The sequence below is a fragment of the Eumetopias jubatus genome, unplaced genomic scaffold (assembly GCF_037043125.1).
Source record: "Eumetopias jubatus isolate StellerSeaLion01/CBP00866 unplaced genomic scaffold, mEumJub1_p1.0 scaffold_10, whole genome shotgun sequence".
In the NCBI taxonomy this organism is placed as follows: Eukaryota; Metazoa; Chordata; class Mammalia; order Carnivora; family Otariidae; genus Eumetopias; species Eumetopias jubatus.
In genome coordinates, this window is record NW_028274816.1 from 63,726,578 (window position 1) to 63,787,525 (window position 60,948).

Below are 60,948 nucleotides of genomic sequence, written 5' to 3' on the forward strand. Positions count from 1 at the left end.
ACGATTTTGATTTTACTACATTTTTCCCCCCAACTAACGTCCTTGTATTGCAGCATCCCATTCCAGGGCATCAAGTTGCATTTAATCATTTTATGTTTAGTTTTCTCTCATCTCTGACAATTGCTCTGTCATATCTTGTTTTTCATGATCCAAACACTTTTGATGAGGATTCATCAGGTATTTTATACAATGTTCCTCAATTTGCAATATCTGATCTTTTTTTTTTTTATGAGTGAAGTTGGGGGTTTTGGGGAAGAACATCATAGAATAGTTTTGTTGTATTGTACTTGTGGTACCTGGTGTGAACATGACAATTACCAATGATGCTAGCCTTGATCAGGTGGTAAGGGTGATGTCTGCCAGTTTCCTCTGCTGTCAAGTTACACTTTTTCTCTTTCCATACTTAGTCTCTAAGTCCACCCAAACGAAAGGACTCAAGCTCTACCACCTGAAATAAGAGTATCTGTGTATTACTTGGAATTCTTTAGGGAGATTTCTCTTATCTCCCTCTATGCATTTACATGAGAGCACTATTCTTGTTTTTAAAAAATTGAATAAATACAAGTACTTACAAGAAATATGCGTGTTGTGATTCCCATTTTATACACATGGGGAGAAAAGAAAGGGGAGGTCTAGTCCTTTGTGATGTGTTTAGTAATCGTGACAGGACAGCAGGGTCAAATGCACACGCTGTTTCCATGTTTTTTATAACTGTACGTATGCTCAATTCATCGGAAGCTGCATTTTATTTTCTCACCTTGGCCTAAGAGAGAAAAAACAAACAAACCCAAAGAAGTAACCAATGATGACTTCTAAGAAGTTTTGTAACACATTCTTGAAGGATTGTTAGCATTCCTAACATTATTTTGTTGGTTTCTTGTCTGCAGCTACTTAATGCCGGCTTGGTTCAGGGTTCGCCCCTGTCCATGCCTTTCTCCATCGAGTCTCACTCTCGTGTTGCCTTGAGATGGCAGCATCTGCTAACAATGCCCGAAATTTCCGTATCCACGCACGACCCCTCTGCCGGCGCTCAGACACAGCTGGAAGTGCCCATGCTCCAGACTGGAGTCCCGACCTGCCCCCAGCCTCGCTCAGGTGCGGCCTCCCCAGCTCAGAGGCTCGCACAGCGCTCCTCGGGCTCCCGGGGCCGCCTCCACGCGTCAAGGCCCCGCAGCACGTGGCGCTGGACCAGAGGCGGCCCAAGAGGGGCCGTGCGGTGCGCGTGCGCCGCGTCGCAGCGGGCTTCCTGCGTCCCGGTCTCGGCGGTTACGTCACCGCTCGAGCGTCCGTCTTCGCTCCAGGACGATCGCCAGGAGGAGAGGCGCACGGGGGAGCTCGCCAGCCGAGCCGAGAAGCCGGTTACGGGACCTGGCACGTGCCCTGACCCCGGTCGGAGGCCCCCGCTCCCTGAGCCTCGCCCCCGCCCCTTGATCCCACTCTGAAGAAGCGGGTCTGAGGCTGCTCCCTGGACCTCGCGCACTCTTCCGGAGAAGACACGCCTGGAAAGTGTCCCACCGCCGATTGTCGGTAAGGGGAAAACCACATTACCCAGAAGGCTGTGCTCCGCGTGTCTGCGCGGGCGCTGGGCCAATGAGTGTCCAAGACAGGGGCATTTCCTGCGGCCCCTGCCGGCGGGGGCGGAACTTCCGGACCCTATGAGGCGTACGTCATCCGCCTGTGCCGGTTGGGCAGTGGTGCTTTGAGCGGTGGCCAGGGTGCCTTTCCGAGGCCCGAGCGGAGAAGCTGTGGGCCGTAGGTGCCGCCTCCGTATCTTTTTACAAGCCTGACACCCGTCCCTCATCCTCCGTAACGGGGTGTCACGTGAGCGCCCGCTGGGGCGCGGGTCGCTGTCCCCGCAGCCCTGACTCGACGCCCTGGGCCTCGGGCGCGTTTCACACTGGGGAACTCAGGCTCGGAGTGCGACAGTCAGCCAAGGTCACCCCGCTCTGGGCCGCGAACGGGTGGCGGTCGGCTGAATCCTGCAGGCCCCTCGGCCGCTGCCCCTCCGGGTCCTGCTCTGTGCACAGGGTCCTGTGATGGCGGCGGCGTGGAAGGAGCCGGTGCGGGTGAGTGACGATGCTCAGCATTGCTTCCTCTGTGCTGCAGAGGGGCTCCCAGGCAGCCTGGAGGCCGAGAATGCCGTTCGATTTCCTTTTCTCCTTGTCGTTTGTTTACGGCAAGTGGCGCTGGCTTGTCACCTTATCCGTAGTCCTACGTCTGTGGCGGGTCCCTGGCAGGTGTTCAGTCAGTGCACGAAGGGTGAAAAGTGCTTACTCCCAAGGGCTTCGGTCACTTCTCAGGCCAGCCCGCTGCCATGACTTGCAGGTGCCTACCCGGTTCTCCCGCCGACCTCCTCCGACCTTGCCTTCTTTCCGGATGCACCAGCCCGACCATGCCGAGTTCTTCTTCATCCGCCCAGCCTCCGTCCTTGCACTGGCCTTTGCCTGGGATACTGCCCCTATGACTTTGCAGGGCCTCTCTCTCACATCCTTCTGGCTTCTGCTCGGATGTCACTCACTCGGAGAGATGTTTCCTAGCAGTTCAGGCTAAAATGGCCCCTTCTCTCCTTGCCCATCATCTGCCTTTTTGTGTAGGGAACCTGGCAAAATTAAGTAAGTGTTCGTGGTTGGATTTGTCTAGGATGTTGTGGGAGCAAAGAGAAAACAGTAACAAAAGAACCGTGATAGCTGGCTTTCACTGGTTCTTCCTGTGGGCTGACAGGCAGGCATAACGTATCACCTCGTTTAATCCTCAGCTCCTCTGAGTTGAGTTGTGTTGTTATCGCTGTTTTGCACAAGAACACCTTGAGGCTCAGAGATTTAGTGTCCAAAATCACTGCAGCTCCTGAGTAGCAGAAACAGCCAATGTGTTGACCACCACAGCCTGCATTTTTACTCCTTTCTCTACAAAAAGCAGATGGGGATGCCTGAAGGTGACACCCGAAGTCAGCTTTGTAAGCCAAGCAGGCCTTGTGCATGAGGTGGGGATATGGCCTTTTAGCAAGTGGAGGTGTGTGGACAAAAAAAGGTAGATTGGTTGTTTAAGGAGTCCCCAGAGTACCTGTGTGATTTCCATGGTGCCCCTACCCCCTTCTGCTGAGACATACCCTAGGAGGGCCAGACCGTGTGGTCATTTGCTGAATGTTCCTTCATACTCGCAGCCATGACAGACACTGTGGCAAAGGCTGCTCTCATGGCCACAGCCTGCATTGTCCTCGGTAACTTCTGTGTTCTGGGCCTGAAGTATTCTTTCCTCAGGGATACGTGCTACTGAGACTCAGGTGGGGGGGTTTGAACTCCCTCAGAGCTGCCAAAAGGGGTGGAGGGAAAGACTCAGGTAGGAAAAAGAAACATGGACGCATTGTGGATTCTCCTTAGTAGTCTCTGAGGAACAGAAGGCAGTGGGACCTGATCCAGGCCCTGCCACTTCCCAAGCGGGTGCCACCACCTCAGGTGATCGTCCTGTGAGGTGGGTGATGTTGAGTTCCCTCCTCTGCCCATGTCCACAGAATTATGTTCAGTGGTGGCTGAAATGAGTGTGTGGCAGAGAAATTTATCCGAAATGCTTCCCATCTTCATTAACTCCCTTGCTAATGGAGGAGTGTCAAGATTATGCCATTAGACTCTAGACCAGAGGGACCTCAGTTCAAATGCTGCCTCTGCTCATACCACATGTAAACTGTGGGTGAACTACTAGAGTCCCCTGGACTTCAGGGCCCTGACTGACGCGAACGTGATAATGATACTGACCTCACAGGCTGTGGCCAGTCACCCCAGTGTTTCTTTTACAAAGATTTTTTTCTTTAATTCTCATTACTATTACTGCTGAGTGAGAATTACTGTATTGATACAGAAATTGAGGCTGAGAGAAATGAAGTGAGGTTCCCAAGTTCACACGGCAGGCAAGTGTTGATTCTAGACTTCAGAGCTGGGGACTTTCATTCACATTAGCAAGACAGAGGTCAGCATGAGTCAGGCATGCAGTGAAGATCAGTGAGTCTTGGCTGCTGTTGCTGTAGTTATTATTGGTACTGTTTTCATTATCTTTGTTACTCTCTCCCATTCCTGTGGCATCTTAAAGCCCTTACCATTCTGTGCCTCACAGTCCACACAGAAAGGTCCTGCCCTCACACCATTCTCCTTTGGCTCCCACATAGGAGGCTCTGTCTCTTATGAGTTGCTGCTGTAATCAGGACAAAACAGCATCTCTGCTTCCTTGAGTCCAGCACAGAGCTCAGCCCTCAGGGGGTATTTGGTCACTCTGCCCCCTTGCCATCGAGAGAGATGGGCTCTGCTTCCCGTCAATAACCCCAAGACCAACACACTGCCTGTGTTTGACTTTTCAGATGCCTGTGACCTTCGAAGATGTGGCCGTGACTTTTACCCAGGAGGAGTGGGGGCAGCTGGACCCAGCCCAGAGGACCCTGTACCAGGAGGTGATGCTGGAGACCTGTGGGCTCCTGGTCTCTCTGGGTAAGGGCTCCCTAACTCTGCAGTGTGGGATAGCTGTCACTTCCTTCACTCTGCTCTTTGGCTCCAGGCCTGGCTGCTTGAGAAGGCGTCTGAAGCCTTCCTGTTCTCCTCCCCACTTCAGTCATATTCTAGACTCCTGTCTTCTTTCCTGCTCTCCCGTGTCTCAAGGAGCGTTAAGTAAGAAACATAGTTTACTTTTTTTTTTTTTTAAGATTTTATTTATTTATTTGACACAGAGAGAGAGACAGCGAGAGCAGGAACACAAGCAGAGGGAGTGGGAGAGGGAGAAGCAGGCTTCCCACTGGGCAGGGAGCCCGATGCGGGGCTCGATCCCAGGACCCTGGGATCATGACTTGCGCCGAAGGCAGACTGAGCCAGCCAGGTGCCTTTTGGTCTAGTTTACTTTTGGTCACAGCCAAAGGAGAAGGGTGTGTTGGGAGGAAATGGGGTTGTCTCACAAAACCTAAAAGCAGGAATTGCAGCTGGGCCCCTTGAGGGACTGATACAGGAACTTAGAGAAACACAATCCCTGGCTTTTGGGACTTTTGTCCTGGCTTCTCTCTGTGGGTCTGCTTGTGTCTCTGTCTTTTCACAATGATTTTTTTCTGCCACAGCTATTTTGCAGCAGGAAGTGGCCACCCAGTCCTTGCTGTGTGAAGCCCCATGGTCCTTGTCTCTACTTCTGTCTGTATGCTGATACTGTTCCTCTTCACTCATTTAATTCTTCTGAGTGACATCCTTGGCAAATAAGGAAAATAGGGCCACTGCAGCGAGTCCCTCATAAAGCTTAATCTGTTCAATTTTTTTTTTAATATTTTTAAAAGGTTTTATTTATTTATTTGACAGAGATAGACACAGCAAGAGAGGGAACACAAGCAGGGGGAGTGGGAGAGGGAGAAGCAGGCTTCCCGCCGAGCAGGGAGCCCGATGCAGGGCTCGATCCCAGGACCCTGGGATCATGACCTGAGCTGAAGGCAGACGCTTAACGACTGAGACACCCAGGCACCCCAGTCTGTTCAATTTAAAAGACACATCTTCATTGTGAAAAGCTCTCCTCTGCATTTTTTGGTGGTTTCTTTTGTGAAATGTTGGCCAGAAGAGATGATATTTTCTATTTATGCTGGTGTCTTTTTTTGACCAAATTACTGAGTGCGGTTCCCAGCTTTTTGTTCTTAGTGGTTCATGAAATGGTGTCTAGCATCACCAAGTCTGCCTCTTCTCTGGACCCCCATTTCTTGAGGATTGAATCCTCCTGCGCACATCCCCCTCCCTCTCTCACTGCTTTAGCCTTCTGGGACTCAGGTTTTGTTTGTTTGTTTGTTTTTAAGGATTTTATTTATTTATTTCACAGAGACAGAGATAGTGAGAGCAGGAACACAAGCAGCAGGAGTGGGAGAGGGAGAAGCAGGCTTCCCCCTGAGGAGGGAGCCCGATGTGGGACTTGATCCCAGGACCCTGGGATCATGACCTGAGCCGAAGGCAGACGCTTAACGACTGAGTCACCCAGGCGCCCTGGACTCAGGTTGCTGGCCCCATACAAGAGTGTTTGCTGTTTCCTTTTTACTGTAATGCTTAGGATACCAGAGTCTTTTGTTTCTCCATATAAACTTGAGAATCAGTTTGTTGGTATCCACAAAATGACTTGCTGGGATTTTGACTGGTATTGCATTGAATCTATAGATCAAATAGGGAAGAACTGACATCTTGACAATATTGAGCCTTCCTATCCATGAACATGAAATATCGTTCCATTTATTTTTTTTATTTTTATTTTGTTTATTGAAGTTGTGTAGCTTCCCTCATACAGATCCTATATATATTTTGTTAGAGTTATACCTAAGTATTTCATTTGGGGAGTACTAATGTAAATGGTAATGTGTTTTTAATTTTAAATTCTACTTGTTAAGTTCTGGTATATACAAAGGTATTTTGTACATTAAGCTTGTATCCTGCAGTCTTGCTATAATTGCTTATTAGTTCCAGAGGTCTTTTGTTGATTCTGTTGGATTTTCCACATAGGTGACCATGTCATCCACAAATAAAGAATTTTATTTCTTCCTTCTCAGTCTGTATACCTTTTTCTTGCCTTATTACATTAGCTGCTGCTTTCAGTATAATGTTGAAAAATGGTTAGAGAGGACATCCTGCCTTGTTCCTTATCTTAGTGGGAAAGCTCCAAGTTTCTCACCTTAAAGTAGGTTGTTAAGTGTAGGTGTTTTTGTAGATGTTCTTTATCAAGCTGAGGAAATTTCCTTCTATTCCTATTTTTCTAAGGTTCTTTTTCTTTTTTTAGTGAATGGGTGTTGGATTTTATCAATGCTTTTCTGCAGCTATCAATATAATTGTGTGATTTTTCTTTAGCCTGTTGATGTGATGGATTGTATTAATTGATTTTTAAATTTTTATCCAGGTTTGGGGCACCTGGGTGGCTCAGTTGTTAAGCATCTGCCTTCGGCCTGGGTCATGATCCCAGGGTCCTGGGATCGAGCCCCACGTCGGGCTCTCTGCTCAGCAGAGAGTCTGCTTCTCCCTCTCCCTCTGCCTGCCGCTCCCCTGCTTGTGCTCTCTCTCTCTGTCAAAAATAAATAAAATTTAAAAATAAATAAATAAATAAATTTTTATCCAGGTTTGTATATCTGGGATAAATCCCACTTGGTAGTGGTATGTAATCTTTTTACACATTGTTGGGTTTGATTAGTTAATATTTCATGGGGGATTTTTTTACATCTATATTCATGAGAGATACTGTGTATACTTTTCTGTAATATGTTTCATTTTGATATTAGAGTTACAGATTGAGTTAGGAAATACCCCTCTGTTTCTGTCTCTGGAAGAGAATGTAGGGACTTGGTATAATTTCTTCCTTCAGTGTTTGGTAGAAGTCACCAGTTAACCCATCTGGGCCTGGTGCTTTGTTTTTTTGGAAGGTTATTAACTATTGATTCGATTTCCTTAATAGATATAGGCTTATTCAGATTTTTGTTTCTTCTTGTGTGAGTTTTAGCAGATTGTGTCTTTCAAGTAATTGGTTCCTTCATCTCAGTTATCAAATTTGTGAAGATAAAATTGTTAATAGTATTCTGTTAATATTCTTTTAATGTCCATGGGATCTGTAGTGATGTCCTCTGTTATATTTCTGATATTAGTAATTTGTGTCATTTCTCATTTCTTCTTAGTCAGCTTGACTAGAAGCTTATCAATTTTATTGATCCTTTTATTTTTTGTCTTTTTTTTAAATTTTTTATTGTTATGTTAATCACCATATATTACATCATTAGTTTTGGATGTAGTGTTCCATGATTCATTGTTTGTGCATAATACCCAGTGCTCCATGCAGAATGTGCCCTCTTTAATACCCATCACCAGGCTAACCCATCCCCTCACCCCCCTCCCCTCTAGAACCCTCAGTTTGTTTTTCAGAGTCCGTCATCTCTCATGGTTCGTCTCCCCCTCCGATTTCCCCCCCCTTCACTCTTAATTGATATTTTTAGAGAACCAGATTTTGGTTTTGTTTATTTTTTCTAGTTTCTGTTTTCAATTTCATTGATTCCTGCTCTAATTCTTATTTCTTTTGTAGTGTTTATTTTGCATTTAATTTATTCTTCTTCTGGTTGCCTAAGGTGGAAATTTAATTAACTTCAGATCTTTCTTTTAAAAAATATGCATTCTGTGTTATAAATTTCCTGCTAAGCATGCTTTGTTTCATCCCATAAATTTCGCTAGGTTGTATTTTTGGTTTTTTAGTTAGTTTGTTGAAAGTGTATTTATTTATTTATTTTTTAGTAACCTATACATCCAATGTGGGGCTCGAACTCGTGACCCCAAGATCAAGAGTCACATGTTCTTCCAACTCTCCAAATACAGGTGCCCTGTATTTCTGTTTTCATTTAGTTCAAAATATTTTTTACTTTCTTGAGATTGCGTCTTAGACCAATGTGTTATTTAAAAGTGTGTTGTTCAGGGGCGCCTGGGTGGCTCAGTCATTAAGCGTCTGCTTTCGGCTCAGGTCATGATCCCAGGGTCCTGGGATCAAGCCCCACATCGGTCTCTGCTCAGCGGGAAGCCTCCTTCTCCCTCTCCCGCTCCCCCTGCTTGTGTTCCCTCTCTTACTGTGTCTCTGTCTGTTAAATAAATAAATAAAATCTTTAAAAAATAAACAAAAATAAAAATAATAAATAAAAGTGTTGTTTAGTCTTTACCTATTTAGGGATTTTCCAATTATCTTTTTGTTATTAATTTCTAGTTAATTATTGTCTGAGAGCAGACATTTTTTGATTTCTGTTCTTTTTAAAATTTGTTAAAGTGTGTTTTATGGCCCAGAATATAATCTATCATGGTAAATGTTCCGTGTGAGTTTGAGAAGAACATATATTCTGTTTTTAGATGAAGTAGTCTGTAGATGTCCATTATATCCAATTAATTGATGGTATTGTTGAGTTCAACTATGTCATTACTAGTTTTCTGCCTGTTGGATCTGTACATTTCTGATAGAGGGGTAGTGTGGTTTCCAGCTTTGATAGTGGATTCATCTATTTCTTCTTGTCATTCTATCAGTTTTTGCCTCATATAGTTTGACATTGTGTTGCCAGACACATAACAGATTAAGGATTTTTATGTCTTCTTTGCAAATTAACCCGTTTATCATTACATAATGCCTTCTTTAGCCCTGGTAACTTTCCTTGCTTTGAAGTCTCCTCTGTCTGAAATAACATGGGTATGCTTGCTTTCTTTTGATTAGTATTAGCATATTTTATTAACATATTAGTATATTTTTCCCCATTCATTTACTTTCAACATGTATGTGTCTTATTTGTATATTTACAGTGGGTTTCTTATAGACAACCTATAGTTGGGTTTTGTTTTGTTTTTGTTTTTAAGATTTATTTATTTATTTATTTATTATTCTTTTTTTTAAGATTTTATTTATTTATTTGACAGAGAGAGCACACAGGCAGGCAGAACATCATGCAGAGGGAGAGGAAGAAGCAGACTCCCTGATGAGCAGGGAGCCCGATGTGGGACTCGATCCCAGGACCCTGGGATCATGACCTGAGCCAAAGGCAGACGCTTAACTGACTGAGCCACCCAGGTGCCCCTATTTATTTATTTTAGAGAGAGAGAAAGCATGAGCGGGATGGGCAGAGGGAGAGAGAATTTCAAGCAGACTCTGCACTGAGCGTGTGGAACCTGACACGGGGCTCAGTCTCACTACCTGAGCTGAAACCAAGAGTCAGATGCCTAACTGACTGCCACCCAGGCACCCCAGGTCTTGTTTTTTGATCCACTCTGACAACCTCTGTCTTATAATTGGAGCATTTAGAAAAACATTGATGTTCCAAGTGATATTGACATAGTGGGATTAATATTTACCATGTTTGTCACTGTTTCCTATTTGTTGTCCTTGTTCCTGTTTTTGTCTTCCAGTCTTTCTGCCTGGAATAAACCTTTCTCTTCACTCAGAGTAGCCAGCCTTCCTCAGACTATCGATACTCAGGGATGCCATTTTTGAAATGATGGAAACCAGGGTTTTTTAACCTACCAGGTGGGGTGCCATCACCTGGGGAGTGTTTAAAATCTGATGCCTAGGGCGCCTGGGTGGCTCAGATGGTTAAGCGTCGGCCTTCTGCTCAGGTCATGATCCCAGAGTCCCGCATCGGGCTCCCTGCTCCTTGGGAGCCTGCTTCTCCCTCTGCCTCTCTCTCTCTCTCTCTCTCTCTCTCTTGTGTCTCATGAATAAATAAATAAAAATCTTTAAATAAAAAAAAAGAAAGAAAAATCTTTTAAAATCTGATGCCTAGGCTTCACCCCAGAGATTTTATGTAAATTAGTCTGTGGTGGCATTCAGACTCACCTGGTATGGCTGATGCACAGGGAGGTAGAGGCGCCTAACTGGATTCATGAGAAAGCACATTCCGGAGATAGGTCTGAACAATGTTGGGATTCTACATGATGGAGGTCAAAGGGAATTGGTGCTGTCTCTGGAGCCAACCCTAATGTTTACGGTCTTTGGGGCCCAATAATGATGTTTTATGCATTGGTTTCCAGGTCATATCATTTTGTTTGCATGGATGGGAGCAGCTTCATTCTGAGACCTTCTCCAAATTCTGAAGTCCCAGTCTAGATTGAGAGGTTTCTTTCTTCTCGCCACAATTTCCACATCCTTTTCCTTTCTCCTTGAACAGGCTGTCCTTTGCCCAAACCAGAGCTGTTCTACCCATTGGATCACAGCCCAGAGTTACAGACATTGAAGAGAGGCCTCTCCCCTAACTCCTGCCCAGGTAGGTGCCAACAGCGGGCCGGGTCAGGGTCATGGCAGCTTGCAGACAGCACAGCGATTACTGCCACTGGAATTTGTGGAAGTTTTATTATTGTGGCCTCTCTAGAGGCTTAGGACCCATGGAGCCTTTTAACCTGTGGTCCTTCTGCCCACCCCCTCCAGCCCTATCACAATCTCCAGCGCTCCTGTGGAGGTGTGGGACCTATTAATAATAAGTTCAGGCTCTCAGTTCCAGCTGCTTGGGCTTAAAAACTAGCTGGGACCCACAACAGCCTTGTGGCCCTGGGGAAGGTGCATGATCTCACTGTGCCTTTATATATAAGTTTAGCCAATGTAAATCTAAGTACTCTAACAGGCATATTCCAGAATCTTGGTGGCTCAGCATATGAAAAGTACTTTTCTCACCCAAGGACAATGTGGGTCAGTGTGGAGCTGTGTACCACTCAGTTATTCGGGGACCCAGGTACCTCCTATCAACATGAGACTTGCACATTGTCCTGGCGTCTTCCAGCTGGCAGAGGGGAAACGGGAGAAGAAAGGAAGGTGTCATACCCACTTCCACATACATTATTTCTCCTCACATTCCACTGACAAGGCATCTGGCCACACTTAGGCACCTGGGCCTGGGAAATGAGGCTGAGCTGTGTGTCCAAGGAGAGGAACAAATGGTTCGGTGAGTGTAGTCTGCAACACTCAGTTTGCTCCCAGGTCATTGAGTTGTTTGAGGATGTACCAGATTGTGTATGAAACTGGCTGACACTGACCCTGACCCATAGTGAGTGAATGGCTCAGCAAAAGTAAGCTGTTAGTCTTATTCAGATCATATTAGTCCTGATGAATAATGATAGTATCTCACATTTCCTTCTGCACTGCAAGGAAACAAGCTGTACTCTGCATCCCACCCTTCCTCACCTTCTCCATCCATCCAGTCTCCAGGTGCCAGTCAGACACTCAGAAGCACTCCCTTGCTCCATATCTTCGCACCCCTCCTGTTTGCTTAACCTTCAAGGTAACATTTTGCCTTCTGTTCCCCAAATCTGGGTTGCTGAGGCCCTGGGGATGTCAGGTATGGTGACTGGTGCCACTGCAGAGCCATGCTCTCTCCCCTCTGGTGGTCCCTTCGGCTTTCATCCCAGGTATGTGTCTCTTCGGCCCCTCGGAGTGTGTTCCAAATCTTCATCCTTGTCACTGGTCTCACGTCTGTGGAAAAGTGGAAAAGACACTTCTCACTCAACATGCCTAAGAGGGAGCTCATGATTTTGCCTGCTCTTCCCACCTCCCATGCATGTTAGGCCAGATGCAGCTTCAGATAACTCCTCAACACCTCCGTCTCTACTAACCCCTACATTCAGACATCCTCTCCATTTCACATGAACGTCTTCACCACCTCCCCTCCTCCCTGAGACCCATCCCTACACTCCTGAGTCCAGGTTTTCAACTTTTGCCTGGGTGATAGCTGGTCTCCCCACATCTGTGTCCCTCTGATCTGCCCTGTCTCCCGTACTGGCTCCCCCAGCCACTGAGAGCTTGTTCCCGACCTTCACCACATCCCCCAGCCATGGATGTCTTAGCATATTTTCATGTCAGAAATAATCTGTGTTCTTGTGTTGCTTGATCACCAACCATTACACACTGATCTGAATCTCTCATATGTGTGGTCTCCCTTCTCACCTCCCCCCAGAGGAGGCCTTGCCCCTGACCGTGGCAAATTCTCACACTAGAGGCCAGATCACACCTTTTCAGGGAGCTGGCTTCTTGCTTCACTGCTTTTCTGCCTTTTCTGTAACTTTACCCATTCTCTGTTCAACATAAAAATATGCTTGGTTGCATCATACTAGGGGAAAGTCAATGAAAAAGTCATGGCTCTCCAATGTCTTCACACTGGTATCAACTGCTTTCCCTGTATAACCCATTTCCTAGGAAAAATTGTCTCATTCTTTTTTTTTTTTTTTTAAGATTTTATTTGTTTATTTGAGAGAGAGAAAGAGAGAGCATGAGCAGGGGGAAAGGGAGAAGCAGACTCCCCACTGAGCAGGGAGCCCAATGCAGGGCCCGATCCCAGGACTCCAGGATCATGACCTAAGCCGAAAGCAGACGCTTAACCAACCGAGCCACCCACGTGCCCCAAGTTGTCTCATTCTTGCAAGAGATGTGTATACTTGTGTTCCATTCTCCCATCTACTATTATTTTCTTCCACTTTTTTCTTAATTTTAATTTTATTTATTTTTTAAAAAGATTTTATTTATTTGTCAGAGAGAAAGAGAGCACAAGCAGGGGCAGCAGCAGGCAGAGGGCGAAGCAGGCTCCCAGCCGAGCAAGGAGCCCAATGCAGAACTCAATCCCAGGACCCTGAGATCATGACCTGAGTCAAAGGCAGACGCTTAACTGACTGAGCCACCCAGGTGTCCCTTCTTGCACTGTTTGAATGAGTTGTAACTCGTATGCTCTGTTGTGCAAAAATCTTAAGAGGTCAGCTTGATGAATCTTTGTGAACATAAAAACCTGTATAACCATCACCTATGTTAATATTTAATATATACCATGGTGCCCCCTTATCTGTGGTTTTGCTTTCCATGGTTTTAGTTACCCGTGGTCAATTATGGTCCAGAAGCAGATGATCGTCCTTCTGATGTATCATTAGAAGGTCACCAGTAGCCTAATACTATGTCACATGCCTGTGTCATTCTCCTCATTTCATCTCATCTTGTAGGCATTTTGTCATCTCACAGCATCACAAGAAGGGTGAGTGCTGTATAATAAAATATCAGAGAGACCATGTTTGTGTAACTTTTATTACAGCGTTTGTTATACTTGTTCTATTTTATTATTAGTTACTTCTGTTAATCTCTTATATACCAGATTTATAAATTAAACTTTAGTATAGGTTTGTATATATAAAAAACAGAGTATACATAGGGTTGGTACTAGCCACAATTTCAGGGGCCCACTGGGGGTCTTGGAACAAATCCCTCACAGATAAAGGGGACTACTGTACAATATTTCCAGCACCTCGTCAGGGTCTCATGCCCTCAGAAGCACCTTCTGCTAGGTAATCCCTATTGAGACCATTAGCATGAATTTGTTTTGACTATGGAACCCCACCACGTGCTGTGTGTGTATTTGTCTCCTTTTGACCATCGTTATGTCTGTGAGATTCTTTTCATGTGGTTGCATATAGTTGGAGTTCGTTCACTCTCAATCTAGCGTAATATCTTATTGTGTGAAAAACTGCCACTCATTTATCCATTCCCCTCTTGGCAGGCATTCCTGTTGTTTTCAAGTTAATGCTGCTGAGAATATTCTTGTTATGTGTTTCGGTGCAGATAAGCACTGATTTCTGTTAGGAACAGATTCTGGTATGTTTCTAGGTCAGGTTGGCTTTATTGGAAAAATGCCAAGCAGTTCTGAAGAAGGCTGCACCCTTTCACATTCCCACCATTCACATGTGAAAGTGGTAACATCATTCTCTCTGTGCTTTGAGGCCCTGTGGGGGGGTTTGTCTGTACCACAGCACTGAAAATATTCCTTACACAGTCACTGCTTCGCTCCTAATTTTCAAATACAGCAGCAACCATAATGATAATGGGTGATGGCCCACAATTTCCCAAATGATCCTCCAGTGGCTGGCACTGTGCTGACCACTTTATAGGCATTTTCTCATTTAACGTTCAGGACAGTCAGTGAGGCAGAAACAGAGTCCCTCAGTTTTTCACGTGAGGAAATTGAGATGGGAACAGCTAAGTAATTTGTATAGTATAAACTCACTTGGTACGGGCAGAATTTGTGCCAAGTGTTCTGGCTCCAGAGCCAACTCTCTTAACCTCCAGCTATGTGAATTCATAATGCAGCAGACTTTTCAGATTGTATCGTGAGCATCTGATCCTCTTGGAGTCTCTGCCGCTAATCTCCCAGGACCTTCCTTGTCTTACTCTGGTGACTTTAATGTTGGCTTATCAGGCATCTCATGGACCATTCTTTTTACTCTTCAATACTCTTCAACGTTAATCCACACATTCTGACACTGCCAATTTATATGCTTCCTAATTAGGCCCCAGATGTATATTATTTGACTAACCCATAATAAAAAATTAGAGCTGACGTGTAGGTATGGCCTCATACTGAACATGATCCACATAGTAAATGTGGTAAATGCAGGATTTCAGTTCATCCTCAGAGTCCTACAGGACAGTCTCTATTTCTAGCTTTATTTTTTATAAGACAAAATGAGGACTTACGAAATTTGAGTGCCTTGCCAGGTGCCACGGAGCTAATACTAAGTTCTTGTGGGACTTGGGTCTAGGGTTTCTGTGGTCAGAGACCATGATCTTAACCGTAATACTGCTGTGACCTCTAACTTTTGTTTAGTGGACCTCAGGTACAGATTTCGATAATTCATAAACCTTGGTTTATGACACATTGTCATCACTGATTCACGAATGACCTTGATTAATTGATGTGTCAACTAAGTTACTTGCTCATTCATTTCTTTTTTGAAAATAATACACTTAACATCACTGACTTCAAGAATGAGGACATTACTTATACCAACTGCCTAGTCAGTCTGGACTGCTGTAACAAGAATGCCACAGAATGGAGGATTAAACAACAAATGTTGATTTCCCACAGTTCTGGAGGCCGGAAGTTTAGGATCCAGGGGCTGGCAGATCTGGGTGTCTGGTGAGGGCCCTCTTCCTGGTTTGCAGATAGGAGTCTCCTCTCCTCACATGGCCCTGAGAAGATGCAAACGCTCTTTTGTTTCTTCTTGTGTGGACACCAATCCCATGACAGGGGCTGCACTCTTACCAGCCTCATCGTCTGGTGCACTGAAGGTTCCCTGAATCTTGAAAGACTCTACCTTTGTTCATTCCGTCAACTAAGGCTGAAATGGCTTTCCTGTTTTCTCTGTATGGCAATTTCTTGCATTCCCTGCCTAGGAACCCTCCCTTACCTCTTAACGGCTGCTGTGGAGGCTGCATCAGGTGGCCCTTCTCTGGCCTCTTATAGCACCTGGAGGCATTCTGGCTTTGAGCAAACCCAGCAATGCAGTGTCATTACTCTGTGTACTTGTCCCTAGTTGCCAGACACTCTGTCCCCCATCTGTTCTCTCCCTCTGGGTTTCCCCTCAAAGGTTTCAAGAATTCAAGGTCCAAAAAGAAATTGCAAACTGGATTTCAGAGATTTGAAAACATGACAGGCACAGAGCCACTATTTTCATCTTCTTATTCCCACTGAAATGGCGATTTTGTTTTTCTGTGTTGCCATCTCTAATAAGCCCTTCTGTATATTGTATTCCCTTCAGGTGACAGTACAAAACCCGGGACCACAGAGCTTTCCCTTTCTCACCTTGCCTTATCTGAGGAAGTCTCACCACAGGAACAACTGACTCAGCAAGCTCTGGGGGACTCCCAGCTGGAGCAAGGCAAAAATCAGGATAGGCCATCAGAAATGCTGGAAAGCCAGTTGAAACCAGGGATAAACCCCCAAATGGAGAAGCTCCCTGGGAACATGAAGCCTGAACATGATGGTTTAGGGACAGGTGATGGTGTACACTCAAGGACTGTACGGGAGCTGATCCCTCCAGGACGTGTTCTCCACAAATATGACTCACAGGGCCTACTGAAAGATCCCTTGATTCATAAAGGGAAACATCCCCATCAGCGTGAGGAATGCAGGAAAGTGTTTACCAAGAATTGCTTTCTTGTGCGACATGAGCAGATTCACTCTGGAGCAAAGCCCTATGAATGCACTGAGTGTGGGAAAACTTTTAGCAAGAGCACACACCTCCTCCAGCACCACATGATCCACACAGGGGAGCGACCCTATGAGTGCATGGAATGTGGGAAGGCCTTCAACCGCAGGTCACACCTCACAAGACACCAGCGGATTCACACTGGAGAGAAGCCTTATAAGTGCAGTGAATGTGGAAAGGCCTTTACCCACCGCTCCAATTTAGTCTTGCATAACAGAAGCCACACTGGAGAAAAACCCTTTGTGTGCAAAGAATGTGGGAAAGCCTTCCGTGATAGGACTGGTTTCCTTCGACACTACATCATCCACACGGGAGAGAAGCCCTTTGAGTGCATAGAGTGTGGGAAGGCCTTCAACCGCAGGTCCCACCTCACGTGGCACCAGCAGATTCACACTGGAGTGAGACCCTTTGAATGCAGTGAATGTGGGAAAGCCTTTTGCGACAGCACGGACCTCATTCAGCACTATGTCATCCACACAGGAGAGAAGCCATACAAGTGCCTCGAGTGTGGGAAGGCCTTCTACCGCCGGTCACACCTCAAGCAGCACCAGCGGAGTCACACTGGGGAGAAGCCCTATGTGTGCAGTGAGTGTGGAAAGGCCTTCACCCATTGCTCTACTTTCATCTTGCACAAAAGGGCCCACACTGGAGAAAAACCCTATGAATGCAAAGAATGTGGGAAAGCCTTTAGCAATCGATCAGACCTCATCCGACACTTCAGCATCCACACTGAGGAGAAGCCCTATGAGTGCACAGAGTGTGGGAAGGCCTTCAATCGCCGGTCATACCTCACAAGGCACCAGCGGATTCACAGTGGAGAGAAGCCCTATGAATGCATGGAGTGCGGCAAAGCCTTTTGCCAGAGGGCAAACCTCATTCGACATGCCATTATCCACACTGGGGAGAAGCCCTTCGAGTGCAGTGAGTGCGGAAAGGCCTTCACCTACTGTTACACTTTCATCTTGCATAAAAGGGCTCACATTGGAGAAAAACCTTTTGAGTGCAAAGAATGTGGGAAAGCCTTTAGCACTAGGAAAGACCTCATTCGACACATCAGCATCCACGCTGGAGAGAAGCCCTATGAGTGCATGGAGTGTGGGAAGGCCTTCAACCGCCGTTCAGGGCTCACAAGGCACCAGCGGATTCACAGTGGAGAGAAGCCCTATGAATGCAGGGAGTGTGGGAAATCCTTTTGCTGGAGCACAAGCCTTATCCGACACTCCGTTATCCACACTGGAGAGAAGCCCTATGAGTGCAGTGAGTGTGGAAAAGCCTTCAGTCGCAGCTCATCCCTCACTCAGCATCAGAGGATTCATAATGGGAGAAACCCTGTCAGTGTAACAGAATTGGGAAGACCCTTCACAAATGAGCAGCCATCAGTCACCCTCTAAGAGCTCCTATTGGGGAAAGATTTCTTGAATGTAACCACTGAGGAAACATCTTACTCAGAATCTGATCATTCACACCAAAGAGAAACCCTTCAGTTTCCTTCCCTATGAGAAACCCTTTTGTTGCAGGATATCATTTGTCATCTGAGGAGTCACACTGGAAATTTACCCAGTCTAGAGCCTTATTCTACATCTGAGAATTCATCCAGGAGTGTGATCCAGTTATTCTCATGAATTTAGCATAACCATCAGCCACATCTTTCTCCTCAGTTTACACTGAAAAATTATCTCAGGGATATTTAAACGAAGAGAAGACATAAAAGAGAAATTCAAGCATGGTTTCTTTCAGACTTCTGTGACCAGCCTAGGGTAGTTTGTTCCTTATCTTATTTGGGGAAGGGGGAGTGTTGTTTCAGAGATGAGAGAGCCTTGTCCCCTTTATCTTGTGTATACTTCCACTGCTGTCCATTATCAGGACAGTTGGACATTTAGGGTGTGTCTGAAAACATTTATTGAAAGCCTTTGTTCTACAGCTTCGTCTCTACCCTTGAGTAGCATAAGCCTTAATGAGAAATATGAAGGCTTGAGTTATGAAATACTGTTAAATTTCAGGAGGTAAAGATGTATGTATAAATGGGCCCACTGTACCACACTAAAGATTTTGATTTAAACAAAAAACAATGTTTTTTCATGTGTCTTTAACAACCCACTACTTATACTTGCTCTTGATCTACTTGTTTATTGGTTTTTTTGTGTGAGGACAACGGTGTAGCTATGTGACCTTCCCAGATGAATCTGAATTCTTCCCTCTGATTGTGGTTCCTAAGCTTCTCCCATCCTCCATAGACTTCTCCCAAGTCCACATCAGTTGTTTTCTAGAGGTTGAATTAGAGCCAAAACAAAATCAAATACATAGCTAAATTAGCTTAAGAAAAAATAAACTCAGGGGCGCCTGGGTAGCTCAGTTGGTTAAGCGGCTACCTTCGGCTCAGGTCATGATCCTGGAGTCCCGGGATCGAGTCCCACATCGGGCTCCCTGCTCAGTGGGGAGTCTGCTTCTCCCTCTGACCCTCCCCCCTCTCATGCTCTCTGTCTGTCATTCTCTCTCTCTCAAATAAATAAATAAAATCTTTAAAAAAAGAAAAAATTAACTCACAAAAGCACAGAGAAGAAATCTCATTTTTAATCTTACAAAAGATCGTGTGAAGATTCGCCATTGAGGAGATTGACTAGAATTTTAACAGATGAAATTGATATGTGCACATGCAGGTATCTCTGAGTTTCACAGTCTTGTTACCATGGCCTTAATCCTGGTATAATAAGTAATGTGTAGTACCTTTTATCAGGGTCTTTTGGAATTCCTTCTTTGGTTTTTTTGTTTGTTTATTTTTGATTTTTTTTTTTTTTGAGCTACGCATAATAGTATTACCTCACACTAAGAAATATGCTGTGAAGAAATGTAAAAATAATCATGCATTCATGTTAACCCTCCTCAGGGTCTTTTAAATCACCACATGTGTACTTTTATATTGCCATTGTAGGCCAAGCCATTTCTGTTATATTGATTCATGGCATTATTATGAAGGAACCTCTTAATCCTTTTCATGTCATGTGTAAGAAGTCTTAAGCAAGCTTTCAGTCCTGAGTATTTTCTCTTAAAAGTTTTATAGTTTTACCCTTTACGTTTAAATCTCATCCATGTTGAGTTCATTTTTGCATTACCATGTGAGGTTGAGTTTCTTTCTTGTATTTTTGCCTAAGGATATTCAGTTGACCAGCACCATTAGTTGAAAACTAGACTACAGTATTATGCCTCCATTGAATTATGTTTACTCCTTAGTCAGAAATCAGTTAGGCATGTTTATGGTGGTTTATTTCTGAGTTCTCTATATTATCCCATTGATTTGTATGTCTAAACCTGTGCCAGTACCACACTATCATGATTACTGTAGCTTTCAGAAATCTTAAAATTGGGTAAAGTGATTACTCACCCTAAATTTTAAAAATTAATTTAGCTTTCCATATTAATTTTTTCCCCTTGGCTTTCTATATACACTTTATTGTGTTTTTCTGTATTTATAAAACATCTTGCTGGGATTTTGATAAACATTATATTAGTATATGGATCATTTTGGTGAGATTTGGCATCTATTATATTGACTCTTTCAGTCCATGAATGTGGTGTCTCTTCATTTATTTAGATCCTTTTTTATTTCGTTAGTGTTTTATAATTTTCCATTTGTAGACTCTGATCATATTTTGTTAGATTTTTATCTAGGCACTTTTTGGGGGGAGTCATTATATGTCGTATTGAGTTTTTAATTTCAGTTTGCACATGATCATTACTGTTACAGAGAAATACGATTAGTTTTGATATGTTGACCTTGTCTCCTGCAACCTTGCAGAATTCACTTTTCTAGATTTTTTTTTTTGTGGATTCCTGAGGATTTTCTTCATAAAAAATAATGTTATCAGCAAATAGCAAACATCTTTTGTCTTCTTCCTAATCTGTATCTCTTTCATTCCCCTTTCCTATTTTTATTGTACTATAGCTAGAACTTGGAGTGCAATGTTGAATAGAAGTGGTGAAAGAAGACATACTTGCTTTGTTCATAATGTTAAGCAGAAAGCATTCAGTGTTGACCATTAAATATGATGATAGCTGTGGGGTTTTTTTTTACCTTTTTTTTTTTTATTTTTAACTCCCAATGTAGTTAACACACAACATTATATTAGTTTCAGGTGTACAATATAGTGACTCAGCAGTTCCATATATTACTCATTCCTCATCAAGATAAGTGTAGCGTTGGGGCTCCTGGGTGGCTCAATTAGGCGACTGCCTGCGGGTCGGGTCATGTTCCCAAGGTCCTGGGATCAAGCCCCGCATCGGGCTCCCTACTCAGCGGGGAGCCTGCTTCTCTCTCCCACTCCCCCTGCTTGTGCTCTGTCAAATAAATAAATAAAATCTTTAAAAAAATAAAAACAGGTAAGTGTAGTCTTAATTCCTTTCACCTAATTCACCCATTCCCCCAATCACCTCCCCTCTGATAACCATCTGTTTGTTCTCTATAGTTAAGGGTCTGTTTTTGGGTTTATCTCTATATATATATAGATGTTATTTATCTAGTTTGGAAAATCACCCTCTTAATTTGCTAAGAGTTTTCATTACGAATGGGTACTGAATTTTGCCAAATGCTTTTTCTTCTTTGGTTGATGTGATCATGTGATTTATCTTCTGTAGTCTGTTGATATTATGGATTCCTTTGACTGGATTTGGATGCTGAACTGGCCTTGTCTCCCTGCAGGAAACTGCACCAGGTCATGGAATATTATTAATAGCATTCTATTTGCTAGTATTTTGCTGAGGAGTTTTGTGTCTAAAGTCATGAGCATATTGGTGTATAGTTTAATTTTTTTGTACTGGTATTGGTGTCTGAGCACTACTTGCTTCCCAAAATGAACTGGGAAGTGTTCTTCTTTTCTTTCTTCCTTTCTTTTCCTCTTTTCCCCCTTCCCCCTGAATGAGATTTTTGTAGAATTGGTGTTATTTCTTATTTGAATATTTGGTAGAATTCTCCAGTGAAATCATTGGGACACTTGTTGTTTTAAAAATTTTATCTATTTATTTGACAGAGAGAGAGATAGCGAGAGCAGGAACACAAGCAGGGGGAGTGGGAGAGGGAGAAGCAGGCCTCCCGCCGAGCAGGGAGCCCGATGCAGGGCTGGATCCCAGGATCCTGGGATCATGACTGGAGCCGAAGGCAGATGCTTAAAGACTGAACCACCCAGGCGCCCCTTTCTTTGGGATACTTTTAATCACATATTGATTCAACTTAATTGGTATAGGACTGTTCAGAGTATTTTATATTGGGTGGGTTTTGATAGAATGCCCTTCTGGAGGAGTTGTTCCATTTCATCTAAGTCTTCTAATTAAATTGTGGAATTGTTTGAAGCATCCCTTTATTATTCTTTTCATGATAGGAAGATCTGTGTTTATATTTCCTGTTTTATTCCTGATATTGGAAATGCATATCTACTCTTTATTAATCTTCTTAGATTTTTATCAATTTTATTGACTATTTCAAAGAACTAGCTTTTTTTCTTTTTAAGATTTTATTTATTTATTTGACAGAGAGGGAACACAAGCAGGGGAGTGGGAGAGGGAGAAGCAGGCTTCCTGCTGAGCAGGGAGCACAATGTGGGGCTCGATCCCAGGACCCTGGGATCATGACCTGAGCCAAAGGCAGACACTTAACGACTGAGCCACCCAGGCACCCCGAACTAGCTTTTTATATCATTGATTTTCTCTATTTCTATTCTCAGTTTCTTCTCTTGTCTTTATTTCTTTTGCTCTCTCTGGTTTTATTTAGTGCTGTGTAGTTTCTTGAGATGGTAGATTAGATTATTAACTTGAAGGTTTTTTTTTTTTCTTTTCTAATGTAAGGAGCATTTGGTTCTATGAATTTCCCTCTCAGCATTGTTGAAGTTCCATCCCACAAACTTTCATTTGTTTTGAATTCATTTTCATTCAGTTTAAATATTTCTTGATTCCATTTTAGACTCCCTCTCTGACCCATGGATTATTTAGAAGTGTGCTCCTTGATTTCTAAGTGTTTGGAATATTTTATTATTTTTTCTGTTATTTTTAGTTTCATATGTGGTCCGAGTACATGTTCTGTGTGATTTCAAAATGTTTACATTTGTTGAGGTTTGTTTCATGATCCACAAGCAGGTTAGCCATAAGCAGCATTCTTATTGAATGTTCCATGGGCGCTTAAAGAAGATATATAGATTTGGGGGCACCTGGGTGTCTCAGTCATTGAGCGTCTGCCTTCGGCTCAGGTTATGATCCCAGGGTCCTGGGATCGAGCCCCACATCGGGATCCCTGTTCGGCAGGAGGCCTGCCTCTCCCTCTCCCACTCCCCCTGCTGTGTTCCCTCTCTTGCTGTGTCTCTCTCTGTCAAATACATAAATAAAATCTTTAAAAAAAAAGATATATAGATGTGTTTGCACAGTGTCTTTGCAGAAAAGTTCTGAGAGGTGTTCCCGGCGTCCATGTAAATATTTGCAAACAACCACAGTCACTAGTCATAATTTACTGTTGACTGCATTCTCAATAAAATGAAGGTAGTTAAAGGCTCCGGAAAAAAATATATATATTCTGCTGTTGTTGGATGGAGTGTTCTATAAAGGTGAGATTCTGCTGGTTATTGGTGTTACCCAGATTTTCTCTGTCCTTGCTGATTTTGTTCCTAGTGTTTCTATCAATCACTGAAAAAAGAGTGTCAAAATCCCCAACTAGAATTGTGGAATTGTCTTTCTTTCTGTTCTGTTACCTTTTGCTTTGTGTGTTTGAATGTTTTCTTGTTTGGTGCATATACATTTATGATTGCTGTATCTTTTTGGTGTATTGACCCTTTTATCATTATGCAACTAATATCCTTCTTTGTCCCTGTTTATTTTCATGGCTCTGAAGTATACTTTATCTAATATTAATATAGCCACTGCTGGATTTTTATTACTATTTATATGGTTTATCTTTATCCATCTTTTTTATTTTAACCTACCTATATTTTATATTTTAGGTAATTTTTTTGTGGGTAGCATATAGAGGGGTCCTGCTTTTTTCTCCTACCATCTGACAGTGTGTCTTTTAATTGGTATATTAGACCATTTAAATTTGAAGTAGTTATTGACATGTTGGAACTAAATAATGTCATTTTTCTACTTTGATTTTTAAGTTTTCCTCTCTTGTTCCTGTTTTTCTGTTTTGGTTTTTGTGGGGGTGGGGGTAGGGGGTTTACTTGCCTTCTTTTAGGACCTTGGACATTTTTTAGAATTCAGTTTTGATTCATGTATAGGGTTTGGGGGGTATATTTCTTTTTTCCTTTCTTTTTCTTTTTAAGTGGCTACTCTAGGTATTAAAATGTACATGTGCAATTTATCAAAGTCTCCTGTCAACTGTATTTTACCAATTTAAGTGCAGTGTAGAAACCTTTTTTTTTTTTTAAGATTTTATTTATTTATTTGACAGAGAGAGACACAGCGAGAGCAGGAACACAAGCAGGGGGAGTGATAGAGGGAGAAGCAGGCCTCCCGCGGAGCGGGGAGCCCGATGCGGGGCTCGATCCCAGGACCCTGGGATCATGACCTGAGCCGAAGGCAGACGCTTAACCGACTGAGCCACCCAGGTGCCCCGAAACCTTACTTCTATTAGGTCCCTTTACCACTCACTATTCTTTTTTTTTTTTTTTTAAACAAATTGCTTTTATTTTTTTATTTTTATTTTTATTTTTTAAAGATTTTATTTATTCATTAGAGAGAGAGCACATGAGAGGAGGGAGGGTCAGAGGGAGAAGCAGACTCCCCGCCGAGCAGGGAGCCCGATGCGGGACCCGATCCAGGGACTCCAGGATCATGACCCGAGCCGAAGGCAGTCATTTAACAACTGAGCCACCCAGGTGCCCCTCACTATTCTTTTAATACAATTGTCTTGGATGTTTACTCTTCATATGTTGAAGACCGTATCAAATGATGTTATTACTTTTGTTTCAGTTGTCAAACATTTTTAGAAGCTCATGAGAAGAAGGGTAGTCAGTTTAACCTCTGTTTCTTAACCCTTTTCATTGAAATGTCAAGCCTCTTTTGCTATCATTTCCTTTCTGTTGGAGAACTTCTTGTAGCCATTCTTTCAGTGTAGGTCTCCTGGTGACAAATGTTCTTTATTTTCTTTCATCTGAGAATGGCTTTATTTCCTCATCCTTGAAGGAAATTTTGATGTAATATAGGGTTCATGGTTGGCAGTTCTCTCTTAGTACTTACAAAATGTTATGTCGCTTCCTTCAGGCCTCCACGGTTTCAGGTGAGAAATCTGCCATTCAAACCATTGTTCCCCTACAGATAATATGTCATTTCCCTCTAGGTGCTTTTCAAATGTTTGTTTGTCTTTAGTTTTCAGAAATTTGATTATTCTGAGTCCTGGAGTAGAATTTTTTTGTTTATCCTGTTTGGGGTTTGTTTAGGTTTTTGAAACTGCAGGTGTATGCCTTTAGGCAATTTGGGGAAATTTTCAACCTTTATTTCTTCCAGTATTATTTTTAGATCCACCCTCTTTCTCCATTTCTGGGGCTTGAATAACATATTAGATCTTTTTTTTTTAATTGTCCCACATGTCCCTGAGGCTCTGTTCTTTCTACAGTTTTTTTCCAGTCTGTTTTATGTCTGTTCAGATTGAGTAATTTCTATCAACTGTCTTTGTGGAGGAATCAGGGAGTGGAGTGCCAACTACCCTCATTGCTTCTGGATGTGGTTGGAAGATAGCTCCTCCCCTGAGCCTTTGCGACACTATCCTGAAGTGAAAGCAGATTACCACCTTGGATCACCTCCTTCTGCCTTGGTACTAAGTGAGGGTGGGCATTTAGCTCTCCCACCTGTACAAAGGGAAGGAGCATGTGGGGCTTTTTCTCAGGTTGTCCAAATGTGGGGCAGAAGCGAGAGGTGGGATTGAAAGTGGGTACCAATCAGGCTCTTGTCCTTTTGATTTGCTGGTTGAATAGGAAAAACCCAGGCCTTGATTACAGACGGAGCACCTTGCTCTTTGCCGGGTACATCGCAAACGAACTGATGATACATCACATCTCATGTAGAGTACCCCTGTATGACACTGGTGTGGAGAAATCCTCTCTGTTTATATTAGGAGGGGTGGCCTGATGTAAGGATATATGTGTACTTTTGTGGCAAATGGCTGGTCTGGTTGTTCAGAAGCACCGAGGAATCAAGACTGGCAGATCAATGATAAGTTTGTGTGGAACAGGAGCATGAAGTTACTGGAGGGAGTGCAAAGTGAATGGATATGTGTGTCCCCCATTAGTGCCTATAGGCACCCAGTGCAGAGGAGAAGGGAGGGGAGCAGAGTAGTTGAGGTTAGGCTCAGTCTTCGGCCTTCCCAGTCTTTGTCTCTAGAGCTATAGGTAATATTGGCTATGGTAGCAGAAATGGAGGTTTTAGGGCGCCTGGGTGGCTCAGTTGGTTAAGCGACTGCCTTCGGCTCAGGTCAGGATCCTGGAGTCCCGGGATCGGGTCCCGCATCGGGCTCCCTGCTCGGCGGGGAGTCTGCTTCTCCCTCTGACCCTCTCCCCTCTCATGCTCTCTCTCTCTCGTTCTCTCTCTCAAATAAATAAATAAAATCTTTAAAAAAAAAAAAAAGAAAAGAAATGGAGGTTTTAGGTGAGCCTTACATCATGGCATCCCTCTTGCCCCAATTGAAATAGCCACTTCACTTACTGAATGTCTAATGTGCCAGTTACAAAGACCAACACTAAGATCATGATGCAGTACATTCTATAGGAGACCAAACTGCCACTTGGTGGCAGATTGTTTATATCAGATCCGTTCCCTTCTGGAGGGGGAAATGATTCATCCTTACTGGGATTGATACTATTTCTGGATATGGTCTTAACTTCCCTTCCAACAGGGCCTCTGCAGACACCGTTACAACAGAGCATATTGACTACATGATCTGCCAACACTAGTTGGCCATTACACTGAAGATGCAATCACAGTATAGACAAAAATGGATTGAGGTCTTGCAAGGCAGTTTCTGTAGCCAGCGCTGTTGATATCCCACGCTCTATATTACCCACTTTCCCACAAGCCTTATCAGAGGGTCCCCAGCAAGATGGAGCCAGACTTGCCCATGATGTCAGCCTGCTGTCCTGTGCATCCTAAGTTCATTTCTCAAATAAACTCCCCAGACCCCAGGAATCATCTCACAGTTTTCTGCTGTAAAATATCTGAAGAAGTTCTGTTTTCACATTTTCTTTCCATTCACCAGCTGCCCCTAGTTCTCATTTTCCCACTCTCACTTGTAGATATTACTCCATGCTCCTCTGAAAGCTCCCCTTTTGGCTCCATTTTGTGGTACTTGCCATACATGGGCCTAAACCAAGAGTATTCATAAGCCCTACATTTTCTGAGCTGATTCAAGCTGTGGGGGAATTCTGGAGAAAGCTGGAGACCCCCATCTCCACCACCCCACAAACCTCTGCCTACCCTTCATTTCCAAGTATATTCATATTTTTCAGCATCGTTTTAGCCTTCTCTCAGGGTTCCAATTTTTATATTTACAGCTTGAACGTACCTGCCCTTATTTATCATCATGTTTTCTGATCCATTTTCTTCAAGCAGCTCTTCTCTACACAGGTGAAATCCTAGATGTCCATAAAGTAAACTAAAATATCTGGAGACTTCAGCTACTCAGATGAACAGTATTTTCTGACTTTGTTATCACCATTTCTAGAATTCCACTGCTCCTCACTGATTAAAGGAATTTCAAATGAAGTTTTATGTGTTACTCTTCCAAAATCATGGCAACCCCAGTGTGCATTTCCCCATGAGTTGTACACTGCTCACCCACTGTGGCTCTCTACAGCATTTCCCTTGTGATGTTAATATTTTCAGCCTATAAAATGATTGATATGCCAGATACTCTCTTTTCTAAATCTTTCAAAATTTTCACCCAGTGTAAAACAAATTCAAAAATTTTATTGGTTTGTGCATATTTTCTTTACGTTCCTTCTTTGTTCTTTTGGACAAGTCTAGGGAAGTATCTGAACTGCATCAAATTATCTTAAACTTTAATTTATCTAAAAAATGTTTTGGGGTACCTGGTTGGCTCAGTCATTAAGCGTCTGCCTTTGGCTCAGGTCATGATCCCAGGGTCTTAGGATCGAGCCCCGCATCAGGCTCCCTGCTCAGCAGGAAGCCCGCTTCTCCCTCTCCTACTCCCCCTGCTTGTGTTCCCTCTCTCACTGTGTCTCTCTCTGTCAAATAAATAAAATCTTAAAAAAGTAAAAAATGTTTTGAAGCAAAAAAATGTAATTGAAGCATAATTTCCATTCAGAAATTTCACTTTTAAGAATATATCTTGATTGGGGTGCCTGGGTGGCTCATTCGTTAAGCATCTGCCTCCGGCTTAGGTCATGATCCCAGGGTCCTGGGATCGAGCCCTGCGTCGGGCTCCCTGCTCAGCGGGAAGCCTGCTTCTCCCTCTCCCACTCCCCCTGTTTGTGTTCCCTCTCCCGCTGTGTCTCTCTCTCTCTCAAATAAATAAATAAAAAATCTTTAAAATATATATATCTTGATTAATTTTGAAATATATATATACAGTTTTGTGACCACTATTACCATCAAGATGTGAAATATTTGTATCACCCCAAAATCTTCCTTCATGCAGTCAAATTCCTCTCCAAACCCCCAGCCTTAGGAACCACTGACTTATTTTTTTAGAATGTCAAATGAATGGAATCGTTTAATATGTGGTCTTTCTTTTTTTCAGATATTTTCATTTGCATAATGATTTTGAGATTCGGTCATGTTCCTCATCTCTTCTTTTTATATAAAGCCAAGTAGTATTTTAGTTTTTTGTATGTGCTACAATTTTTTTTAAGATTTTATTTATTCATTTGAGACACAGAAATAGAGAGCAAGCATGAGCAGGGAGAGAGGCAGAGGGAGAAGGAGAAGCAGGCTCCCCACTGAACAGGGAGCCCAATGCGGGGCTCGATCCCAGGACCCTGGGATCATTACCTGAGCCGAAGGCAAGACACCCAACCGACTGAGCCACCCAGGCGCCCCTGTATGTGCTACAATTTGTTCATCCATTAATCAGTTCATGGACAGCATTTCCAAGTTTGTGGCTATTGTGCATAAAACTGCCGAGTATTTCAACAGGTATTTGGAAGGAGACATTTTAACTTGTGTAAATTTGTAGGAGGAGATTGCTGTGTCCTATAGCATGTGTATATTTACCTATATAGGAAACTGCCAAATTGCTTTCTAAAGTGGCTGTACCAATGTGCACTCACCAACAATGCATGGGAGTTCTAGTTGTTAAGCATCCTCATCAGTGCTTTGTATTGTCAGTCTTTTTAATTTTAGCGATTCTAGCAGGTGTATATTGTATTGTAGTTTTAAGTGTTGCCAGAATGACTAATGATACTGAGCATCTTTTCATATGTTCATTGGTCATTCATAGGTCTTTGGTTCTTTTTCCTTTTTTTTTTTAAGATTTTATTTATTTATTTGACAGAGAGAGACATAGCGAGAGAGGGAACACAAGCAGGGGGAGTGGGAGAGGGAGAAGCAGGCTTCCCGCTGAGCAGGGAGCCCAACGCGGGGCTCGATCCCAGGACCCTGGGACCATGACCTGAGCCAAAGGCAGATGCTTAACGACTGAGCCACCCAGGCGCCCTGGTCTTTGGTTATTTGATCAAATTCTTTGCCCATTTAAAATTTTTTTCCTAACATGATTTGTAAGAATTTGTTTAGTTAAGGGCGCCTGGTTGGCTCAGTCATTGTCTGCCTTCGGCTCAGGTCATGATCCCAGGGCCCTGGGATCGAGCCCCACATCAGGCTCCCTGCTCAGGGGGAGGCCTGCTTCTCCCTTTCCCTCTGCTGCTCCCCCTGCTTGTGTTCCCTCTCTTGCTGTCTCTCTCTCTGTCAAATAAATAAAATCTTTAAAAAAAATTTTTTTTAAAGAATTTGTTTACTTAATATTCCGGATGCTAGTCCTCTGTCCGATGTGTTTTACAAATAGTTTCTCTCAATCAATGGCTTATGTCTTTATTATTTTAGTAGTGTCTTTTGAAGAACAGATGATTTTAATCTTGATGTAATCCAAAATTCATTTTTTTCTTTTATGTGTTCTTTCTGTGTACTCTCTAATTGGAGTTTGTGCAACCCAAGGTTGCAAAGCTTTAAATTATGTTTTCGTCTAGATATTTTATGGTCTAGACCCATTTTTGAGTTAATACTCATATATGGTCTGAGGTAAAGATTTTATATTACTTCTAAACATTTTATAACCAAGCTAATCACTTTGGAGGCATACCCATTAGGAATGAGTGCTTTTTACACCAACATAACTATACATAAATGTTATAACAATTTCATAATAACCAAGAACTGGATATAATTCAGATGACAGTCATCTATAAGATATTTAATTTTTTTAAGATTTTATTTATTTGACAGAGAGCACAAGTAGACAGAGCGGCAGGCAGCCTTATAGGTGCCCCTGTAAGGTACTTAATTTCTACCTTTCATTCAGTGGAAGAAAACACAGAGATTAAGATTGTGCTTTCATGCAAAATGCTTTGAGGGGCAATGTATATTGGACACAAAATAGTAAATTCTGCAGAATTCTATAGATAGGTTCATAACCAGGAAAACCTAATACATGGTGATTAAGTACATCATAATGGGGACGCCTGGGTGGCTCAGTCGGTTAAGCGACTGCCTTCGACTCAGGTCATAACCCCAGGGTCCTGGGATTGAGTCCCGCATCAGGCTCCTTGTTCAGCAGGGAGCCTGATTTTCCCTTTCTCTCCCTCTGCTTGTGCTCTGTCAAATAAATAAAATCTTTAAAAAAAAAACATCATAATGGTCATGTTTGCATAGTATTAACTGAGGGAAGGTAGATATGTGTCTGAAAAGGTATTGGGGATGTTCTCTCTGTACAGCTAGGGGTTGCATGGGAAACACATAACTAGTCTCCAAGCTATACTTTTATGATTTATCCATTTAATCTCATTGAATTAGACATGTATGAAAAAGAGGAAAAAAGGTAAATGTAATAAATTGATACTAATGCATCCCCTCTCCCCAGTAAAAAATGGAATATGGCAATCTTAGCATGCCATGGATGAGCCTGTGAGATTGCAGATTCTATCCTTCACTTCAGAGAACACCATCCAGAATTTTACTTTACTAATTTTCTTTTCTTCATAGTTTAACACCTTAAATGTGTATTACTAATAGTGGTTACTATATTTTTGTTGGATTTTGAAATTTATATGAATGGAATAATGCTTTACAGATGCTTTTTTTGTATTACCTGTTAATGTTATTTTTAAAGATTTCTGAGATGAATGTATACTTGTCTCGTTATCATCCTTTCTTATATACATTAAATGGTACTCCTTTTAATGGAATTCATTAATTGCATCTCATCAGAATATGTAGGGATATCATCATTTTTGGTACATTGTAAAGCAAAACTTCAAGTTGAATATAAGAATTTTAAAACAAGTGTCGCCTGGGTGGCTCAGTCGTTAAGCGTCTGCCTTCGGCTCAGGTCATGATCCCAGGGTCCTGGGATCGAGCCCCCCATAGGGCTCCCTGCTCAGCGGGAAGCCTGCCTCTCCCTCTCCCACTTCCCCTGCTTGTGTTCCTTCTCTCGCTGTGTCTCTCTCTGTCAAATAAATAAATAAAATCTTTAAAAAAATTTTAAAACAAAAGTATGCTTTGAATAATAGAGGTTGAGCACTTTAAAGAACCATGGAAACCCCTTCAATGTAATAAGAAAACTGAAGTGCAGAGAAATCCAATGAAAAACCCAAGCCCATACTCAAGGGCAGACCCTATTTCTCCTAATTTGTCTGATTACTGTCCATTATGCTATTTATAAAAGGCCTGCCAAGTTGGCATTGGGAATGTCATTATTTTCAAAAACCATAGTTCAGGGGCACCTGGGTGGCTCAGTCGTTAAGCGTCTGCCTTCGGCTCAGGTCATGGTCCCAGGGTCCTGGGAATCCAGCCCCGCATCGGGCTCCCTGCTCCGCGGGAAGCCTGCTTCTCCCTCTCCCACTCCCCCTGCTTGTGTTCCCTCTCTCGCTGTGTCTCTCTCCGTCAAATAAATAAATAAAATCTTAAAAAAAAAAAAAAACCCATAGTTCAATATTGTCTTTGCTTTCTTTAGGCATGGGTTATTTAGTATTTCAGAACTCGATTTTCAAGCATATCTTTAGTTTTTTTTTTTTTCAGATATTTTCTGTTACTAATCTCCACCCTAATTGCAATCTTTATTTCATTCTATGCAGTTAAAGAGGGCGTTTTTAAAAATGATTTTGTTTATTTATTTTAGAGAGAGAGCATGAGGGGGGAGGAGCAGAGGGCTAGAGAGAGAGAATCTCAAGTCAGACGCTCAACCTACTGAGCCACACAGGCGCCCCTAAAGAGTTTTTTTTTTTTTTTATGGTTCTGTATATTGTCAGTTTTATACATAGTCAGTTTGTGCTAAAAAGCAAACCTCCTCTAGTCGGTGTCTACAGGTCTGTATGTATCCTTCAGGTCAGGTTTGTCCATCTTGGTTTGTGAATCTAATGGAAAATTACCATTATACCTGCTTTTTAAAAATCATAGTAAAATATCCCAGATTTAACTCTTTATTCTTATAGTAAAATTATTGTTTTTTACATAGTTTGGAATTGATGTTAAGAATTGTATACAAATTAGGGGCGCCTGGGTGGCTCAGTCGTTAAGCGTCTGCCTTCAGCTCAGGTCATGATCCCAGGGTCCTGGGATCGAGCCCCGCATCGGGCCCTCTGCTTCGCAGGAAGCCTGCTTCTCCCTCTCCCACTCCCCCTGCTTGTGTTCCCTCTTTCGCTGTGTCTCTGTCAAATAAATAGAAAATCTTAAAAAAAATTGTATACAAATTTTAGGGGCACCTGTGTAGCTCAGTCGGTAAAGCATCTGACTTCAGCTCACAGTCCTGGGATTGAGCCCCGTGTCTGGCTCCATGCTCAGCATGGAGTCTGCTTGTCCATCTCCCTTTCCCTCTCTCCCTCCCCCTCCTTGTTCTCTCTCTCTCTCTCAAATAAATAAAATTTTTAAAAATTGTATACAAATTTTACAGGGCCCCTGAGTGGCTCAGATGGTTCAGCGTCTGCCTTCAGCTCAGGTCGTGATCCCAGGGTCCTGGGATCAAGCCCTGCATCAGGCTCTCTGCTCTGCAGGAAGCCTCCTTCTCCCTCTCCCTCTGCCTGCTGCTTCCCCTGCTTGTACACACTCTCTCTCTGTCAAAAATAAATAAAATCTAAAAAAAAAAATTGTGGGGCGCCTGGGTGGCTCAGATGGTTAAGTGTCTGCCTTCAGCTCAGGTCATGATCCCAGGATCTTGGGATCGAGCCCCACATTGGGCTCCTAGCTCAGCGAGGAGCCTGCTTCTCCTTCTGCCTCTGCCTCTCTCCCTGCTCATGCTCTCTCTTTCTCTGTATCTGTGTCTCAAATGAATAAATAAAATCTTAAAAAAAAATTGTGTACAAATGTTAAAGCATGTCTTCCAGTTGTTTTCTTCCTTATATCTTTTTTTCCAATACAAATACACATTTCTGTGTTTTTGTGTAATAATTATTAGATATAGGGGTGCCTGGGTGACTTAGTTGGTTAAACGTCCAACTCTTGATTTTGGCGTCATGATCTCAGGGTTGAGAGATTGAGCTCAGTGCAGAGTCTGCTTGGAATTCTCTCCTCCCTCTGCCCCACCCGCACCCTCACCCCCCCATCCCTGCTCACTCTGCCTCTCAAATAAATAAAATCTTTAAAAATAATTACAAGATGTGTATTTCTCAAACTTTTATTTCATTTATGTAACATCATATCTTAGAAGTATGACATATACGGCGCCTGGGTGGCTCAGTTGGTTAAGCAACTGCCTTCGGCTCAGGTCATGATCCTGGAGTCCCTGGATTGAGTCCTGCATCGGGCTCCCTACTCGGCGGGGAGTCTGCTTCTCCCTCTGACCCTCCCCCCCTCTCATGTGCTCTCTCTCTCAAATAAATAAATAAAATCTTTTAAAAAAAAAGTATGACGTATAAAGTAATTATTGTGGGATATCTTTCAACCCACCAAAAATAACTGATTACTAATTCAACCATTTATTCCATATTCATTTCATGTGATGGCTGGGATATTTGGGTTCAAATGCATCTTCCTATTTTGTTCTTATTTTTGCTTCAGTTCTGTTTGTTATACTTTCCTTTTAAAAATTTGTATAGATTATTTGCTTTCCTTTTTTATTATTATTTTATGTTAATCACCATACATTAGTTTTTGATGTAGTGTTCCATGATTCATTGTTTGCGTATAACACCCAGTGCTCCATGCAGAACGTGCCCTCTTTAAATACCCATCACCAGGCTAACCCGTCCCCCCACCCCCTCCCCTCTAGAACCCTCAGTTTGTTTCTCAGAGTCCATAGTCTCTCATGGCTCGTCTCCACCTCCTATTTCCGCCCCCTTCATTCTTCCCCTCTTGCAATCTTTTTTTTAACATATAATGTATTATTTGTTTCAGAGGTACAGGTCTGTGATTCATCAGTCTTACACAATTCACAGCACTCACCATAGCACATACTTGCTTCTCCCTCTCCCTCTGCCTGTTGCTTCCCCTGCTTGTACACACTCTCTGCCAAAAATAAATAAAATCTAAAAAAAAAAAAAAAATTGTAGGGTGCCTGGGTGGCTCAGATGGTTAAGCATCTGCCTTCGGCTCAGGTCGTGATCCCAGGGTCCTGGAATCGAGTTAATGTCCCCAATGTCTATCACCCAGCCACCCCATCCCTCCTACCCCCCACCACTCCAGCAACCCCCAGTTTGCTTCCTGAGATTAAGAATTCCTCATATCAGTGAGGTCATATGATACATGTCTTTCTCTGATTGACTTATTTCACTCAGCATAACACCCTCCAGTTCCATCCACGTCGTTGCAAATGGCAAGATTTCATTCCTTTTGATGGCTGCATAATATTCCATTGTTAGATTGCTTTCTAAACATTGCTTTTAGTTGGGAATGTATATGGTCCTATTTTATTAATGTTTAAGGTAAAAATTATAATACATGTCTGTAACACAACAGAATATAGTGTTACTACCTTTACCCTTTTCTTGAATAATATAAGGGGTATTATTGAGGATTGCATGGTAATTCTATCATTCTACTCAACAAGGAGATATTGTTCATGTGTTATTCAGATAGTGAATAATTGTATTAATCCACAGATGTATCTCTCTCTTGGATCTTCATTCCTTCCATCAGTGCAGACCTTTTACCTGGGATCACTTCCTTTAAATATAAACCTGATTCATTTTATATGGCTTAGTTTTCTATTATATTTTTCATTTTAGATTTCATACAGTCTTATTTTATGTTCTTTCTTGAAAAATACTATTTTGTGAAGTATACAAATCTGTGTGGATGATTATTTTTTTGGCACCTTCACTGTGTCATTCCATATGTTCCTGACCCACCATATACTGGATATGAGTGGAAGCAATTTACTTTGTGTTGATAGTTTCCTAATGTTAAGGAACAGTATTTGAACAACACACTGTAGAGATTGTAACGGGGAGATGGCCTCAGTAATTACATGGGGTTTGAGTTGGAACAATAAAAAAGTGACAGTGTAGAATGCATACGAGAAATAATAAAGTATATATCTGATGACCAAATTGATGGATTATGACATAAGGTGGCTGGATGCTTACTAGTCCCGTTTGCTCTGTCTGGACACCTGGGAGGATGGCATGTCTCAGCTCTCCTTAAACTTCTTTTGGGACCATGTGAATGAGCTGTGGCCAACTGGATATAGGCAGAAGTGATGGTAAAATTGTGCCTTAATTGTTCTCACACTTGTGCACAATTCTGGGAATAGTCTCATTGGATCTAGATTTCACAGCGCCCCAGGATTTTGTACTCCTTTGGGGGCTGCAAGTTCAGGTGATGGTCTGACGGTGACACTGTTTTGATAAGGACAGGGCATGATGACCTAAAGCTTCTGAGCTTCATGATCACGTATTTGTACCTAGGCCTACCTGCCCTCAGCATCAGAAGGGCAGGACGAGGTGACGAAGGTCCTGGTTACTGTGAACTAGATGACAGGTCATGTCACAAAATTGAGACCATGTCAGCTCCACTCTCCACTTAACCCTGACAGCTGCTAGTCATGATGCTGCCGAGATCTGAATCCTGTGCCCTGTAGTAATGCATGTGTTGGGCAACTTGCCTCCCTGTAGTTTAAGAAACTCTCCTGCCACGCCGTTTAAGAAATAACTAAATAAGCCAAATAGTTCAATCTGTGCTTTTATGTGAAATTTTTAATCAGTACCTGTGAGGCTACTTTCCGGTCAAGAAGTCATTGTAGATTGTTTCGATAATGCCAAGGATCCTGCAAAGAGGCAAGCCCGACCTCGCCAACCCCAGCAGGGTATGTTAATGCCAACTCCTAGTTACTTAATGAGAACTAACCACGTGAAAGGCACTTTAAATCCCCCGAGCGACCTAGCTCCCGTTCTAGTCTCGGTAGAGCCACGGTTCCCGAACCTGGGAGCAGCGGCAGGATGCTGCATCACCGCTGCATCAGCGCTGAGCCGCCGCCGCAGTTTCCCGCATCCGGGTCGGGGCGGGCCGCAGAGGTCCCCCGGTCCTGCGACGCCTGGCTTCTGGGGGCGGGGCTCCACGCCTCGCCCGCGGGAACTGGGGTGCTTCTCTTCACGGGGAAACCTGGCTCTACTTATTTCCCCGCGCGCTCCGGCTGACCCTTGTCGTCGCCGTGAAGACGCGACTGGCGCACGCGCCGGGGCGCCGGCGCGCTTACACTACATTACCCAGAAGCGGGGGCTAGGCGCTTCCGCCCCGAGCGACGGGCCGCAGACCGCCGGGGAGGGGAGTTTCCTGTGCGCCGGGGCGGGACTTCCGTCCGCGGCGCCGGAGCGCATCCCTTGGTGAGCGGCGGCTGGTCGGGCCACGACCACGTGGACTGGAGCGCGCACCGGGCCAGTCCGGGCCGCGCGGGGCAGGAGACTGACGTGGCGGGGACCGCCTCCGCGCCCTGGGCGAGCCGTGACGCCCCGGCGTCGGCCCCATCTCCCCGAGACTGTGCCCGGCTGTGGGACGGGCGCCGCCGGCTCTGCACCTTCCCTGAGGTCCCCGCGCTCCGTCGCCCGGGCCCCCGAAAGCGGCGGCCGGGGCCTTGTGAGCATCTCACACCATCTTACAGCGAAGCTCGGAGCGCGACACGCAGCCGCAGGCGACCCCGCCCCAGCTGAGCCCTCGGGACGCACCCTGGTCGCCCGACCCTCGGGCCCTGCTCAGCCCAACCGGACCCCTGGCGTGGCAGGGGCGGCAGCACGGATGAATACGGCGCAGGTGAGTGGAGGGTCACCCAGCCTCCTCCCCGCCATCCCCCGCCACGTCTCACCCTCATGGTCACCGTTCCTCCTTATGGCGGATGGTGGTGGTGGGACTGTTATCTCACGTTTTCTCGGTCGTGGAGTCCCTGGGGGAGGTCACTTCTGGCCGCGCATCCGGAGCCCAGGTCAGGTATTACACGGGTATGTTCCCGATCAGGGCGGCCAGTGGAAGGGTGACCGAGTCACGGGAACAGGCATGTGCCAGTGCTTGGAGGTGAGATTGAGTTGGGAGTGAGCAGGGTCTCCATGGCGTCTTAAGGGGAATAGAGAGCAGTGGAATGGCAGCCCCGGACGCTGGGCCTCTCTTCTGGAAGTTTGGAGCTGAGGACGGAGGTGGTTTGACACAGATTTCGTTCAGCAGGCTTCCCCTGGCTACAGAGTGGAGACTGGAAGTGAGGGAGGAGGTAGGGAGACTCGGGAGGAATGTGACCTGCGAGTTTTAAGGCCCTAGTACTGGGGGCTTATGGAAGAAGGCTGAGCCCAAGTTTGCTTTTGTCTGGGAGGCATGGTCTGAAGGACACCGGGAGAACTGGCCAGCTAGAGAGTTTGGTGCCCTTCGTGGAAGACCCACAGCTTACACAGTATTTATCTGCCCACCTGCCTGGCTCCAGGCCGCACACAGAGATCAGAGAGACAGGAGAGAGCAGGCGCTGGTGGTACCAAAGCCTGGTATCTGCTCTGAGGTGGGAGGCTAGGAGGAGAGGGACCAGGGGTGGTTGTGTGAGTGGACAGACAGGTGACCCCTGTGGCCTGTGGGCTCAACTGTCCCCCGTCGTGACAGGGCTGTGTGACCTTCGAGGATGTGTTCGTGTACTTCTCCCGGGAGGAGTGGGAGCTCCTTGAGGAAGCTCAGAGACTCCTGTACCGTGATGTGATGCTGGAGAACTTTGCACTTGTGTCCTCACTGGGTAAGGCCCTGCTTTAGTTATCTGTTGCTACGTGGCAAGTTATCCCAAAGCTCAGTGGGATGAAGACAAACACTTATTACCTCAGTCTCTGTGGGTCAAGAATCAGGCATATCGTACTTGGGTACCTCTAGGCTCAAGGTCTTTCATAACCTTGCTGTCAAGCTGTCCAAGTTTGCTGTCTCATCTGAAGGCTCAACTGGAGGTGAATCTCCTTTCAAGGTGCCCCTGAGTCGGAGGCTGTTGGACTAATTAGTCATTTTCTTGCTGGCCTTTGGCTAGAGCCCTCCCTCAGGGTCTTGCCATGTTGTCTTCTCCATATAAGCAGATCACAACAAGGCAGCTGATTTCCACCAGCATGAGCAAGAGACAGCATCCAACGTAGAAGCTGGTATTTTCATAATTTATTTTCAGAAGTGACATCCTATCATTTTTGCCATATTCTGTTCATTAAAAAGAAGTTTTAGGTTCAGCCCACATTCAGCTGGAAGGACTTACAAGGACATGGATACCAGAGGATAGGTATGAGTCCCAATTTCCTGGGCTGAGTTTTGTTCTTCCCCTTTTTTCCCAAATGGCAGCTGTCTGTCTGACAGTACTCTCATGGCACAACCCCTTTCCTTGGCTTCCTGGAGTAGGTGGTGGGTCCCAGGGCTGGACAGTGGGCACTAGCTCCTCTTCTGCAGCAGCCCCAACCTCTCCTCTCCCAAAGCTTTGAAATGAAGGATTTGGGGGTCAGGAGTCTTGGGGTCTGCCCAACAGATCCCAGATGGCCTGGCCACACCTTGCCTGGGTGTCTGTCCAAACCCCTGGTCTCTGCCCACATTCTTACCCCTTCTTCTAGTTGACTTTTCCTGGGGCCTGACTGTTCCAGGAATTGCAGGCACCAACGTGGTCATTCCTTGTGAAGAACAGTGAGCTGTTCCTGCAAGACACTTTTCTAAGATTCTTCTTAAAATATTTAATCTTTTCTGTGGAGAGCATGGCTCTGGGGTGCTGCCAGCCACTCAGCAGCTCTTCTTTCCCTTTAGGACTCGCCGTTTCCAGGTCCCATGTTGTTACCCACATGGAGCCGGAGGGGAGCCCAGGGTGCCTGAGAAGGTAAACACAGCTCCAGCTACAGCAAAGCAGATCTGGAGGAGGCCTGGCCCTGGTGAGTGGAAGCCATGGGGACGGTCGCCTCAGGGCTGGCTTCACATTATACCAGCAACCCCTGTTGTATCTCCTAGTATTCTGATGCCAGTACCCGTGGCTGACCTCATCCCCCTTTTCTTTCCCCATTTGGATGCTTTGCCCACTGTCATTTCTACTCTGATCTCAGTTACCTGTTAGTTCTTCCCCCTGCCCGCCATCTCCATGTCATTTCTTTTCTTGGTACTCTGCAGCATTGGCTTTCATTTAACATGTCATGAGTTGTGCTCACATCCTTCAGTTTTCCTTGAAAACTAAGTATTCCGTGCCAGCCAGATTCTCCTGGCCCTGGACAGACCCTTTTGCACAGCACTCACCTATCACAAGGAATGAGGCCTTGCTGGGAGACCATTGGCAGAGGAGTGATTTGGAGACCCTGCCCCTCCTCATACTGCACTCCGTCCTTGTACCCTCTCCCCGTGAGGTCTTCTTCATTCTCTGACCTTTAGAGGCCTGCAGCGCACAGCTTCCCTTTCTCATCCTGATTCTACTCCCGTGTTCTGCATGCAGCCCCATGGACTCGTTCCTGGTTGTATCTCACAGCATGTGTTATGGCCTGCCACTTGCCACCAATTAAACTTGAACTTAACCCGCATTTATCTTCCTTCAGGTTGATGGCATGGAGTGAAGGATGAGGCTGCGCATTCTAAGCGGGGTGTTTCTGTGAGTGTCACAGATGGGAACTCCCAAGGCAGGTCCTTCCACCCGAAAGGTTCATCCCTGTGATATGTGTGACCCAGTCTTGAAAGACATCTTTGCACCTGGCTGAGCCACAGGGAACACCATCTGAGCAGCAGGAGAGACTTCTGGTGTAGTATAAACCTTGACCAGATGCAGAAGCCGCAGAGTTGAGAAAGTTTCTTCAGAAAGGAAGGGAGCCAGGCCTCATTTGTGAAGATCTGCAGATCCCATGTGTTGGAGAAGGCTTCTACTTGCAGGGAGGGTGGGAAGAACTTTGTGGTCAGCTCTGGACTTATCCAGCACCAGGCTCCTCGCAGCAGGGAGAAACCACACAGGGGTCCTGAGTGTGGGGAGGCCTTTTGTGTATCAGATTTCCTTTAGGCAAGAAAGCACAACCCGAGACCATAAGCCTTCTATTTGTTGGAGGCAGCCTCCCTCCAGGGTTGATTGACTCAGAGCATCTCAAGGGACTCTTGGTTGTGGTGAACCGGGGAACAAGGGCCATTGGAAATGCAGGAAAGGCACCTGACCCTGGGACACTTTCCCACAAGGAGAGTCTTCCCAGGAAGGTGAGCTCTAAGCACATTGGTGTGGGAACAGCTAATCTGCATTCAGGACTTTCATGAGAGTGAGTCTCTCGGGGAGGGGGGTGCTTTCCATGAACCACTCACATGGGCCACAGAAAGCTTCCATGGTCTATGGGCAGAATTTCTACAAGTGGAAGTTTAACAAATGTTGGCGTGGTTTCGACATCAGCAGATCATGCTGAGGGAAGCCTGTGACCACAGCGAATGTGAGAAAACCTTTCTTGAGAGGGCAGGGTTTACATTGAGCGAAGCCAGGGGAGGATTTACATTGAGTGAAGCCAGGGGAGTACTTCCAAGTGTGGGAAGGCCTTCAGCTGCAGGTCAGACCTCATGCAGCACCAGCAGATTCACAATGGGAGAGGCCTTGTGAATGCAAGGAATGTGGGAAAGTCTGGGACAGCTCTGCTTTTGTCCAAAATAATTTCCCCCACCCAAGAGAAAGTCTCTTCAAGTACAAAGTATGTGGGTAAACCTTTGGTGACAGCTGTTTTCTCACTCATCATGTAGGGTTTTCCCAGGAGAGAAGGCCTGAGTGCAGTGATGTGGGAAGGCCTTCATTCACCATTTTTATTTCTGGCATTAATAGCATCCGCACTGGGGTAAAATCCTTTGAGTATAAAGATCCGAGAGCCTCTTGTGACCGCTCTTCCCTAACTCTACACGAGGAGTCACGGTGGGGAAAACCTTGTGGATACAGTGAATGTGAACACACTTTCAGCTTTCGTTCATCCCTCACGCACCCCCTAAGTGTTCATACTGGGGAGAAACCCTGTGAGTGTAAGAGATGTGGGAAAGCCTTTTGCAAGTGGACTTAACTCAGTCAGTACCAGAGAACTCATACTGGGGAGAATGTAACTCCTGAGGAAAATGTTTGCCAGAGGAAACCTCTTGCTCGGCATCTGAGAAATTATACCAAAGAGAAACCCTGTAAGTGTCATCGTTGTGAGAAAATCTTCTGAAGCAGATCATCACTTACTGTCTTCTAACGGGTCCTTTTGGAAGTTGACTCAGCTTGGACCTTACTCTACAAATGAGAATTTAAAAAGGAGAGGAAACTAGTGGTTATTGTGCAGTTTCAAAACCTTCAGCTACAGCTCAGTGTTAGTATGCGCTGAAAAGCAATCATGGACTATTTTTAAAAAAGAGAAAAGGCATAAGGGAGGAGGAAGAAAAGAAGTCGATGTAACAGAAAAAGGAATGCATTCATGGTTTCTTTCAGGTTTCCCTACAAACCCATGACAATTTGTTTTCAGTTGTTTTTGTTTGGGGTGGCAGGTGGGAGCAAAGGGGCCTCATCCCTTCACCTGACTTAATATACATTCACTGCCATTCTGTGACAGGAGAGCTGGATACTTGACAGCATCTAAACAAATATTTATCGAAATCCTTCTTTGTTAAAAAACAGACTCAACTAGTAAGGGTCATTTAGTCTTTGTGATAAATGTGAAGTCATAATTTATGAAGCATTTAAAAGAAATTAGAACACTAAAAATATTGTCACCTAAAATTATTTCATATGTAAGGGGCTAAGGACATATATATGAATGGGTACATTTTCTGCACCATTTAAGACCATTTAGTTAAGGCTTCAGTTATTTATTCACTTATTTATTCTTCATTGAGATGTAATTGACATATAACATCATGTGAGTTTAAGGTGTACAACATTGATTTGATGAATTTATATTGCAATATGATTGCCATTGTAGCATTAACTCCTATATCCTAGTGGTATCCTGTGTTCCTAGTGGTAGGAACAGTTAAGATCTAGTCTCTTGCCAAGTTTCATGTTTTTAATATAGTTTTGTTCCTTGCAATCCCTTTACTGTGTCTTAGATCTTCAGGATTTATTTATATACTAGTTGCAAGTATGTACCCTTAAACAACATCCCCCCACCCAAGCCTTTGGTAACCATCATTCCACTCTCATTTGAGTTCAGTTCTATTCCACATATAAAAATATATAGTATTTGTCTTTCTGCGTTTGACTTATCTCACTTAGCATAATGTCCTTAAGGGCCATCCTTATTGTCGTAAATGACAGCATTTCCTTTTTTCTCAGAGCATCTCAAAGGACTGAATAATATTCCGTTGTATATATGCCACATCTTCTTTATCCTTTGATGGACACTTAAGTTGTTACCATATCTTGTCTCTTGCGTACAATGCTACAATAAACATGAGAGTGCAGATATCTCTGAGATCCTGTTTTCATTTCGTTTGGATATGTATATACCCAGAAGTGGGATTATTGAACCATATGGTGGTTTGGTTTTAATTTTTTTTAAGGTTATTTCCTTATTTATTTGAGAGAGAGAGAGTGAGCACAAGCAGGGGGAGCGGAAGGCAGAGGGAGAAGCAGGCTCCCCACTGAGCAGAGAGCCCAGACCTGAACCAAAGTTAGATGCTTAACTGACTGAGCCACCCAGGCACCCCTTTTTTTTAATTTATTTATTTATTTATTTATTTATTTATTTATTTATTTATTTATTTATTTATTTATTTTTGGTGGGCAGCAAAAGCAAGGTTGATTGAGTGATAGCAAAGTGATAGTACAAAGCTCCAAGGAGGGAGGGGACCCCAGAAGGTAGCCCCTATTTTTAGTTTTTTGAAGAACCTCCATATTTTCCAAAATGACTGGACCAGTTAACAGTCCTACCAACGGTACACAAATGTTCCCTTTTCTCCACATATTTGCTGACATATATCTCTCATCTTCTTGATACTCGCCTTTCTGACAAGTGTGAGGTGATAATCTCATTGTGGTTTTCATTTGCATTTCCCTGATGATTAGTGATACTGAGCACCTTTTCTTGTACCTGTTGGCCATTTGGATGTCTTTGGAAAGATGTTTGTATAGTTCCTCTGCCCACGGGTTAATCAGATTGGTTTTTTTGTTATTGACTTACATGAGTTCTTTATAAAATTTTGGGTATTAGCCCCTTATCTGGTAACATGGTTTGCAAATATTCTTTCCTATTCCATAGGTTGCCTTTTTATTTTTTTTTAATTGTTTCTTTTGCAACGCAGAAGATTTTAAGTTTGATATAGTCCGACTTGTTGATTTTTTTCTTTTGTTTGTGCCTTTGGTATCATATCCAAAAAATCATTGCCAAAACTACTGTCTTGGAGCTTCCCTTGTTTTCTTCTAAGAGTTTTATAGCATCAGGTCTATGTTTAAGTCTTTGATCCATTTCAAGGTAATTTTTGTGAGTGGTGTAAGATAGGGATCCAATTTCATTTTTCTGCATGGAATTATCCAGTTTTCCAACACCGTTTGTTGGAGAGACTGTCTTTTCCCCATTTGATATCCTTGGCTCTCATCAAATACTAGCTGACTGTATATGTGGGGTTTTAATTGTGTCTCTTTATTCTGTTCCGTTGGTCTATTTTTAGCCAATACTATACTGTTTGGGTTACAATAGCTTTCTAATATAGTCGAAATCAGGAAATGTGATGCTACCTGTTCTTTCTCATGATTGTTTTGGCTATTAGGGGTCTTGCAGTTCCATACAAATTTTAAGATTGTTTCTTCTATTCCTGTGAAAAGCGCCATTGGAATTTTGATAGGCATTGTGTTGAATCTGTAGATAGCTTTGCATGGCATGGACATTTTAACTATTATTTTTTCTAATCTATGAACACAAGATATCCTTCCATTTGTGTCTCATTTCTTCCAACAGAATCTTATATTTTTCATTGCACAGATCTTTCACTTCTTTGGTTAAATTCACTCCTAGGTATTTTGTTGTTTTTGATGCTACTTTGAATGAGATAGGTTTTCCCCCCCAGATGTTTCATTGTTATTGTATAGAAACGAAAATGATTTGAGTGTATAAATTTCATATCCAGCAACTTTACTGAATTCACTGATTAGATCCAACAGTTTTTATTTGAGTCTTTTGGATTTTCTTTTTTTTTTTTTCCTTTTTTAAATACTTTATTTATTTATTTGTCAGAGGTAGAGAGCACAAGCAGGGGCAGGCAGAGGGAGAAGCAGGCTCCCTGCTGAGGAAGGAGCCCGATGCAGGACTCAGTCCCAGGACCCTGGGATCATGACCCGAGCTGAAGGAAGATGCTTAACCAACTGAGCCACCCAGATGTCCCTGGATTTTCAATATAAGAATATATCATCTGCAAATAATGACAGTTTTACTTCTTTCTTTTTCAATTTGGATACTTTTAATTTCTTTGTCTTGCCTAATTGCTCCAGCTAGGATGTCAGCACTATGTTAAGAGTGCTGAGCGAAATCTTTGATTAAAAAAAAACAAGCCTTTTCTTCATGTCATTTTAAACATCCAGTCTGCTCACTTTTCCTTGATCCAGATTTGCATTTTTCTTTATTTTCTCTGAGGCATGATGCTACTCATGTAGCTATGTAGTCTTCCCAGGTGAGTCTTAAACCTTTCCTCTGACTGGGTTTTTCACTTTTTTAAATCTCTTGAGGGACTTCTCCAGGTCCACCTCAGTACTTTTCCGGGGTCAGATTAGGGCTAAAACAGTAAACCACACATTCCAGTTAAATTCATGATAAACTCTGGAGAAAAAAAAAAAACAGATAAGGAATCTCATTGTTTAATCTTACGAGAATGTGTCAAGTGTTGTTATAAAGAAAAGTGACTGGGGGGCGCCTGGGTGGCTCAGTCGGTTAAGCGACTGCCTTCGGCTCAGGTCATGATCCTGGAGTCCCGGGATCGAGTCCCACATCGGGCTCCCTGCTCGGCGAGGAGCCTGCTTCTCCCTCTGACCCTCTTCCCTCTCGTGTTTCTATCTCTCATTCTCTCTCTCTCAAATAAATAAATAAAATTTAAAAAAAAAAAAAAGAAAAGAAAAGTGACTGGAATTTACCTGAGGGATGAAGCTGAATGAGTGCAGGTGCACGTACTTTCACGTTTACCCCCTGTGGACTTACTTCCTTTGTGCTCTCATCAGGCAGGGCATTAGGGAATATCTCCTTCCTTTGGGACTGTCTTTGAGGACAGATGCTGAACTATATGAGGTGATCATTGTTCCCTCATGATAAAAAAAAATTGTGCAATTTTTTTAAAGATTTTATTTATTTATTTGACAGAGCGAGAGCAGGAACACAAGCAGAGGGAGTGGGAGAGGGAGAAGCAGGCTTCCCGCCGAGCAGGGAGCCCGATGCGGGGCTCGATCCCAGGACCCTGGGATCATGACCTGAGCTGAAGGCAGACACTTAACGACTGAGCCCCCCAGGCGCCCCAGCAATTTTTAATATAAATATAATCATTCTCACTTTGAGTCTTCCTCAGAGCCTTGTCAATGACCACAGGCATAGTGTTGCATCCGCGCTGTGGGCCAAAACCATTCTGTGGCGCTCTGCCACACTTCTCATTCATGCATTTCTCAGTGAGTCAGTAGTCACAACACTTCTAATTATTAAATGGCACCATATATAGTTTCCTATCGCTTGGGAAAGAGAGTTGCCTTCCAGGGGCTCCTTCCTCCTCCATCCTCCCTGCACAGACCAGTGGCTGTAGCTATAAGGGTTGAAGAAACACTCTACAGAGGATGTTTCCTTCCCCACCTGGGAGCTCTTTGGTACAGTGCAGCACATTCAGAGGCCTGGGCCTGTGTTTGTCGCAAAGCAGTTGTGACATGTTGTCCAGCGGAGGAAGGACTGAGGTTTGTTCCCTCATCTCCCATTTCCCACCATCCAGCCTCCCCTTACGTGTTCAGAGAGCCTAGCTATTGAGCTTGCTACCGTGTGGGCAAGAAGGATGATACCGCGTGCTTCAGTCATGGCATGCCACGGGCAGTTAGGGCACGTGGAGGGCTGAGACATGGGCCCTGCCCTGAGCTCTCATAGAAAATACATTAAACAGGCGGAATCAAGGAACCCTTGCTTTGACACCAATGTGTCTGGGAATCCTGGAAACATGAGAGAAGGATCGAAACGGGCATGTGAGGACAGGTGTGGAGGGGGTAGAGTGGCCTAAGGGCTAAGAGCTCGGAGTTGCAATTCGTTGGGATTCCAGCCTGTCTGCACCGTGCCCATCCCGGCCACATGACTTTGGTCCTGTCACTCGTCCCTGGAGTTCCGTGTTCTTATATAAAATGGGAAGATGGACATTGGACTAAAGCACACAAAACAAAGCCAACCCTGGAAGGATGCAGGACTCTCAGGCAGGGTTAGAGTTGGAGAGCATCTGCAAAGTAACAGCGTGTGTCACGACGCAAGACTGATGAGTGTGGTCTGGTGCGGGAACCAGAGCCCAGCCACTGTGGCTAAGGTGGGAAGGGTGCAGCGGGGTAGGGCGAGATGAGGAATTGGGTTTTGTGCTCAGTTGTTTTGAGATTTCTACCAGACATCTAAGAGGAGGCATTGATATGTAGCTGGATGTGCAAGCCTAGAATTCAGAGAAGTGTTCGGGTTTATGGGTAGTTGGCGCCAGCGCCCTCTGGCACCAGAAATGCACCTGATACCTGTAGTGGAAGAGAGTGAGGTGTATTGGTGCACTGCAGGGGGGATAGCGCACTCTTGGAAATGTGCAACACTCAATAAAAGGGTGTTAGGATGTCTTCCAGGCTCTGGGCTTGTGCTCAGTGATTTGTAGGAGGGTTTAAGAAAGTGGAGATTTTGGGGGGCGCCTGGGTGGCTCAGTCAGTTGGGTGTCTGCCTTCGGCTCGGGTCATGATCCCAGGGTCCTGGGATTGCGTCCTGCATTGGGCTCCCTGCTCAGCAGGAAGCCTGCTTCTCCCTCCTCCCTCTGCCTGTTGCTCCCCCTGCTTGTGCTCGCTCGCTCTCTTTCTTTCTGTGTCAAACAAATACATAAAATCTTTAAAAAAATATCCAACCATAGCATGGATACAAGATACACATCTAAAATATTACAGGGGACGCCTCTCTCTGCCCCTCCTCCCTATTTGTTTTCTCTCTCTCTCAAATAAATAAAATCTTAAAAAGAATATATAGGGATATCATTATTTAGCAAAAAAAAATAATTTCTGAGATGGCTGATATAAAAATGCTTGATATATTCATGAACTGGTATCTTTACCCTTGTTATTCTGAAACAGTTTATGTAATTTGAGTCAGTATTACAAATTACATACATATTTTATCTTTTTGGTGATGCTTTCTCCGTTGAAATTATTTTTTTCTGATATAAATACAAGATTCACATGTGTTCATGTGTTATTTTTTAATGATTATAACAGGTGTGGGGGGCACCTGGGTGGCTCAGTCGTTAAGCATCTGCCTTCGGCTCAGGTCATGATCCCGGGGTCCTAGGATCGAGCTTTTAAGTCTTTTAAAAAATGATTATAACAGGTGTGTTTTTCAAGACCTGTTTCAAATATTTCTGTAATGTTTTATTTTTTAAAAGATTTTATTTATTTATTTGACAGAGACACAGCGAGAGAGGGAACACAAGCAGGGGGAGTGGGAGAGCGAGAAGCAGGCTTCCCGCGGAGCAGGGAGCCCGATGCGGGGCTCGATCCCAGGACCCTGGGATCATGACCTGAGCCCAAGGCAGACGCTTAACGACTGAGCCACCCAGGTGCCCTTTGCTATGCTCTTTTTTATGCTATGGGTTGTGCATTGTATTTATTTATCTTTTTTTCTATATAGATAAAAAGATAAAATGGACAAATCTTAAGTGTGTGGCTTGACGAGTATTTGCCTGTCAACACGCATATAAACCCGACTCATACAAAGTCACAGGACGTTCTCAACAGCCCTGCACAAAGATGACCATTGTCCTTTCTCACCATATATTAGTTTCACCTGTTTTTTAACCTTTCTACAAGGTTACAGCACGTAATACTTTGCCCCTGACTCATATCGCTGTCACTCACTGTCTTTTTCTAGGAGATTCATCTGCACTGTCGCATGAAGCAGTAGTTTTCATTGCTGTGTTTTCTTCTGTTTTGTGGCCATATAATTTATTTAGGCATGTCTCCATTGATAGCTCTGTGGGTGGTCTCAGGTTCTTGGTTATTATCAATAAAGTTGCTTATAAACCTATAACCCTACAGCTGACCTTGAACAACACGAGGGTTAGGTGTGCCAACCTAAAGTTGAAAATTCGTATGTAAACTCTGACTCTGCTAAAACTTAACTAATAATAGTTTACTATTGACTAAAAGCCTTACTGAGAACATAAACAGTTGATTAACATATCTTGTATGTTACCTCCTGTATCCTTATAATAAAGTAAGCTAGAGAAAATAAAATGTTATTAAGAAAAACATCAGGGAGGCACCTGGGTGGCTCAGTCGGTTAAGTGTCAGCCTTTGGCTCAGGTCATGATCTCAGGGTCCTGGGATGGAGCCCCGCTTGGGGCACACTGCTCAGCGGGAAGTCTGCTTCTCCCTCCGCCTCTGCCCCTCCCTGCCCCTGTTTGTGCTCTCTCTCTCTCAAATAAAATAAATAGAATCTTAAAAAAAAGAAAATCATAAGGAAGAGAAAATACATTCACAGTACTGTACTATATAAAAAAAAAATCCAGGGGCGCCTGGGTGGCTCAGTCATTAAGCGTCTGCCTTTGGCTCAGGTCATGGTCCCGGGGTCCTGGGATCGAGCCCCGCATCGGGCTCTCTGCTCGGCAGGGAGTAGGCTTCTCCCTCTCCCACTCCCCCTGCTTGTGTTCCCTCTCTCGCTGTGTCTCTCTCTGTCAAATAGATAAATGAAATCTTAAAAAAAAATCCACATATAATGGACCCATGCAGTTCCAATCTGGGTTGTTCAAGGGTCAACTGTATATTTTGAAAGAAAAATGCCCTCATTTCTATTGCGTATACACGCAGAATTGGATTTGCTTGGTTGCAATATACAAATATGTGGAAATTTTATACAAATCTTGACACATCAGAGTTAAAGCAAAAACTAATGAAAGCATTCCTTGAGAATCATTTGGCTATGCGAAGCTTACAATAGAGACCACTGTATATATTATTATCATCTGTAAGCTGCATGCTACACATCCTTTATATCAGTGAAGAGTGTAATGAACGTCTGTAATCTAAATGCACTTTTTTCTCAGAAGCAGATGTTACACATTTATCACCACATTCCTGGGGATACGGATCTGTTTACCTGCATTAGGGAATTTCTTTGTGAATGTGTGTCTGTGTGAGTGAGTGAGATTTTGTGTGTGTGCCTCTCTCTGGATGGCTGTATCTATCTATATATGACCATTTGTACACGTGTGTCTGTCAGTGTGGCTGCTGTATACATGAGTCTACTTTTGGCTATGTGGTTGTCTCTGTTGTTCTTGTGTTCTCTTGTGTCCAGGACTTTCTTTCTGTAGATGTCTGCATACTCTTTCTGCATGTGTGTGTCCTAGTGTGTACCTGGGTGTCTGCATGTATGCATTGGTGCCAATGGGTGCATCTGCTTCTTACCCACAGTGTCCCTGGGAGCACTGTTCTTGATGTGTGTGGGACTTGTATCTGGGTGTCCTTCTATGTCTGTGTCTGTCTTGTGGGTGCATGTGTCTTCAGTTGATATAAATATAACAGTACCCCCAACTCTTATGTCTTTGTCTTCGTGGGTATCTGTGTGTGCATCTGCATAGGACGTTGTGTCCTGTATGTGTGTCTCTGGCTGTGCATGTCTGCCAATACATTTTTGGTAGATCTGGATATGATGGTGTTGTAGGGTCTGCTCCCAAACTGTGTATGTTCGTGGTGTGCCTGAGTGTGCTCTGCCTGCATCTGCCTCTGGGCGCCCCTCACCAACTGCCCAAACTGGACCCAGGTCCCTGGTTCTGCCACAGTCCAGTCACCTCTGACTAAGGGGATCTCTGCAGGCTTCACCAGCAGCGGGGCACTCTAGAACAATGTCCCCTCTGGCATATCTGTGCCCTCAGCTTGTCCCAACTCAGAGCTCCTCTCCTCTGAGAGGCTTCTCTGACCAGCCTCTCAGGGGGGCCAGTCACCAAGGCCCTGACCTCAGATCTCCCCAGCCTGCACTTCCACGTTACCCAATGCACAGGATCCTCACATGCTCAGAGCTTTGTGTGTGATGTTCCCGCTTCCTAGAACTCTGTGTGGGGCTAATTTCCTTCTGATTACAGGTGGAAATTTTCCACAGGAAGGGTCATAATGGAAAGGGAAATAGGAGCTCAGAGGGATCCTGAGGGCCAGGTCACGGCGTTAGTAGCCGATCTGGCACTCAGCTCTAAACTCTGGGATTCTCCTGTCTAATATAAACAAGTTTACAGAACACCAACCGCAGTCAAGGCCACTCAGTGACCATGACAGACTGAGACAAAGACAAAACCATCTCATCATCATGTCATAGCACAGACAAAACCAAGAACTCTGTGCAAATAATGGAAATGACCAGGTATCAGCCCTCTCCTGGGTGACCTAAGGGATATAGCTAAGTCATCTCCCAGCTGCTGCTGGAGTGACACTCCCATCCCCCGCCTTGTAGAATAAACATGTGAGAACTTTGTGATGATGAATAATAACAACAGCCTGTATGTATTTAGCACTAGGCCCTGTGTTAAGTATTTATCATCTCATTTCCCCTGAAGTAGGTTGTACTATTTTCCCATTTTAGTTATTAAATTTGGGAGGAAGGGGGACAGTCCTGACTTGTAAGATTTTGTTTATTTGACAGAGAGAAAATGCACAAGCAGGTGGGGCAGCAGAGGGAGAGGGAGAAGCACGCTCTCCACCAAGCACTGAGTGAGCCACCCAGGTGCCCTGGTCATGACTGTTCAAGAGAGCTCCAGTCCTCAAGCTTAAGCTAGGGCCCTGCCCCCGGGGCTTACATGTCCGAAAGTGTAGGTTGGGTCAGAGAACTTTGATTTTCAGTAAGTTCACGGGTGATGATGATACTGCCCGTCAGGGGCTTAAAGTTGGGAATCAACGAATTAGAGCAACATTTCATGATACTACCGAAAGGCCCCACCAGCGAGGCATATGCACTATTCCATTTAAAGCTCAGTCCCCGCGGCGCCTGGGCGGCTCAGTCGTTGGGCGCGTCAGCCTTTTTGGGTCGTGATCCCGGGGTCTTAGAATCGAGCCCCACCCGCGTCGGGCTCCCTGCTCGGCGGGAAGCCTGCTCCTCCCTCCCCCACTCCCCCTGCTTGTGTTCCCTCTCTCGCGCTGTGTCTCTCTGTGAAATAAATAAAATCTTTAAAAACAAACAAACAAATAAGTAAATAAATCTCAGTCCCCAAAGCTCAGAGAGGTGAAGCAGCTCACTCAGGATTAAAAGACTGGATCACGTGCTGGAGACCTCTGAGGACGTGGCTCTGTCCCAGGTGACCACAGAAATATGGGTGCGTCCCCTTTAAGAGGAGCTTTGGCACTCCTGGACCGTATTTCTCCCTTATCTTTCTCCTCCAATCGGCCTCCGCCCCGGGCGGCTTTGCGGTTGCCAGGACAAACCGGCAGGACGCCCATCGCCTCGTCGATGCAGGGTACCAACTACATTACCCAGAAATCTGTGCTCGCCGCATCTACGTCCTGCCTACGACAGACCGGAAGAGAGGCGTTTCCCGCCGCCTGGCGAGGCTGAGGAGGGACTTTCGGCGTCGGCGTCGTGACGTCTTTTGCCTGTGCCGGGACTATCAGCAGCGGCGGCAGAGGCTCTGGGACTGGGGCGGGTCCGCTTCCCCCGCGGCTCTTCGGCACCGAGCAGGGAAGGACGGTAAAACACGCGCCTTTGTTGCCCTCCACGAGCCCCGTCGTGGGACCGGCTGCCTTGCGCGGAGGTGTCCCCCGGGGCTGCGCCCTTCCCGCGGCCTTCGCATCCGCGCCCTGTCCTCGTACGCCCCCGGCCGCGGCGCCCTAAGCCTGTGCGCTTTTTCACGCGGGGGAGACGGGCTCGGAGGGCGGCGGTCGGCCCGGGGTCTCCCCGCCTGGTGGAGCTTTGGGGTTCCGGCCGATCCCGCAGGGCCTGTCCGGTTTGCCCGCTTCTCACGACCCGGTTCCGCTCACAGGATCCCATGGCAGCCCTGGCGCTGATGGATGGGGCTCAGGTGAGCAGAGGGTCCCTCAGGCCCTCACCGACGCGGATGTAGGGGGTGGCGTGTTCAGGGACCTTCCTCACGTAGCCTTCAGCGCGCCGCGCTCTTGAGCGTAAAGGCGGCGGAGGGCGGTCAGTCCCGGCGGATATGTGGCGAGGTGCCCAGTACTAGCACCGGTGGGTTGAGGTGTGCAAGGGTTTCCAAGGTGCAGGAGCCAGCTGGTACAAACCCTTGCGGTGGGAATGAACTAGGAGTGTTCCAGGAGCCGAGGGTCCCTGTTACATCTGGTGAGAAGGCACAGCAGGTGGCCAGGAGTCAGGCCGGGAACGGCAGCTGGAGCAGCTGGGCTTATGTTCTGGTGGTAGTGGGAGCCATGGGGGACTTGGAACAAAGAAGGGAGATGATCTGACTTAGGTGTTAACAGACTCCGTCTGGCTGCAGAGCGGAAAGACTGGGGGCGTGGGGCTGGGCAGGGAGGCCAGAGCGGAGCTTACTTCGATAGACCAGGTGAATGTTGATGGTGGGTGGACCAGAGTGGTGGCAGTGGAGGTTAGGGAAGTGTATGAGTTTGGTGCTTGCTTTTAAAGTAGGGCCCCCTGGGTTTCCTGATGAGGCATAGTGATATTCTAGGACTCTTTAATTTTCCCTCTGTCTGCATTTGAGTCTGGGGACCCTGAATTGGCGGGGAGGTCATTTCTAGCCCAGCATTCTGAGTTCAGGCCAGGAGTTATATAGAGAGGTTCCTACTTCTGGCAGCCAATAGGATGAAGACTAAGGGTGTATTGGGCCCAGGAGCAGCCTTGTGTGAATGCTGGGAGGTGAGATTGAAGTGGGCGTCCTCAAGGAACCACAGATCTTAATTGTCTGTTGGGAATAGGGTCAGGAGTCAGACAGGAATGGCAGGCTGAGGAGCTGGGCCTCATTCTGAGGGTGGTGAAAGACATGGGAGATTTGGAGCAGAAGAGAGAGGCGACCTGACTCAGATTTTAATGGACTCCCTTCGGCTGCTCCTTGGTTGAGAACAGAGCATTGAGTACGGGTGGGGCACCTACCCCAATAGGCTGTGAGTGTTGATGGTAACTGGCCCGGAGAGGTGGCTGTGCAGGTAAGAGATGTTGGTGGATTTTGTATCTGTTTTTTAAGCAGGGTGACCAGATTTTCTGGTGTGAAGGGTGAATGAGAGAAAGGGATGAGTTGTGGGTGACCCTGGGGGTTTTTTGTTTTGTTTTGTTTTCTTTACCTGGTTGAGTGATGGAAATGCCATCAACTGAGATAGGGAAGCTGGTAGCAGGAGTAATTTTCTGTGATTATTTTGGGAGGTAGGCTTTTCTCATGTTTAGTTTAAGAAGTCCCAGAGACTCCTTAGTTGAAACATCAAGCTGGATATAGGTTTTTAGTTCTGGGAGAGGTCCTGGTTGCAGAAGTTCAAAAGGTGGGGGCCGATGTGTGGAATGGGGTGAAGCTGTGCGTTACATTTAGGAGGGGGTATCTCCAGGTCATGGCGGCAATGCAGTTAATAACAAGAAAGTTGAAACTTGGGACTGAGGACTGGGTCTCTTGCATAGGCGCTGGGTGACACTGGTTCCTGTCACAAAGATATCTGAGCACTTCCCACACACCACGTGCAGAGTGGCATGGGGGTGTGTGTGCCCTGTAGGTGCACATGTTGTGGACCAGAAAGTTGTGGTTGGTAAAGATGGTTCCAACTGGGAAGAAGGGGTAGTTCAAAGAATGATGTACATGTTGGGAGAAGTGTGAACTGATGGCCTTGTGGTTGTGTCTGGGAGGCATGGCCTGGAAGACACCAGGAGAACTGGCCAGCTAGAGAGTTTGGTGCCCTTCATGGAAGACCCACAGCTTACACAGTATTTATCTGCCCACCTGCTTGGCTCCAGGCCGCACACAGTGATCAGAGAGACATGAAGAGAGAGCAGGCGCTAATGGTGCCAAGGCCTGATATCTCCTCTGAGGTGAGAGGCTGGAAGGAGAGGGACCAGGGGTGGTTGTGTGAGTGGACAGACAGGTGACCCCTGTGGCCTGTGGGTTCAACTGTCCCCCGTCGTGACAGGGCTGTGTGACCTTCGAGGATGTGTTCGTGTACTTCTCCCGGGAGGAGTGGGAGTTCCTTGAGGAAGCTCAGAGACTCCTGTACCGTGATGTGATGCTGGAGAACTTTGCACTTGTGGCCTCACTGGGTAAGTCTTTGTTTTATCTACTGGTATATGGCAAATTACCCCACAATTTAGTGGCTTAAAACAGTAAAAATTCACTGTTTCAGTGCATCAGGGACCTGGTGACAGCTTACCTGCGTGCTTTTTGCTCAGGCTGTCTCATGAGGTTTCAGTCAAGCTGTCAGCCAGGGTTGTGTTCTCATCTGAAGGCCAGTCTCAGCAAGAATCCACTTACAAACTCACTCATGTGGTTGTTCGCAAGATTTCGTTTCTTGTGGCTTGTTGAACTGTGAGAATAGTTCCTCTCTGGCTCTTGGCCAGTGGCTTCCCTCGGTTCCTTGTCATGTTGGCCTTTCTCTAGTGTACCTCCTAACATGGAAGCTCCCTTCTCTCCAAGGAAGTGAGTGAGAGAACGCCCAGGATGGCATCCGGTCTTTTTCTAACCTGGTCTTGAAAGTGACATCCCGTTATCCTTAGAAATGGGTCAGGCAGTCCAGCCTACAGGAAGGAAGAGGCTTACACAAGGGCGGGAATACGGGGAGGTAGACAGTCCCAGGGCTATCTTAGAGGCGGCCTTCCACAGGCCCTCACGTTCCCTCCAGTCCCTTGGGTTTGGTTATTCCCCTCTTTCCTAGAGACAGCTCTTTTTGTCCAGCCAGCTCGGTGACTCTTCTCCCTCCCTTCTTAGGTTCCCAGAGTAGGGAGGGCTGTGGGTACCAGGGCTGGGCTGTGTGCAGTATCCCCTCCCTTCCTGAGCAGTTCCAACACTTTCTGCCCAAAGTCTTGCAGGAATTGGGTTAGGGGTTCAGGGCTTTTTCAGTCTGTTCAACAGGTTCAGCATGGCTGGTGCGCTCCTTGGCCAGGTAACTGTCCAGATCCATGGTACCTTGGTGTCCCAGGTTCTGCCCTCATTCTGTAGTTGACATTTCCTGGGGCCTGAGCATGCCAGGAATTACAGGTACTGGTGTGGTCACTGCTCATGGATGTCTCAGGGCTGTTCTGCTAAATCCTCCTTTGAGGCTCTGTTTTAACATTTAATTTTCTTCTCTGTGGGGTGGGACTGCCTGGGCCATTCATCTGCCCTGTGTTTTCTTGACAACTTCAGATCCCATGAGGTGGCTCAGTTGGAGAGGGGCAGAAAGCCCTGGGTGTCTGACAGGGCAGACCTGACTCCAGCCACAGTGAGAGAGATGCAGAGAGGACCTGGCCCTGCAGAATGGGAGCTGGAGGAGTGGCATGTTAGTGCTGGGTTCAGATCATACTTTCAGCCTACTTTGTGTCCACCGGTGTTTTTTTCTCAAGGCCTATAGCGATACCTCATTTCTGCCTCTCCTTCCCCATTCTTGGCACTTTGTCCACTTGTAACTTCTCTTCTGTCTTCCATCGCTTGGCTGTTTCCTCCCTTTTCTGGCTTCTGTGTCTCATTCATTCTGCAGTGCTGGCTACTTTAATGTGCAATGAGTTGTGCACATATCCTTAAGAACCAGCTGCTTATTCGCAGTCAGATTTTCCTGGGCCTGGACACATCCTTCTGCACAGAGCTCGGCTGGCACCAGCAGCCAAGGCCCTACTCCACAGAGGAGTGAGCTGGAAAACTGTTCTCTGTTCCCTAGACCATGTGCCACCATCGTGTCCACCCTTACTATGACCTTTAGAGACCTGGGACTGGCAGTGGGCCTTTCCTCACCCTGAGCCTGCCTCCCTTGTCCCGCCAGCAAGCCAGTGCCCTCATTCTTCGGTGTTTCACACACACACACATGTGATGGGGCTGCTGCTGTCCACCAGAGTCAACAGGTACCTCACCAGCATCTTTTTGCTTTCAGGTTGTTGGCGTGAAACAGATAATGAGGAGACTCCTTCTGAGCAGAGCGTTTCTATAGGATTGTCGCAGCTCAGGACTCCCGAGTCAGGTGCATTTATCCAGAAAGCCCACCCATGTGAGGTGTGTGACCCGCTCTTAAAAGACATTTTGCACTTGGCCGAACACCAGGGATCACACCCCTTGCAGAAACTGTACACACGTGGCCCATGTGGGAGAGGATTCTTGATCAGTGCAAACTTTTACCAGCACCAAAAGCAATATAATGGAGAGGATCTCTTCAGTGGGGGTGTTAGTGGGGCCTCATATATGAAGAGCTGTGCAGTCCACATGTTAGGGAGACCCTTTACTTGCAGGGAGGAAGGGATGGACTTGCTGGACAGGTCTGGCCTCTTCTTTTGCCAGACCACTGGCAATTGGATGATTCCACACGAAAGGACTGAGTTCATGGAATCTTTCCCACACAGCGCCAGTCTTCGCCAACACCAGGGAGACCATGATGGACTGGTGCTTTTCAATTGCACTGACAATGGGAAGGGCTTCCTGAATACCTTTAGTCTCCTTGGCAACCGGGTAAATGATACTGAAGTAAGACCTTTTAGATTCCCACCTTGTGGAAGTATGTCCAAGGAGAGATCAGCACTTACTAATCACAGAAAAGTTCACAGTGGAGAAATATCACATGTGTGTAAAGAGTGTGGAAAGGCCTTCATTCATTTGTCTCACCTAAAAATGCACCAGAAATTTCACACTGGAAAAAGACATTACACATGTAGTGAATGCGGGAAGGCCTTCAGCCGCAAAGACACACTTGTTCAACACCAGAGAGTTCACACTGGGGAAAGGTCTTATGACTGCAGTGAGTGTGGAAAAGCCTACAGCAGAAGTTCCCACCTTGTTCAACACCAGAGAATTCACACTGGCGAAAGGCCTTATAAGTGCAGTGAATGTGGAAAAGCCTTCAGCCGCAAAGACACTCTTGTGCAGCACCAGAGGTTTCATACTGGAGAAAGGCCTTACGAGTGCAGTGAATGTGGGAAATTCTTTAGCCAAAGCTCCCACCTTATTGAGCACTGGAGAATTCACACTGGGGCAAGGCCTTATGAATGCATTGAATGTGGAAAGTTTTTTAGCCATAACTCGAGCCTCATTAAACATCGGAGAGTTCACACAGGAGCAAGGTCTTATGTGTGCAGCAAATGTGGGAAAGCTTTCAGCTGCAAAGACACACTTGTTCAGCACCAGATAATTCACACTGGAGCAAGGCCTTACGAGTGCAGCGAATGTGGGAAAGCCTTTAGTCGTAAAGACACACTTGTGCAGCACCAGAAAATCCACACTGGAGAAAGGCCTTATGAGTGTGGTGAATGTGGAAAATTTTTTAGCCATAGCTCCAACCTTATTGTACACCAGAGAATTCACACTGGAGCGAAGCCTTATGAGTGCAGTGAATGTGGAAAATGCTTCAGCCACAATTCCAGCCTCATTTTACACCAGAGAGTTCACACCGGAGCAAGGCCTTATGTGTGCAGTGAATGTGGAAAAGCCTACATTAGTAGCTCCCACCTTGTTCAACACAAGAAAGTTCACACTGGAGCAAGACCTTATGAATGTCGTGAATGTGGGAAATTCTTTAGCCGAAACTCTAGCCTCATTCTACATCAGCGGGTTCACACTGGAGAAAAGCCTTATGTGTGCAGCGAATGTGGGAAAGCCTACAGTAGAAGTTCCCATCTTGTTCGGCACCAGAAAGTTCACACTGGAGAAAAGCCTCATGAATGCAATAGTTTTGACGATCCTTTAGCTACATCTCTTAAACTTGTTTAGCATCAGAAAGCTCACACTAAAGAAAGGCCTTATGAATGCAGAAAATGTTCCATCTCTTTGTTCGACCTGATAGGATTCACACCAGAAAAAATCTCTGTAAGTACCCTTTGTGAGGGAACCATCAACCAGCAGGTGAACCTTGTACATTCATACAGATATCATGGGGAGATTCCCAGTTAGTACCACATAGGTGGGAAGCTTTTATAGGTGCATTGCACTTTCTAAACTGTCCAGGGCTCTTGACAGAGTTCTGTCACTGCCAGTGCCTGTGGCAGAAGCCATCTCATTACTACCAGCTGTCAAAGGTCCCACAGTGTGTGTCAGTCACTCCAGTATGCTCGGGGAAGGCAGACCCCTGTGCTCCCCCTCCTGTTCTCTGGAGGGAATCAAGAGTGTCCTGAACCCAGTGAGATCCTCACTGCCTCCCCCGTGACTGGATTCTCAGTGGACATGATCCAGCTCTGGCCAAGAGGATCTGAACTGGAGGCTGCTGGGGATTTCCAGACAAGTTTCTCTTCATAAACTATGTTGACTAAACATAATAACCGTGAACTCATTTGTCGTCTTCTAAATCACCCATCTTTAGAACTGCTTGTCCCATGCTGCTCCGATTCATGCAGTGACACAGGCCTACTGTGGCGATCTCTACTGTTGTTTGTGTGGTGGGGTCTATTCACTGTGTGGAACAGATTAAGAAAAAGTCGGGTTCTTCCACCAACTTCATGTGCCTCAGAAGGGTCAGCAGGATGGCAGAGAACAGATCTCAGTCTAGCTGGCCTAAGTTGCATTGTGCCCAAGGCTTGCTAGAAAAGAGCGAAGAGCTTTGTATGCCTCATCCTGTGGCCTGGACGGCAAGATTTCCTGTGAGCCCAGAGTTCATTTCTGAGGAAGGCATAGTTGGTGTGAAAATCTCCAGTTCTTCTGGAAACATGAATTGGGTCTCTTGTTCCTAGGGAATGTTCCATATTCCCCAGCACTTTTGAGGGATTTCTGTCTCCTAGATCTGCATAGGAGCCAGTGCCTGATGTCCAGAATCCCATAGGCAGGTGTCATTGACTGGAAGGCCTACAGGGCAAGGTGAGGCTCATAATCGGTACAGAAACACTGAGATAATGGAGTGGGGATGAATGTGGCCAATGAGAGGATATGTGTCTCTTCTAGCAGAGGCGTCTACAATGTCCATGTGATTTTTGCGGGATGAGAATATAGAAATTCTCTGGACCTCAGACATCTGTATTTCCTGTGGCCAAGGCCACTGTCAGTGTCTAAAAGTTTGTGGATTCCTGTACCTCCCTGGGCTGTTGATGTTGTGGCCATAACTACACAGGCAGGAACCTCAGCATCGACAAAAGAGAGATCCAAGGATAGGGCTTCCCTGACCCAGGTAGCATTCCTGGTGACTGACGTGGACATGGATTTCATTGCTCTCCAGTTTTTGCTGACATTGAGGCAGGGTTCATTCTCCTAAATTGGGAGAGGGATATGGGAGAACCAAAATAGTTGGCAGATGTGACTTTCTAAGAGGGATGGTAAATAGGGACTTTATGGGGAACACTTAGTTCTCAAACTTTATTGAGGTATGACTGACATGAAATAAACTGCATATATGAAAGTGTGAAATGTATTATGTTTCAGCATATGTATATACCGTGAAACCGTCACCACAATCAAGATAATGAACATATTCAACACAACCCAAAGATTCCATGTGTCCCTTTATGATCCTTTTGTCTTAGTCTTTCTAATACCCTTTGCCACAATTCATAAACAACAAGCATTTTCTAGAATTTTATATAGACAGAGTCATATGGTATATACATTTGGGGGAGTGGGGACTCTAGCCCTTTTCACTATCCATAACTATTTTGAAATTAATCCATCTTGTTGCATGTATCAATAGGTTGTTCATTTGTATTGTTGAGTATTATTCCATTATATGCATATACCACAATTGTTTTTTATCCATTAAGCTATTAGTGAATTTTTGGGTTGTTTCCAGTGTGGGGCTGTTACAAATAAAGCTGCTCTGAAGATCTCTGTGCAAGTTATCACTTAATAACATTTCATTATATAAATACGCCACAGTTTGTCTGTTCACTACTGAAGGACATCCTGGTTGCTTCCAAGTTTGGCGATTACGAATAAACCTGCAATATACATTTGTGTGTAGGTTTTGTGTGGATGTAAGTTTTCATCTCTTGGTTCTAGCCAAGGAGTGTGATTTACTGGATCATATAGTAAGAGTATGTTTAGATTTGTAATAATTTGTCTTCTTTTTATTTTAAGATTTTATTTATTTGAGAGAGCACAAGTAGGGGTAAGGGCAGAGGGAGAGGGAGAAGCAGACTCCCCACTGAGCAGCGAGCCTGACATGGGCTCAATCCCAGGACCCTGGGATCATGACCTGAGCCATAGGCAGACACTTAACCAACTGAGCCACCCAGGCGCCCCTGTAAGAAACTGTCCTGCAAAGTGGCTGTACCATTTTGCATTCCCACCAGCAATGAATGAGCATCTCTGTTGCTCCACATCCTCATCAGCATTTGGTGGTGTCAGTGTTTTGGAATTTGGCCATTGTAATAGGTATGTAATGGTATGTCATTGTTGCTTTAATTTGAAATGCCCTAATGACATGAATATCATTTTCATGTTTTTTAACACTATCTTTTGCAGAGGAGAATTTTAATTTTATTTATTTATTTATTTATTTATTTATTTTTAAGATTTTATTTATTTATTTCACAGAGAGAGAGAGAGAGCATGAACCCAAGCAGGGGGAGTGGGAGAAGGAGAAGCAGACTCCCCGCGGAGCAGGGAGCCCGATGTGGGGCTCGATCCCAGGACCCTGGGATCATGACCTGAGCCGAAGGCAGACGCTTAACGACTGAGCCCCCCAGGT

General features: G+C 45.0%; 3 protein-coding genes across 6 annotated transcripts; all 3 read left to right on the plus strand.

Moving 5' to 3' along the window:
- The first annotated feature begins 1,699 nt into the window (after positions 1-1,699).
- On the plus strand, positions 1,700-19,237 carry LOC114200923 (uncharacterized). The gene is made up of 4 exons (XM_028093298.2): positions 1,700-2,066; positions 4,346-4,472; positions 10,655-10,750; positions 16,050-19,237. Exons 1-4 carry the CDS (start codon positions 2,037-2,039, stop codon positions 17,888-17,890), a joined length of 2,094 nt encoding a protein of 697 aa, XP_027949099.1. The 5' UTR covers positions 1,700-2,036; the 3' UTR covers positions 17,891-19,237.
- Positions 19,238-35,880: 16,643 nt separating this feature from the next.
- LOC114200974 (uncharacterized) lies at positions 35,881-42,458 on the plus strand. The gene is made up of 5 exons (XM_028093372.1): positions 35,881-35,902; positions 36,454-36,872; positions 37,698-37,824; positions 38,853-38,974; positions 39,623-42,458. Exons 1-4 carry the CDS (start codon positions 35,881-35,883, stop codon positions 38,924-38,926), a joined length of 642 nt encoding a protein of 213 aa, XP_027949173.1. The 3' UTR covers positions 38,927-38,974; positions 39,623-42,458.
- A 9,371-nt stretch (positions 42,459-51,829) lies between these two features.
- On the plus strand, positions 51,830-60,190 carry LOC148163304 (uncharacterized). 4 transcript variants are annotated; one of them, XM_088026961.1, is made up of 5 exons: positions 51,830-51,913; positions 52,206-52,244; positions 54,020-54,202; positions 54,301-54,427; positions 56,227-60,190. In XM_088026961.1, exons 2-5 carry the CDS (start codon positions 52,212-52,214, stop codon positions 58,047-58,049), a joined length of 2,166 nt encoding a protein of 721 aa, XP_087883087.1. In that variant the 5' UTR covers positions 51,830-51,913; positions 52,206-52,211; the 3' UTR covers positions 58,050-60,190. The 4 variants fall into 4 exon arrangements, with proteins under 4 accessions (XP_087883087.1, XP_087883088.1, XP_087883089.1 ...); XM_088026962.1 differs by having other exon boundaries at positions 54,128-54,202; XM_088026963.1 differs by lacking the exon at positions 54,020-54,202.
- The last annotated feature ends 758 nt before the right edge of the window (positions 60,191-60,948 follow it).

Coding starts and splice junctions, on each gene's coding strand:
- LOC114200923 (XM_028093298.2), top strand. CDS start 2,037: ATGGCGGCGGCGTGGAAGGAGCCGGTGCGG. Junction 2,067..4,345: donor CGTGGAAGGAGCCGGTGCGG/GTGAGTGACGAT, acceptor TTGACTTTTCAG/ATGCCTGTGACCTTCGAAGA. Junction 10,751..16,049: donor CTCCCCTAACTCCTGCCCAG/GTAGGTGCCAAC, acceptor TATTCCCTTCAG/GTGACAGTACAAAACCCGGG.
- LOC114200974 (XM_028093372.1), top strand. CDS start 35,881: ATGCCAAGGATCCTGCAAAGAG. Junction 35,903..36,453: donor GCCAAGGATCCTGCAAAGAG/GCAAGCCCGACC, acceptor TCCCTTGGTGAG/CGGCGGCTGGTCGGGCCACG. Junction 37,825..38,852: donor TGCACTTGTGTCCTCACTGG/GTAAGGCCCTGC, acceptor CTTTCCCTTTAG/GACTCGCCGTTTCCAGGTCC.
- LOC148163304 (XM_088026961.1), top strand. CDS start 52,212: ATGGCAGCCCTGGCGCTGATGGATGGGGCTCAG. Junction 52,245..54,019: donor CGCTGATGGATGGGGCTCAG/GTGAGCAGAGGG, acceptor TGTGTCTGGGAG/GCATGGCCTGGAAGACACCA. Junction 54,428..56,226: donor TGCACTTGTGGCCTCACTGG/GTAAGTCTTTGT, acceptor TTTTGCTTTCAG/GTTGTTGGCGTGAAACAGAT.